Source organism: Nicotiana tabacum, chromosome 5, assembly GCF_000715075.1.
Source record: "Nicotiana tabacum cultivar K326 chromosome 5, ASM71507v2, whole genome shotgun sequence".
Classification (NCBI taxonomy): domain Eukaryota; kingdom Viridiplantae; phylum Streptophyta; class Magnoliopsida; order Solanales; family Solanaceae; genus Nicotiana; species Nicotiana tabacum.
The window spans coordinates 121,671,187-121,743,275 of NC_134084.1; the positions used below are offsets into that span (position 1 = coordinate 121,671,187).

At 39.8% G+C, this 72,089-nt stretch overlaps 5 protein-coding genes across 5 annotated transcripts; 1 reads left to right on the forward strand and 4 right to left on the reverse strand.

Moving 5' to 3' along the window:
- The first annotated feature begins 33,774 nt into the window (after positions 1 to 33,774).
- On the forward strand, positions 33,775 to 35,340 carry LOC107795903 (putative F-box protein At2g36090). The gene has a single exon (XM_016618610.2). The coding sequence runs from the start codon at positions 34,017 to 34,019 to the stop codon at positions 35,220 to 35,222; it is 1,206 nt and encodes a 401-aa protein (XP_016474096.1). The 5' UTR covers positions 33,775 to 34,016; the 3' UTR covers positions 35,223 to 35,340.
- A 391-nt stretch (positions 35,341 to 35,731) lies between these two features.
- On the reverse strand, positions 35,732 to 39,840 carry LOC107795904 (small RNA-binding protein 11, chloroplastic-like). Its single transcript, XM_016618611.2, has 4 exons — positions 39,636 to 39,840; positions 36,359 to 36,427; positions 36,170 to 36,276; positions 35,732 to 36,084 (listed from the first exon to the last, which is right to left on the reverse strand). Exons 1-4 carry the CDS (start codon positions 39,739 to 39,741, stop codon positions 35,977 to 35,979), a joined length of 390 nt encoding a protein of 129 aa, XP_016474097.1. The 5' UTR covers positions 39,742 to 39,840; the 3' UTR covers positions 35,732 to 35,976.
- Positions 39,841 to 42,909: 3,069 nt separating this feature from the next.
- LOC142180934 (uncharacterized) lies at positions 42,910 to 43,542 on the reverse strand. Its single transcript, XM_075253041.1, has one exon. It carries the CDS (start codon positions 43,540 to 43,542, stop codon positions 42,910 to 42,912), a length of 633 nt encoding a protein of 210 aa, XP_075109142.1.
- A 505-nt stretch (positions 43,543 to 44,047) lies between these two features.
- On the reverse strand, positions 44,048 to 45,548 carry LOC142180935 (uncharacterized). The gene is made up of 2 exons (XM_075253042.1): positions 44,937 to 45,548; positions 44,048 to 44,641 (listed from the first exon to the last, which is right to left on the reverse strand). Exons 1-2 carry the CDS (start codon positions 45,546 to 45,548, stop codon positions 44,048 to 44,050), a joined length of 1,206 nt encoding a protein of 401 aa, XP_075109143.1.
- A 3,334-nt stretch (positions 45,549 to 48,882) lies between these two features.
- LOC107766637 (casparian strip membrane protein 1) lies at positions 48,883 to 50,814 on the reverse strand. Its single transcript, NM_001425761.1, has 3 exons — positions 50,427 to 50,814; positions 50,189 to 50,312; positions 48,883 to 49,399 (listed from the first exon to the last, which is right to left on the reverse strand). Exons 1-3 carry the CDS (start codon positions 50,711 to 50,713, stop codon positions 49,181 to 49,183), a joined length of 630 nt encoding a protein of 209 aa, NP_001412690.1. The 5' UTR covers positions 50,714 to 50,814; the 3' UTR covers positions 48,883 to 49,180.
- Between the last annotated feature and the right edge of the window lie 21,275 nt (positions 50,815 to 72,089).

The following is a 72,089-nucleotide window of genomic DNA, read 5'->3' on the forward strand; positions in this document are numbered from 1 at the left end:
AAGGAACGCCAGCTCTATCCCTGTATAGTCAGACTCCTGCAAGATACGGGCTTTTATAGTATCATTGAGATCAGCCGGCTGCAGCTGGATTGGTCGTTACTCACGGCTTTGATAGAGCGGTGGCGACAAGAGATGCACACCTTCCATTTTCCCATTGGCGAGACCACTATCACGCTGCAGGATGTGGAGGTCCTTTATGGGCTGCCGGTTGATGGACTTGTTGTTGCTTTGCCACGAGGCACGAGAGATTATATGGGAGCTCAGTACCTAGAGACTTTGTAGCGGCTCACCGGTTTCCGGCCAGAGGATGAGGGTGTATTAGTTGGGGCTAGTCGCATTTCGTTGACGCCCATCCGGTAGTATTTGGAGGCCATCCATGATGACATTGATCATGATACACCGGAGCTTCATATTAGGTGGTACATGAGGTCGTTGATGCTACTTATGTTTGGAGGAGTATTGTTCCCGAACACTTCGGGAAACCTAGTCAGGTTGAGATTTCTTCATCATCTTGAGTTGCTAGATGATTTACCTCAGTACAGCTGGGGTGTTGCTGTTCTTGGTTACTTGTACCAGCAAATGTGTCGGGCATGCATGGGCACCTAGCGAGACATTTTAGGATTTATGTCGTTGCTGCACGTGAAAACATATACAAATACTCTTTTCATTATAACATACATCATAAAAATATACCTTAAATTTTACGTCCAAATTATATATTTTGTTTGGGCCTGGGAGCGGTTCCTGCAGTTTCAGCCTCCTCTACCACCCATAGCTCAGGATGCACCACCTCTACCATTTCTCCCTTTGGCTAGAGGTGGGTTGAGAGGAGGGGATACGGACGCAAGTACGATGCTCGACATAATATCCCCCTCTGCAGAGATTTGTTAGATTTGCTGGAGGATGCGCAGGTAATTATATAGTTAAGTTTACTTGGACTGGATTTATATGTGTTGTGTACACTCACTATTCATGTTTTTACATGATAGTTCATTTGGACGCCCTACAGCGACGCGCTAATATCTAGTTTGCCTGATTATTGCTCGACTGGGCGACTTATGGGGAGCTCTTCCGTCTTGTTGGTATGTCTCGATATTGTCGAGCATCATACCATCGAACGAGTCCTTCGCCAGTTTGGTCGACCGCAGCATGTATCCCCACCGCCTGCTTGGGTTAGGACTCATTACCAGCGGGATGATCGTTCGAATGTTGACCAGGCATATGAGGCATTGGTAGAGGCACTGATCGAGAGTTAGGACAAGCGGCATGACTTGATTCCACCACCCCTTCCAGCCCATCTTATGGATGATAAGCATGCGTATATCGGCTAGTACCGCAGCATTACTTGGCTTATCGTAGGAAATCCCGTTCATCGCGCAGGCAGTCGGTTTGTTCCATATGCCGGGAGGCATGAGGTGCTGGTATGTTATTTGATAACATTACCGTTTAATGAATACTTAGTTATAACGTTAACATTATTGTTTGCAGTTAATATTTTACATATTGTGCAAGTTATTAGACTACATATGTTCCACCAGTTGGGACTGCAGATGCGGCAGCATGTGATCGCAGCCAACTCTGCACCACTAATAAGTAGCGAGAGAGGGTCGCAATAGCTTTTACCCAATTTTGGGTCGGGATCGATATCCACAGTGAGCTAGAATTGGAATTGAGTGTCTATTTAGCCTAGGATTGCGTAGCGTTCCAAATTGCACTTCTCATAATTTTTGGGGTTTTTTTTTATATTTCTACTTTTAACAAACTACAAATTGTAAATTAAGCTAAGAGTTAAATGCTACGGGTTGTTCAAATATTCTAAAAGCACTAGGGTAGTGGCATCCACCTAGGTGGTCAATTGACGGGTACTTGAAACAAGGCTCTATTGACATGATTGGGGAGTATGATATAACTGTTGCACTACTCTTACCCACTCTACACCTCTCGGTGGTTCAAGTGATTTTACCCAATTGACTTTCTCAAGACCAATGGGTATGCAAATTTGCTCAAGCAACTTAGGGTTCAAGTCGGGTATTATTCTCTCGAGGTTTAACCCTTTTATTGAGGCTATCAATCTCTTGAGTACACCCCAATATCTTGTTGGATCAATTTCGAAGACTTGGGCTCTCTTTCTCAAGAAGAGCCCTAGTCAACTAAACACAAACTAGTGTTTGCAACCACTAATTCAGCAATTTAACCATAAAATTGACCCAAATATCAAACACTCATAGTCAATTTAGCCCTAAAATGCAAGACCCATCAATTACCCACACTAGGGTTGAGCCACAACCCTAGCTATGGGGTCTAGCAACTCATACTTGAAGAGAAAAACTGAGAAATAGATGAAGATAAACACATATTAATTAATTGCTACATTAAATACAAAGATTCAATGATGAAAACTAAGTAAAAATGCCCAAAATGGCTAAGAAGAGTCGTCTCACGAGTGCAGCTACTGTATTACAATATCTGATACCCTAAAAATGGAAAAATGATCTATTTATACTAAGCTGGAAAATATGGACAAAATGTCTCTGCGGGGTTAGTGCGGACCGCACAAAATGGTGTGCGGTCACACTAAGCTCTTGAACTTGAAAACTTGACTCTCTGAACTCAGGCTCCGCGGACCGCACAGAATGGACTGCGGCCACGGAGGCTTCTAGTGAGGTACGCACAGGCTTGAAAGCTCCAACTCACCCTCTCTAAACCTTGGCTATGAGGACCGCACAGAATGGTAGTGCAGCCGCATTGCCTTCAGTGCAGACCGCACAAAAGCTTCTGCATTCGCACTGCCTTAATGCCTGAAATACCAGCTTTCTGAATCTCCCTAGTGCTGATCGCATAAAACCTTCTGCAGCCACACTGCCTTAATGCCTGAAATACCAGCTCTCTGAATCTCCCTAGTGTGGACCACACAAAGTGTAGTATGGTCGCACTAGGCCTGTTTTTCCTGAGTTTGTCTTGTCTTTGGTACTTGTGCAAGTTTCACTCCTTTTGAGCTGATCTTTGACATCTTGTCACTTTGTTGATCAAACCTGCAATCAAGCACAACTTATGAGCCTTTTGGGACTATTTTGTATGAATTTATAATCAAAGCGTAAGCAAGAAGGAGTATAAAATGCGTCAAAAATCCCAATTTATCAACTCCCCCAAACTTAAGTTTTTGCTTGTCCTCAAGCAAACAAAATAAGACCCATCCCTTAAGGGAAATTCAAGAAATTTTCAGTTGTCCTAAAGTAACCTCAACTAGAATCAATTGGGACTAACAATTGCCCTCAACACACATGAGCCATTAACAACATTTAACCTTTGAAACATCATGGATTAAGTGAGACACAAGAGCATCAAGAGTTGAGTCAACACATCAAAGAACTCTTTCAATTACTTTGGTCATTGTAGAACCCAAACTCACACATCCTCAGCTCTCCCTAAACAAACCTCACCTTTAGAATATTGACACGCAAAATGAGGCTAATGGAAATTCACTCATCTCTCTCAAGAAAAAGTCACAAGTCCGGCTCTAGGTACCATATGCTTGCCCCTTATGTGAGTATCCACTAATGTAAGCTTCATTCAACTCAAGATCATATAGGGCTTTTGTGGAGACATTATGAAGGCTTTTGGTTCAGGGTAGGACATGTTTTGGTCTAAGTAGGTTCCATCTTCCCTTAAGCACTTCTTTTGATTCTTTGGGCACAATTCACTCAATTCTTTGAGTCATTTCACTTCTTTCTAAGGGGTTAGAGAGACACATTGTCACTCTTTCTTATGCATTTCAAACCTTTTTATCCTTTTTCAACTTTCCACACCTTTCATTCTTTGCTTTTTCTTGAATCCCTTATTTATTCTTTTTCACTTTGAACAATCTTCTCTTCTTCTTCTTTTTTGTCTTTTTGCTTTTCTTTCTTTTTCATTGCCTTTCCTTTTCTTCATTTTTGTGCCCTTATATCACTTTGTTGCAATCCTCATCTCTCCCCCCAAACTTATACTTTTGCCATGTGTTAAAGGAAAGATCGGGTGCCAAGAGAGGGTATCTTTTAAAACGGGTATAGGCTTGTATCATGGTTTTTGAAAGAAAGAGGTCTAAGGCTCAAAAGGGTTGACTAGGGATCATATCATTGATAGGGTATGGAATTGTTCAAACTATCATTTAGATCAAGGAGAGCCTATAATCATGTCTCAAGTCAAAATTCACTTATGATTTCGCCTCAACAAACATTCTGGGCAAGTTCTAGACCAATGGCTCAGGACTTGGACTTGCAATTGCAATTACTCACCACACAAGCTAAGGGATTGCTAAAGACATAGAGTCAACGGCCCACAACGACCTTAGATACGATTTAAGCACACAATGGTCCCGAAAAACCACTTGATGATTATAGGTCAACACAAGAGTCTCAAGGTCACGACTTTCACCATCCTAAACACAACAGTATGTTTTTTACTATGAGATCAAAGGCAAATGTGCTAGGCCCAAGTGAAGCTTTGCTTGAGGCGCCCTTAACTACTAACTATTAAAAACCAAAAAGAAAAATAGACTCAAACCCTTAAGAAGGTTGTCACCCCATCCATCAATGGGAAGAAACACCCGGTTCACACAACACTCCACCTTTGGAAAGAACCGTTTCATTAAGAAAACTGAAGGCTTATTGCAAACTTTGAAAACAAGAAGCTATGAATCACAATTAAGAAGCTAAGAACGAAAAATTTGCGAAAAAATAGAATGAATATATACAAGAGGGGATTTGTCAAATATACAATATATGGGGATGAATATGTACAACGTAGCATAACTTTATATACAAACCCAAAGTAAAATAAAAGTACGATAAATGTAACGAAATATCAAAATTATATACAGACCAAAGATAAAAAGATAAAGAAAGCATAAAAATGTATCAAATATATATACAATCATCCAAATGAATAGTAGGGCCTACCCCTGAAATGAAAGATGGCATTGTCCCCAATGCCAACTAGTCTAAATAAAGCATCAAAAAGGTAAGAGGAAAAAGGATATCGAAGACTCCCTATGGCTCGTCAGTCTGCATAGGCTCATGTGTGGTCCCTGGGTCCTCTGTATGCTCGGGGACCTCAGACTGGTCCCCTGTGGCCTGCTACACTGCTACTGGGACCTGATCCTGGACCTAGACAGGCTCTGTAGGTAGTGCACCCTATGGCTGACTGGAAGAGGTCTCCTGTGGGTCAGCCAGCTGGATGACTGCATCATCATCTCGAGGGATCATCCTCTTCCTCTTGGGAGGCCTCTGTGGCTGCTCCGGCTCTGGATGAGCTGCTGGTGTTGGGTCCTGGAGAAATAAATCTAAAGGCAGGTGATCCGCCTTCAGTCTGTCTACATCAGCTCTCAACACCTTCATGGACTCTTTGGAGGCCTGTGTCTTCCCCAGCTTCTTGTGCTCCCGAGCAAGCTCCTTGAGAGCCTTGATATGTGAATCAACTACCTTTGAGAGCACTGCTTGAGTGACGAGGATCTTCTTTTGGTTGTCAAGTATCTCCTTAAGCGCATCCTCTATCGACTGTGGAACCTGTGCTGGCTGAGGTGACGACTGAGCCTCTACCACAGTGGTGAGTGTGGAAAACTTGGTTGAGGCAGTCTGCATCCAGTTGTTTATGCTAAGAAGCGCTTGGATCAGTCGGTGAGCAGTAATATGATGGGCCCGGGAAGATGGAATCTCCGGGCCTGCTGAGGTGGATGGACTGGCAGGAGTGGCTATGGATGTGGAAGGACCGGGAGGGATGTTTGTAGAAATAGAGGAAGGCTCAACAGGAGCCACTACCACAACTGGCTCTTCAGACTGGCCAGTTGGAGCAGTAGTGATACATTTGAAGTTCTTGCTTTTGGGGTTGTCATCCCTCTATATGTTGTACCAGTAAAACAGGGCCCTCGCCTTGACCTTGATGTCATAGGGCCTTTTGTCCACATTCAGGTCCCGAAAGTACATTGTGAGGAAACTGGGGAAAGGATCGTTCTGGTCATGCTCCGCGCCCACAACAGTGATAATCAAGACATCATATTCCCCACATTTATGGGGTACCCCGCCATAATAGAAGCAACGAGCATAGCTCTATGGAGAGGAAGGTTGTTGTCATGAGTGGTAGGGTCTAACCGGCTGCAAACAAAGGTCTCTCATCCCCTTGCTTCAAAGTTCAAGCTCCTTCTCAATATCTTGACTCAGCAGGCAACTAGTCGGGGACGGACCTGGGATTGCCAGGTACTGTGCTAGCCATAGATGGACCTCCTCGCCCATTTCCATCTTCGCCATGTACAAAGTCTCATCCTCCTCATTGAAGCCCATGTATTCATTGATCAACTTCCCATCAAACAACACTTTTAAGTTCCGAACCTTGGTCATTTTGGAGCCCTTTTTGATGTGGGCTACATTGCAATAAAATTCCTTGACCAAGTGTTCCTTGGCATCCACACAGTCATCCATGAAGTGCTCCCAGCCCACTCTAGTCCTAAACTGTCTCGGCACGTCGGTGTTGTAGGATAGTAGGTCTCTATCTATGAAGCTCCTCTCCGGAATCAATTTTCTCACCGGCCACCACTCCCGAAACTTATGTTATGCTACCTCGCTTACAAATCTATCCTCTCAAGCTTCGGGTTTCCTAGTTCTAGCAACGCCTCCCACCTGAGTCACACCCCCTTCTTCTACTTCCTCATCTCCCAAAATATCCTCCCCACCTCCTCCTGCACCCTTCCGGGATAATGAAGTTGTGGGGGAGGTGGAGTATTCCCCACTACCGGCTACTGAGCCCTCAGACGACCCAGAAGAAACATGTGTTGGTGCTTGGGTAGTGGGTGATGGTGGAGGAGTGTCTCTCAGTCTATGCCGCTCCAGCCAGTCAGGGATGTATTCAGGTATAGAATCTGAAGAAATTTCCCAGGAGGGCTCGTACTCACTCCTCGACATGTCAATGGCCCTATCAGCTGCTTTTATGGCCTTTCTCATATTCTTGATGTTTTTCCTTGCTTGGGCAGTGAGTCGTACCATTTTCTGTTTTCCACCCCGGGAGGATACACCTCTACCGGGTTGTTTCGAGCCTTTTCCTCATTGTTTAACCATGATCTGCAAGCATAATCATATAAACTTGTTAGTATCATTGCAGAAATTAAAGAAGTAGTGAAAATTCAGTGATGCAGAACATGGGAACATAGTTGCAGAAGTCCTTAAAAGTCCCAGTGCGAACCGCATAAAATGGAGTGCGGTCGCATAGGAGCAAGTGCAGTTCGCACAAAATGGTAGTGCGGTCCGCATAGGGATGGTGTTCAGACTACCCATCCTCTGTATCTAACCAGTGCGGACCGCACAAAATGGTAGTGCGGCCGCACAGGGGCCAGTGCGGTCCGCACAAAATGTAGTGTGGCCGCACAGCCCAAGGTTCAGCTTTCCAAAAGTTCATCAGTGCGGTACGCACAAAATGGTACTGCGGACCGTACTAGGGCACCGCGAACCGTACAAAAATGACCTTGATCTGCACTGGGTGCCCAATTTTGGCCCTGAGTTAGGGTTCATGGGATTTTTGCTTTTAAGTCCAAATTTTCACCTAATGAGTGCCCCTAAGTCATTTCCCAGTCCATTAAACTAACAAAGTCCTCATGAATTCAAAATTTAACTACTCTAGTCTAGGCAATTGAAATAAGTATGGGAGGAAGAACAACAGAAGCTAATAAAACAAAACTTAAACGAAATTACAAAATTAAAAAGGAAAAGGAAGATTTTGTTACCAGATTATGAGATGAAGTGAAACTAATCAATGCCAAGCAAGTAATTACGATCAAATGCACGGGATGAACAGTATTAGTATGCTCCGAGAGTTTAAATTTTGAAAAGGGTAACAGGAGACACTCAAGGTCTATTTGTAGAAAAGCCCCTGGGGCCCAGTCTCACCTACCAATGCGGACCACACAAAATGGACCGTGGTCCGCACTGAACTGTTTTGTTCAAATTTGAGAAGGCAACACTCTGCGGTCCGCACAAAATGGACTGCGGCCGCAGAGGTCCACCGCGGACCGCACAAATGTAGTGCAGCCGCAGTGGAAAACTTTAGAGAGGCTACACTTTACCCTTCACCAGTGCGGTCCGCACAGAATGTAGTGCGGCCGCACTAGCAACTTATAGACCTGTGCATTTTTCCACCATGTCTTACACTGCATCAACACAACCTTGCAACATCTCACAACCAGTTAGCCCAAAAATCAATCATGTACTATAAAGAAAATCAAAGGAAACAAGAAAAAAACACATTGGTTGCCTCCCAAGAAGCACCTGATTTAATGTCGTGGCACGACGCAGGGTACCATCATATCATTTGAAATGAAGAAGTGCCACCACGTGGCTGTCATCAATTTTCTCAAGATAATGTTTGACCCGGTTCCCATTAACTCTAAAGACTTCACCATTTTTGTTCTTTAAATCAAGAGCACCAAACGGGGTCACGCATACCACTTCAAAAGGTCCACTCCATTTAGACTTGAGCTTTCCCGGAAACAAACGTAACCAGGAGTTGAACAAGAGAACCAAATCACCTACTTTGAACTCCTTTCCACGAGCATATTTATCATGAAGGTACTTCATCTTGTCTTTATACAAGGACGAACTGGAGTAGGCATGGAATCTGAATTCATCAAGTTCATTAAGTTGCTCCACACGAATATTGGCTGCAACATCCCACTCAAGATTAAGCTTCCTCAAAGCCCACATGGCCTTGTGTTCTAACTCAACCGGAAGATGGCAAGCTTTCCCAAACACCAACCTATACGGAGACATACCAATCGGGGTTTTGTAAGCTGTCTGATAAGCCCATAGAGCGTCATCCAACTTCTTCAACCAATCGGTCCTTTTAGCATTGACCGTCATTGACAATATACTTTTGATTTCCCTGTTGGAGACTTCCACTTGACCACTTGCTTGAGGATTATAGGCATAGAAACTTTATGATTGACATCGTACTTAGAAAGCAACGTGTCAAAAGCTCTATTGCAAAAGTGAGACCCACATCACTGATAATCGCACGAGGAGTGCCAAACCTTGTAAAAATGCTCTTCTTAAGAAATGCAACAACACTCCGGGCTTCATTGTTAGGTAGAGTCACGGCTTCAACCCATTTTGAAACATAGTCAACCGCCACAAAAATGTAAGTATTCCCACAAGAGTTAACAAATGGACCCATGAAATCGATGCCCCAAACATCAAAGATATCCACTTCAAGAATGGTATTGAGAGGCATCTTATCCCTTTTAGAAATTCCACCCGCTCTTTGGCATTCGTCACACCTCTTCACAAAATCACCCGCATCTTTGAACAAGGTTGGCCAATAGAATCCACAACTAAGAACTTTCGAGGCGGTCCTTACCCCAGCGTGATGGCCACCATAGGGTGAAGAATGGCAAGCCTCTAAGATACTCAATTGTTCTTCCTCCGGGACACATCTACTAATCAAACCATCCGTGCAAATCTTGAACAAGTATGGCTCATCCCAATAGAAATCCAAACTATCCCTCTTGAGCTTCTTCTTTTGGTTAGAAGAGAGCTCACACGGGATTACTCCGGTCACAAGGTAATTGGCAACATCAGCAAACCATGGCATATCATTCATTGACACCGCAAGGAGTTGTTCATCGGGAAATGAATTATTGATCTCAAGGCCATCACAAGGCCTCCCCTCCTCCTCCAAACCGGACAAGTGGTCCGCCACTTGGTTCTCACTACCTTTTCGGTCCACAATTTCTAAATCAAATTCTTGAAGTAATAACACTCCGTCAATCTTGCCTTGGAGTCTTTCTTTGTCATCAAGTACCTAAGGGCGGCATGATCAGTGTGCACTATGACCTTGGCCCCCATAAGATAAGGTCGGAACTTTTCCATTGCAAACACTATGGCCAACAACTCTTTTTCGGTAACCATGTAGTTCCTTTGAGCCTCATTCATGGTCTTGCTTGCGTAGTACACCGGATGAAACATCTTGTTAACCTTTTGACCCAAGACAGCCCCAACCACAATGTCGCTTGCGTCACACATGAGCTCAAAAGGCAAGCTCCAATTTGGTGCGGTAATGATTGGGGTAGTGGTCAACTTAAGCTTGAGAAGCTCAAATGCTTGCATACATCCCTCATCGACACAAAATTTGCATCCTTTTCTAATAGCTTGCACAAGAGGTTTACCACCTTTGAAAAATCTTTTATAAAACTCCGATAGAACCCCGCGTGCCCAAGAAAACTCCTCACCCCCTTGACGGAAATGGGGGGAGGAAGCCTTGAAATCACCTCTATCTTGGCTTTGTCAACTTCAATCCCACTCTTTGAAATCTTGTGGCCCAACACTATGCCTTCCTCCACCATGAAGTGGCATTTTTCCCAATTAAGTACGATATTTGTGTCTTCACATCGAGCCAAAACTCTATCCAAATTCTCCAAACACTATACAAATGAATCTCCAACCACACTGAAATCGTCCATGAAGACCTCCAAAATATCTTCCACCATGTTGGTGAAAATAGCCATCATGCATCGTTGGAATGTTGCTGGGGCATTACACAACCCGAATGGCATCCGAGAGAAAGCGAAGGTTCTATATGGACACGTAAAGGTGGTCTTCTCCTAGTCCTCTGGAGCGATTAAGATTTGATTATACCCCGAGTATCCATCCAAAAAGCAATAAAAAGCACGCCCCACAAGGCGATCAAGCATTTGGTCAAGGAATGGCAATGGGAAGTGATCCTTGCGGGTCACCTTGTTCAGCTTCCGGTAGTCCATGCATACTCTCCATCCGGTAACTGTCCGTGGGAATAAGTTCATTGTTGTCATTTGTCACCACAATCATACCACCCTTTTTTGGTACACATTGCACCAAAAAAGTCCACGAGCTATCAGAAATGGGGAACACAACCCCGTCATCCAACCACTTGATCACTTTTTTTCACCACCTCTTGCATTGCCTCGTTCAATCTTTTTTGATGCTCCAAGAAAGGTTTTGCATCATCCTCCAAGATAATTTTGTGCATACAGAATACGGGGCTTATTCCCCGAATGTCAGCCAAAGTCCATCCAATTGCCCTTTTAAGCACCGCCAAGGTGGCCTCAACCTGCATGTTAGTTAGGCAAGAAGAATGAATAACTGGTAAAGTAGAATTTGAGCCCAAGAACTCATACCTGAGGTGTGGAGGCAGTGGTTGCAACTCCAACACCGGTGGCTCCTCAATTGATGGTTTTGTTGGTGGAATTTTCCGGTTTTGAAGATCCAAAGACAATTTTCTATGCTCATAGGAATAAGAGCCCAACCCATGTAAGGAATTCACGCGCTCCACTCTACTTGCATCATCATTGACATCAAGATTTAATAGCACGACCTCAAGGGGATCCTTCATGTTGATCATAGCACTGGTGTCATCCACAATCATAGCTATGACAAGGTCTACAAATGAGCACACCTTGGTGCTATTGGGTTGCTTAATAGATTTGCAAACATGAAAGATGACCTTTTCATCTCCCACTCGGAAAGTGAACTCACCCGCTTCAACATCAACCAATGCCTTCCCCGATGCAAGGAAAGGCCTCCCTAGAATGATAGGGACCTCATAGTCCACTTCACAATCCAAAATCACAAAGTCGACCGGCAATATGAATTTGTCCACCTGGACAAGCACGTCATCAATAATTCCCAAAGGTCGCTTCATCGATCGATCCACCATTTGTAACCTCATGGAAGTCAGTCTAGGTTGCCCAATACCCAAAGTTTTGAAAACAGAGTAAGGCATCAAATTGATACTAGCTCCCAAATCACATAGAGCCTTGGCAAAATCTGCACTCCCAATGGTGCAAGGAATGGTCAAAGGACTGGGATCCTCAAGCTTCGGGGGCCATTGAATGCACTATAGCACTAACTTGGTGAGTCATCTTTATATTTTCACAATCCATAGAATGCTTCTTTGTAACCAAGTCTTTCATGAATTTTGCATAGCCCGACATTTGTTCAAGTGCCTCCACTAAAGGCACACTAATAGATAAGCTTTTCATTATATCAATGAACTTTTTAAACTGATTATCATTCTTTTGCTTCGCAAGCCTTTGAGGATAAGGTGGAGGTGGCCTTGGCAAAGGTGCCTTAGCTTTAGGCACAACCGGCTCCGGCATGTCAATTATGTGTTCCCTAGACGGGTTCACATCATTTTGAGTTTCCACCTCGACTTCTTGAATATCAATCCTCACTTCATTGTTCACATTTTCGTCAACCACATCTTCAACTACCAAAGGGACTTCGTCATCTTGCAACTCAACATCATCATCCACGACTTGCTTTTGCTTAGAGGCATTCACATCACCGCCTCTCCCACTTCTTGTTGTACCCGCTATAACATGATTGTTCCCACCCTTTGGGTTCACTACCGTATCACTTGGTAGAGCACCCTTCGGGCGAGTATTCAGAGATTTGGCCTAATTGCACCTCCAAGTTTCGGATAAAGGTATTGTGAGAAGCTAACTGTGCATCAGAATCCGCAGTCTTCTTCATCATCTGCTCGAACATCATTTCAATTCTACCCATATCATTACCCAAAGAACTAGGACCTTGAGATGGAAATGGTGGTGGATTGTTCGGTTGTTGGTACATTGGGGGCCTTTGAAAACCTTGCCCCCGGTTTCCTTGGTTTCCATTGTTCCATCCTCCTTGATTATTATTGCCACCCCAATTATAGTTATTACCATTCCAATTCCCTTGGTTGCCTGGATTGTTGTTCTGATTGCCCCAGTTGTTGTTTTGGTTGTTGTTCCCCCAATTACCACTATTTTGTTATTGATTGACCCAATTGCCTTGAGGTCGCCACTGTTGTTGGTTGGAAGAGTTGCCCCGTTGGCCTTGATAGTTGTTGATATATTGAACCTCTTCACTTTGGTCATCATAACCATCAATTTGAAACCCATCACATTCATCATCAAATTGCTCATAATTCCCATGGTTTTGTTGCCTTCTTTGCCTTCTCTTGTTGACAAGCATATTAACACCCTCCATGGCATTCACTTGGCAAGGATTTTGGACTTGTTGCAACTGTGCCTTAGCCAATTGATTCATAGTAGTTGTCAACTCCGCTATAGCTTGCCCATGGTCATGTAATTCCTTGTGCAAATGAATAATCGTAGGGTCACCTTGAGGCACATTGGCTCTACTTTGACATGCAGAAGAAGTGTCAGCCATCTCATCAAGTATATCATATGCCTCATCATACGACAGCTTCATAAAGTTTCCCCCAGCAAGTTGGTTCACTATGCATTGATTTGTTGTATTGATGCCTTGGTAGAAAGTTTGTTGGATCATAGCGCCGGTCATATCATTGTTGGGGCATTCCTTCACCATCATTTTATACCGCTCCCAAATCTCATGCAAAAGTTCCGTGGGCTCTTGCTTGAAAGCCAATATCTCATCTCGAAGTGCCGCCATATGCCTGGGTGAAACGAATTTAGCAATGAATTTATCCTCCAACTCATCCCAAGTTGTGATATAATGGTTGGGAAGTCTCTCGAGCCAATCTAATGCCTTCCCCGAAGTGAGAATAGGAAGAGTCTCAACCTAAGAGCATCCTCGGACATATTCGTCTGTTTGCTCCCCTAGCATGTATCCACGTACCCCTTGAGATATTTGTAGGCATTTTGATCTGCAGCGCCCGTGAAGTATCCACGCTGCTCAAGTAAGGTCAACATCATATTGGTTATCTGAAATTTGCCCGTCCGAATTCTGGGTGGGACAGTAGCACTTGCATAACCCTCGTTCGGAAGTACTTTGGGTGCCACTCTTGGAAGTGGCAGAGGAGGGTCTGGAATATTGTCATTTGGATTAGCATTGGCATTGCGGCCTCTACGTTGTCCTTGAGGTACAAGAGGCACCTCATCTTGTTCAACATCATCTACCTCCTCCCCCGCAATCACATTTCTAAGAGGGTCATTTACGTTGTTCAATGCCATTTTAGTACCTGAGTAGTGACACAAACAAGTAAGTAACAAAGAAGGAAAGAAGAACAATACACAAAACTAACTAAATAGATAGCCAAAACCGTTAGCGGCCCCGGCAACAGCGCCAAAAAGTTATCGCACCCAACTCTGCACCACTAATAAGTAGCGAGAGAGGGTCGCAATAGCTATTACCCGATTTTGGGTCGGGATCGATATCCACAGTGAGCTAAAATTGGAATTGAGTGTCTATTTAGCCTAGGATTGCGTAGCGTTCCAAATTGCACTTCTCATAATTTTTGGGGTTTTCTTTTATAATTCTACTTTTAACAAACTACAAATTGTAAATTAAGCTAAGAGTTAAATGCTACGGGTTGATCAAATATTCGAAAAGCACTAGGGTAGTGGCATCCACCTAGGTGGTCAATTGACAGATACTTGAAACTAAGGCTCTATTGACATGATTGGGGAGTATGATATAACCGTTGCACTACTTAACCCACTCTACACCTCTCGGTGGTTCAACTGATTTTGCCCAATTGACTTTCTCAAGACCAATGGGTATGCAAATTTGCTCAAGCAACTTAGGGTTCAAGTCGGGTATTACTCTCTCGAGGTTTAACCTTTTTATTGGGGTTATCAATCTCTTGAGTACGCCCCAATATCTTGTTGGATCAATTTCGGATACTTGGGCTCTCTTTCTCAAGAAGAGCCCCAGTCAACTAAACACAAACTAGTATTTGCAACCACTAATTCAGCAATTTAACCATAAAATTGACCCAAATATCAAACACCCACAGTCAATTTAGCCCTAAAATGTGAGACCCATCAATTACCCACACTAGGGTTGAGCCACAACCCTAGCTATGGGGTCTAGCTACTCATACTTGAAGAGAAAAACAGAGAAAAAGATGAAGATAAATACATATTAATTAATTGCTATGTTAAATACAAAGATTCAATGATGAAAACTAAGTAAAAATGCCAAAATGGCTAAGAAGAGTCGTCTCACAAGCGCATCTACTGTATTACAATATCCGATACCCTAAAAATGGAAAAAGGATCTATTTATACTAAGCTGGAAAATTTGGACAAAAATGCCCCTGCGGGGTTAGTGCGGACCGCACAAAATGGTGTGCGGCCGCACTAGGATCTTGAACTTGAAAACTTGACTCTCTGAACTTAGGCTCCGCGGACCGCACAGAATGGACTGCGGCCGCGGAGGATTCTAGGGCGGTCCGCACAAACTGGACCGCGGACCGCACAGGCTTGAAAGCTCCAACTCACCCTCTCTGAACCTTGGCTCTGCAGACCGCACAGAATGGTAGTGCAGCCGCATTGCCTTCAGTGCGGACCGCACAAAACCTTCTGCGACCGCACTGCCTTAATTCCTGAAATACCAGCTCTCTGAATCTCCCTAGTGCGGACCGCACAAATTGTAGTGCGCCCGCACTAGCTATTTTTTCTGAGTTTGTCTTGTCTTTGGTGCTTGTGCAAGTTTCACTCCTTTTGAGTTGATCTTTGACATCTTGTCACTTTGTTGATCAAACCTGTAATCAAGCACAACTTATGAGCCTTTTGGGACTATTTTGTATGAATTTATAATCAAAGCGTAAGCAAGAAGGAGTATAAAATGCGTCAAAATCCGTAGTTATCAGCATGCCGGCGAGGGAGCGGCCGCTTTGCAGGACTATGGCTGGCAGGTTACAGATTTGGCTGCCCGAACATTGTAGTGAGCCCGGGATAGTGAGCGCTTAGCACAAGCTGATTATATGGTGCTATAGTAGTACCATCGCGGGCCAGCAGTGCAGCCTGAACGTGGTTGACGTGGCAGGGGTGTGTCACGAGGCGGGGGTGTGCCATGAGATAGGGTTGTCCCATGAGGTAGGGGTTTCCCACGAGGTCGTGGTGGTCGGCAAGAAGGTGGGGGTTGGCGAGGAGGTGGTCTCCAGCAAGGGGGCGTTGAGGCACCTGTTGAGGATGTTGGAGTTGATCAGCTGGGTGACCATCCTGATCCTAGCGATATCCGGTCATTTAGCTTGAGGCTTACTCCAGGGGCTTCGCAGTGACCCCGTCAGCTCCATTGTTGATCGCAGTGATGGCCTTTACCTCACAGGACTGGGATGCGTATTTTTCTGACCTTCCAGAGGCATCGAAGGCTCCTGATGCTCGTCCAGTACGAGATGTGGATAGTGGGCGCCGACTTAATTATGGCTCACCACCGAGGGATGCTGAGGATCTTCCACAGGATTTGGTTAGTTTGTATTACTATTATTTAATTTTTGTGTTTATCTCATTGATTAGTCATAAATATCTTAAGCATATTTTTTTTGAAGCCATCATCCTCGCCCATCGCAGAGGCCACTAGGTGTGCGACACTCACATACTTGGAATGGATGAGTATATTCAGGATCCCGTTGCGACCGTGGTAAGACATTTTAATTGTTTTTATGAATCAACCCTTACACTACTATTATATATTTCATATACTAAAATATGTCATTATTCTGTAGGTTATTGCTGCACCGACGACCCCTTCTACCGAGCCTGCCAGCCTGACTGATGATCATCTTACAGATTGTCCTCCGATAAAGAGGCATCGTGATGAGGATGATCCTAATAGTGTTTCCGCGCAGGATAGGATGCGCCTGAGGCCAGCGACTGCTTTAAAGCATAAAGGATGTGGGACACATTATTTGTTTTTGATATTATGTACATATGACAATCAGTAAATAATGAAAACTACTTTTTTTGTTTACATTATATGTGCATTAAGTTCTTATTTCTCTAGTTCTTCGTCATTTTAATACTGCAATACAAACACAAATATAGCAACTTAACATAATTTAAATTCAGTACAACAAATGAAAATACAAGACACGAAAAACATATAGATAAAATACTACACTCAACACATACATGTCATTGGTTAGTCACTACCGTCTAGTATTCTCTACTCCAACCACTTAAATTTCTCTTCGAGCTTATTTTTTTCTTCTTCCGCCTCTTTTAGTTTCTCCTGCAATTCTACAATTTCTCGTTTCATTCAGACTCATGGCATCAGTATTCACAGTTCATATTCCAAATATACTGCAAAGATATTTTGTAGCATTCCTGCTCAATGGGTTCATCATACCATTCCTCAAAATCGCAATAATTTCCGTCATTGCCTCCAAACTTGTTTACACATATCCAGTATCTGCGCCCAACATGACCATCGAACCAACATGAGTTCATCATACAGTGTTTGCCACAATAGCACATTGGTTGGTCATTGCGTCTAGACATTTGTTAATGAAAAAAACCCTGCTTTTATGGAAAGTGTTGCTATTTGTTTTGGTTAAGTGCAGATAATAACTAAAATGTGCTAGTTATTTATAGGCAAGGCAACATACATAACGTGATATGTAACCGCGCTATGCTCCGTATGTTAATAATTCTTTACGGTACAATAATGCTTTTCCAGAAGACAACTTTTTCAAAACGACAACTTTATCAGGTTGACAAGACAATACATATAACGTAGTATGTAACCGCGCTTATGCTTCGCATGCTAATGATTCTTTATGGTACAATACAGTTTTTCCAGAAGATAGCTTTTGCAGAATGGCAGCTTTATCAGGTCGACAAGACAATATACATAACGTGGTATGTAACTGCGCTATGCTTCGTGTGCTAATGACTATTCCGGGTATAAGAAAGCTTCTTAAAATCAACCAAGTCATATGTATTTTAAAGACCTTTTGAATAAACATTACAACATCCATTAAAAAATACCACTAACATTTAACAAGTGGTTCAAAAAGAGGTAAAAGAGTGAAGGAAGTTCAACAGATCCCCATGGATCACGTCTTAACACTATCGATCCCTACCTTGAAAAATTTTTTGGTTGTTTAAATGGGTTTACGTTAGATTATTGCACGGAAGTATTAATGCTAAATATCAATAAGATTTAACAGCAATGGAAACATAATTTTATTTTATAATTTTCAAGATAAACAAGTACATACACTTATTACAACCACATTATAAATAAGATAAACAAAACACTACGTGTATCCTTGATAGTTGAACATATTAGATGAACTTCCACCAGGAGCTAGATTACCACTGCCACCCAAACCAGCTGAAGGATATTTACGACGGTCGTGTCCTGTTTGCGAGCATATGCCATATTTACGCGCATAAATGGTATCACTAACATCTATTTGGTTTCGTATACGCGTTCATTTTAGTACTTGTAGCTTACGCAAATAGTCCTTGATACATACAATTTTAAATGGTTCGGCGGCTAATAATGCTCAGCATCCACTAGCTGCAACTGTGTTTAAGTATGCAGCAATACTGTATTGCTTATCAATATAGTTGGTTGGACCTAAACCTGTATGTTGAAAGCACTTGATGGCGTGTGCCACGGCATATGGTAGATGGACAATTTCCCACAAGAACAAAACATGCTGGCTTCATTTACGGTTTGTATATTATTCCCCAGATTTTGATGGATAGCGGTGCGAACATCAAAAATACTTCGCTCGTTGCAATACTGTAAAAATTAATGCCAATGTGCTCACCTCCTGTATTTCTCAAATCTTTTTATTAGTATTGGAAAAAATTCAACACCCCTCTCCATCAATTCCGATGCACCTCTATGCCTTTCAACAAACCTTTCTGCCATCTGTTTGAATGACATCCGCACCATGGCAGTGACAGGCAATCCACGTGCAGACTTTACTAACCCGTTGAAAGACTCTGACACATTTGTAGTCAGGGTTCCCCATTTTCATGACCCAAATTCCATTATAGGTCGCGATGGCACCCAACACCGTTGCTAGGAAAGCCAACCCGAAGATACTAGTGAGTTCTCATTTATTTTACCAAAATGATCCTGGAATTTTCTTAACTTAAATTTAAAGCAAGTGATAATTAGCAATTCATAATAATAGATATACAACCCAAAAGAATAGTCTACCAATGTGTGTGCCAGGAACTAGTGTCACAAGTACTAGGGCAACCACTAGAATATACAAAATAATGTAACTATCTTACTGCTTGAAACAGAATAGACATTAATAACAAAAGAAGAGACTCTAGCATGTTGCTTAATGGCTCAGAAGGGGAAGCTCACCGTGGAATCTCGGTCGAGTATCAGGAATGTGCGCCGGACTAGTAGCTAGATGTACTTGTCTCAGATCCGGTACATTTAAGTACAGAAGGGTAGTACGAGTACATAAACAATATATACCCAGTAAGTATCCAGTCTAACCTCGAAGAAGTAGTGACAAGGGGACGACTTGACACTTACTAGGGTCAATAACAATATAATTTAAGTGTTATGCTAAGCATGGATGTTATGAATAAATAACAATTTATAACAGGAAGTGATAGGTTCTTTCCAAGATAATATCTCAGTAACAATTTATATTTCAAGGCATTTAAAACAGTTCAAATCACAGAAAGTACCAAGCAAGAAGCATGCGCAAATAATGTCGAGGTCGTACGGCTCGGATCCAATATAAAAATAAAGTGTGCACTGTCGGAGGGTCGAACGGCGTGAACCATAGATGTATCTATTACCCCGCTCGTGAATAATACATGCAATGTGTTCAAACACAGATAAGCATATCGAGCGGTCAATCAATAATTTATCGGGAAAGCAACTATCCAAAGAAATGTCAAGCTTCTCTTTAGCGGTCAAGAAATGATGTTTAGCTTGTTAGAAATTCATTTTCCAAGTTCGATATGTTTCACGCAATCTAAATTAACGAATAATTTACAAATATGGCAAGTAAAGCATGCTTTTGGGTCTTAGACTACCCGGACTTAAGCATAATAGTGGCTATGCACGGACTCTCGTCACCTCATGCATACGTAACCCCCGCAATTTGTGGCAAATATTCAATTATTTCTCCTATAAGGACAATTCCCTCTTATAAGGTTAGAAAAGAGACTTACCTTGCTTTACGGTCTACTTTCCGGTCTAAGCTTATGCCCAATTTCTCAATTTGGCGCCAAACACTCCAAAACTATCCAAATAGCATAAAAACTAATCAATATAGACTTAAAAGTTCATATCCCAACCATTAGAGTGATTCCCCAAATCCAAATTACAAGATGCCTAAAATTCAACCCCAGACCCATGTGCCCGGATTGCGAAAATTTTTGAAGAAAGTTGTTACCCATAACCTAAGGATCAAGAATATATGATTTTTACTCCATTCCATAACAAATTTCGTGGTTAAATCTTGTTTTTATCAAAACCCTAGGTTTTACTCTAATCCCATGATTTTCACTAATTTTTGTGTGTTAATCTACCCAAAAACCAAGTATTAAACTCACATTAAGTAGAAATAACTTACCTCACAATTGCTAGGTTGAATTCCCCTCTTTGGAAGCTCTCAAATCGCCCAACGATACAATAAACGACCCCAACTAAGCCTAAGTCCTGATTTTAAACTTTCTGCCTAGCTGCCCCCTTCATCGCGAACGCGACAGGGGCCTCGCGTTCGCGAAGGCTATTGGTTCAAGCCTTCTTAGGGGCCTTCATTGCGAACATGTCCATGGACTCACGAACGCGAAGGCTAGCTTGGCTAGACCAACGCGAACGCGAGAGTTACTCCGCAAATGCGAAGAACAAAGCTGGCCAAGCCCAACTACTCTATTCTACGCGAACGCGAAGATCACTGACCCAGACCTTTGCGAACACGGAATAGCTATGGCGAACGCGAAGAGCATTTCTCCCCCAGCCCAACCCCTTCTACGCGAACGCGATGGTTCCCTCGCATTCGCGAAGAAGGAAACCAGAATTGGGCAGATCTGGTATGATGTATTTAGCTCCGAGGGGTCCGAAACTCACCCAAGCCACTCGGGACCCCGTCCAAAGGCACTAATAGGTCTGTAATCATAATACAGAGTTGCTCGGATTCTCGAAATGTGAAAACAACAACGAAACCAAGAATCATACCCCAAAACTAAATTGAATCAAACTTTGAACTTCAAGTTTTTGAAATTCGCCGAATGCGTCGAATCATACTTAGACTACTTGGATTGGCACCAAATTTTGCGTGCAAGTCTTAAATGACATTACGGAACTATTTTCGGTCTCGGAATTCAATTTGAACCTCGATATCACCAAAACTCACTCAAAACCAAATTTAAAGAACTTCAAAGTTCTTCAAGTACTAGCTTTCACTATTAGGCGCTGAAACGCTGCCAGTTCATCCAAAACCCATTCCGGACATACGCCCAAGTCCGAAATCATCATACAAACCTATTGGAACTGTAAAATCCCGATTCCAAGGTCGTTTACTTAAAATATTGACCAAAGTCAAACTTGGTCTTTTAGGCCAACCTTAAGGAACCAAGTGTTCCAATTTTAGCCCAAACTCTTCCAAATCCCGAACCAATCGTCCCTACAAGTCATAAATTAATTAAAGCAAGTATGGGCAGTCTTATTTAGGGAACAGAGTTCTAGAAAGTAAAAGGACCGATCAGATCGTTACATTCTCCACCTCTTAAACAAACGTTCGTCCTCGAACGGGTTTAGATTCATACTTGAAGTGCTAGACAAGTGTGGATATCTGCTCTGCATGTCCTCCTCGGACTCCCAGGTCGCCTCCTCGACTGGTTGGCCCTTCTACTGGACCTTTACCACAGAAATACTCTTAGATCTCAACTGGTGATCATGTCTATCAACAATGGCAACCTGCTCCTCCTCATAGCCCAAGCTCTCATCTAATTGAATAGTACTGAAGTCTAACACATGAGACAAGTTGGCGTGATACCTCTGAAGCATAGACACGTGAAAAACTGGATGAACTCCTGATAAGTTGGGAGGTAAAGCGAACTCATAAGCAACCTACCCAACTCGCCTCAACACCTCAAATGGGCCTATAAACTTGGGGCTCAACTTGCCCTTCTTCCCGAATCTCATAATACCCTTCATCGGCGAGACTTTCAAGAGAACCTTCTCGCCGACCATGAATGATACATCACGTGCCTTATGATCCGCGTAACTCTTCTATCTAGACTGTGCTGTGCGAAGTCTTTACTGAATCAACTTTACCTTTTCCAAGGCATCTTTCACCAAGTCTGTTCCATATAACTTAGCCTCACCATGCTCAAACCACCCGATAGGAGAACGGCATCACCGACCATATAACGCCTCAAATGGAGCCATCTCAATGCTGGACTGATAGCTATTATTGTAAGCAAACTCGGCCAGAGGTAAGAACTGATCCCATTGTCCTCCAAAGTCAATCACACATGATCTAAGCATGTCCTCTAAAATCTGAATTGTCTGCTCTGACTGTCCGCTAGTCTGAGGATGGAATGTTGTGTTGAGCTCCACACGGGTCCCCAACTCACTCTGAACAGCTCTCCAGAAATGTGAAGTGAACTGAGGGCCTCTATCTGATATGATGGAAATAGGCACACCGTGCAACCGAACTATCTCCCGAATGTAGATCTGAACCAACCTCTCTGAAGTATAAGTAGCCACCATTGGAATGAAGTGTGCCAACTTGGTCAACCTGTCGACAATGACCCAAACTGCATCAAACTTCCATAATGTCCGCGACAACCCAACTAGGAAGTCTATAGTAATGCGCTCCCATTTCCACTCAGGTATAAACATCTGCTGAAGTAGGCCACCTGGCCTCTAGTGCTCATACTTAACCTGCTAGCAATTCAAGCACCTAGCCACGTACTCAACTATGTCTTTCTTCATCCGCCACCACCAATAATGCTGCCTCAGGTCACGATACATCTTCGTAGCACCTGGATGAATAAAATATCGCGAACTGTGTGCCTCCTCTAGAATCCTCTCCCTCAAGCCATCGACATTAGGGACACATAGGCGACTGTGGAGTCATAGACACCATCCTCCCTAATAGAAACCTCCTTTGCGCTACCCTGTAGCACCGTCTCTTTGAGAACTGCCAAATGCGGATCATCAAACTGTCGAGCCTTGATCTGCCCCAATAATGAAGACTGAGGAACAACACACACAAGGACTCGGTTGGGCTCTGAAATATCCAACCTCACAAGTCTGTTAGCCAAGGACTGAATGTCCAAAGCTAGTGGCCGCTCCTCTACTGAAATGAATGTCAAGCTACCCATACTCTTTGTTTTCCTGCTTAAGGCATCTGCAACCACATTAGCCTTGCTCGGGTGATAAAGAATGGTGATGTTATAATCCTTCAGTAACTCAAGCCATCTGTGCTGCCTCAAATTGAGATCCCTCTACTTGAACAAATGTTGTGAGCTGCGATGATCAGTATAAACCTCACATGACACCCCATATAGATAATGCCTCTATATCTTAAGAGCATGAACAATCGCGTCCAACTCTAGATCGTGCACAGGATAATTTTTCTCATGAATCTTTAGCTGAAGTGAAGCGTATGCAATAACTCACCCCTCCTACATCAATACACAACAATGCGTGAAGCGTCACAATACACAGTATACATCCCCAAACCGGAAGGCAACACTAGGACTGGTGTTGTAGTCAAAGCCGCCTTGAGCTTTTGAAAGCTCGCCTCACAATCATCGGACCAATGGAAAGGAGCACCCTTCTGGGTCAATCTAGTCAAAGGTGTTGCAATGGATGAAAAACCCTGCACGAATCGGCGATAATAACCTACCAACCCTAGGAAATTCCTGATCTCAGTCACTGAGGTAGGACGTGGCCCACTCTGAACCACCGCATTCTCCTTGGGATCCACCTTAATACCCTCGCCTGATACAACATGCCCCAAGAATGCTACTGACTCAAGCCAAAACTCACACTTGGAGAACTTAGCATATAGCTTATGCTCTCGCAATGTCTGAAGCACTACTCGTGCTCCCCCAGGCTAAGTGATTATATCAAGATGTCATCAATGAAGACAATAACAAAGGAATTAATATAAGGCCTGAACACCATGTTCATCAAGTCCATAAACGTTGATGGGGCATTAGTCAAGCCGAAGGACATCACCAGGAACTCATAATGTCCATATCCAGTATGAAAAGCAGTCTTCGGGACATCTGAGTCCCGAATCTTCAGTTGATGATACCCTGATCTCAAGTCAATCTTAGAAAACACGCTAGCACCCTGCAACTGGTTGAACAAATCATCAATGCGCGGCAACGGGTACTTGTTCTTGATGGTAACCTTGTTCAACTAGCGGTAATCAATGCACATCCACATGGTTCCATCCTTCTTCTTCACAAATAACACTGGTGCACCCCAAGATGATACACTGGGTCTCACAAAACCCTTTGCTAGCAACTCCTCAAGATGCTCCTTCAATTCCTTCAACTCTTTCGGAGCCATACAGTATTGTGGGATAGATATAGGATGGGTACCCGGAGCCAAATCAATGTCACGATTTGGCGGCATGCTTGGAAGGTCAGCAGGAAACACATCGGCGAACTCCCAGACTACTGGCACCGAATCAATCGTTAGAGACTCTGCTGTGGTGTCCCGAACATAGGCTTGATAAGCCAAACAACCCTTCTCGACCATATGTCGAGCCTTTAAAAAAAAGATAACCTGACTAGATGTACTAACTGAAGAACCCTTCCACTCTAATCTCGGCATCTCTGGCATCGCTAACGTAACAGTCTTGGCATGGCAATCTAGGACGACGTGATAGGGGGATAACCAATCCATGCCCAGGATGACCTCAAAGTTAGTCATATCAAGAAAAAAGAGGTCTGCTCTAGTCTCAAAACTACAGAACGTGACCACACAAGACCGATAAATCTTATCTACCACTACAGAATCGCCCACAGGTGTGGACACATGAATAGGAGTACCCAAGGACTCATGAGGAATATCTAGAAAATGAGAAAACAGAGATGATACATATGAATAGGTAGAGCCTGGATCAAATAGCACTGAAGCATCACTACCGCAGATGGAACTAATATCTATAATAACGGCATCTGAGGCCAATGCATCTGGTCTGGCCGGAAAAACATAGAATCTGGCTGGAGCATCGGCTGGCTGGCCTCCACCTGACTGAACCGCAGTTAGCTGACCTCTCCTTGTTTGTCCTCCACCTCTAGGATGGCCTCTACCAGTCTATCCCCCTACTCTGGGCAGCTGTACAGCCGGTGCTATAATCATGGGTTGCTGACTCTGCTGCAATGCCTTGTCCCGAAGTCTAGGGCAGGTCCTCTTCATGTGACCCGGATCTCCACACTCGTAACAACCTCTCGCCACCATAGACTTCTATCCTGAAGTCTGGCCCTGATACCTACTAGAGGAACTCTGAATAGCTGATGGGCGGTATGAACTCTCTGGTATAGCACTAAAGTGGGAGTTGGAAGGACCCTGGGGACCTAAATACCCACTAAAAGAACCCTGGATAGCTGGCGGGCGGTAAGAACTCTTTGGTATGGCGTTGAAATAGGAGCACACTAGAGCACTTCGAGGAGGTGGTGGTGCTGAATATGGGGGCCTGTTAGGTTGACCCCTCCCAAACTGACTTCTGCCCTAAGCCGAGGCACCTCTAAACAATCTAGAGAACCGAGCCCTCTTGTCCTGCTGCATCTGCTCTCTACCTCTTAGACAGTAGCCCTTAATCCTCCGTGCAATCTCTACTACCAACTGATAAGGAGTCCTTATCTCAATCTCTCGGGCCATGTTGGCCCTAATACCATAATACAACCCTGCAACAAACCTCCTCACCCTTTCTGCATCACTAGGAAGTATTATCAGTGTATAGCGGGACAACTCAGAAAACCTCACCTCATAGTCGGTCACTGACATCTGATCTTGCTCAAGCTGCTCAAACTAATACCGTAGCTCTTGCCTCTCAAAAGATGGAATATACATATCCAGGAAAAGCTATGTGAACTGACCCTAAGTAATGGGAAGAGAACCCGCTGGCCTGCCAAGAACGTAAGACTGCCACCATCTACGGGCCCTTCCCTCCAACTAGAAAGTAGTGAAGTACATGAGACTCCAATATCCTCATGTTGTGCAGTTTATCCCTGTACCTATCGATGAAATCTCGGTCATCCTTATGACGCTCACCCTCGAAGATAGAAGGGTGTAGCTTAGTCCATCTGTCTAATAACTTCTACGGATCGCCATCCGCAGTTGGTCGGGGCTCAGGTACTACTGCGGCAACTAGCAGAGCCCCATCCAGGGGTACTGCACCCGGAGTCTGATATACCGCAACTGCATGACCAGGAGCCTGAGTAGTAGGGGTCTAGGCTTCCTCTCTCGCCTGAGAAGTGGCTGGGTCTGCTGGAAATAAACCAGCCTGAGTCATGGAGTCCATGAACTGTAGCATACGGCCCATGACCTCCTGGAAGCCTGGCGCTGTCATGAAATCTGCTGGGGCGGGCGCTGCTGCGGGCACCTCGCCCTGCTCCCCAATAATGGGATCCCCTACTGGATCCGTCGGTGGTGCAACCGGAGCAGCACTAGGATGCCCTCATCCCTACCTCGGGCCGGTGCCCTCCCTCGGCCTCTACCTCGGCCTCTAGCAACGGGGGGGATCAGCTCCTCCTAGGTCTGGAATGTCTGATGTGCGCGTCCTCACCGTCTATGAGAGAATAGAAGAAGAAATTTAGTATACCATCAACTGCATGATAGAATATGAATAAAGAGTAGTTTCCTAACATCCCATAGCCTCCCGAAGATAAGTACAGACATCTCCATACCAATCCGCAAGACTCTATTAGATTTTCCCATGACTTGTGAGACCTACATGAACCTAGTGCTTTGATATCATGTTGTCACGACCCAAATTCCATTAGAGGTCGCGATGGCGCCTAACATTGTTGCTAGGCAAGCCAACCCAAAGATACTAGTGAGTTCTCATTTATTTTACCCAAATGATCCCGGCATTTTCTTAACTTAAATTTAAAGCAAGTGATAATTAGCAGTTTATAATAATAGATATACAACCCAAAAGAATAGTCTACCAATGTGTGTGGCAGGAACTAGTGTCACAAGTACTAGGGCAACTAGTAGAATATACAAAAGAATATAACTATCCTACTACCTGAAACAGAATAGACAGTAATAGAAAAAGAAGAGACTTCGTCATGCTGCTGAATGGCTCAGAAGGGGCAGCTCACCGTGGAATCTCGGTCGAGTATCAGGAACGTGCGCCGGATTGGTAGCTAGATGTACATGCCTTAGATCATGTACATTTAAGTACAGAAGCATAGTATGAGTACATAAACAATATGTACCCAATAAGTATCCAGCCTAACCTCGAAGAAGTAGTGACGAGGGGTCGACTTGACACTTACTATGGTCAATAATAATATAATTTAAGTGTTATGCTAAGCATGGATGTCATGAATAAATAACAATTTATAACAAGAAGTGATCGGTTTTTTCCTAAATAATATCTCAGTTAACAATTTATATTTCAAGGCATTTAAAACAGTTTAAATCACAGAAAGTACCAAGCAAGAAGCATGCGCAAATAATGTCGAGGTCGTACGGACCGATCCAACATAAAAATAAAGTGTGCACCGCCGGAGGGTCGAACGGCGCGCATAGATGCATCTATTACCCCGCTCGCGAATCATACATGTGGCGTGGTCAAACACAGATAAGCATATCGAGTAGTCAATCAATAATTTATCGGGAAATTAATTATCCAAAGAAATGTCAAGCTTCTCTTTAGCGCTCAAGAAATGATGTTTAGCTTGTTAGAAATTCATTTTCCAAGTTCAATATGTTTCACGCAATCTAAATTAACGAATATGTTACAAATATGGCAAGTAAAGCATACTTTTGGGTCCTAGACTACCCAGACTTAAGCATAATAGTGGCTATGCACAGACTGTCGTCACCTCGTGCGTACGTAGCCCCCGTAATTAGTGGCAAATATTCAATTATTTCTCCTATGGGGACAATTCCCTCTAACATGGTTAGAAAAGAGACTTACCTTGCTTCACGGTCTACTTTATGGTCTAAGCTTATGCCCAATTTCTAAATTTGGCACCAAACACTCCAAAACTATCCAAATAGCATAAAAACTAATCAATATAGGCTTAAAAGTTCATATCCCAACCATTAGAGGGATTCCCCAATCCAAATTACAAGATTCCTAAAATTCATCCTCGGGACCACGTGCCCGGATTCTGGAAATTTTTGAAGAAAGTTGTTTCTAATAACCTAATGATCAAGAATATATGATTTTTACTCCATTCCATAACAAATCTCGTGGTTAAATCTTGTTTTTATCAAAACCCTAGGTTTTACTCTAATCCCATGATTTTCACCAATTTTTGTGTGTTAATCTACCCAAAAACCAAGTATTAAACTCACATTAAGTAGAAATAAGTTACCTCACAATTGCTAGGTTGAATTCCCCTCTTTGGAAGCTCTCAAATCGCCTAAGGATATACCTAACTAAGCCTAAGTCCCGATTTTAAACTTTCTGCCCAGCTGCTCCTTTCATCGCGAACATGACAGGGGCCTCGCATGCACGAAGGCTATTGGTTCAGGCCTTCTAAGGGGCCTTCATCGCGAACGCATCCATGGACTCGCGAACGCAAAGGCTAGCTTGGCTAGACCTATGCGAACGCGAGAGTTACTCCGCGAATGCGAAGAATAAAGCTGGCCAGGCCCAGCTACTCTACTCTATGCGAACGCGAGTCACCTCACGCGAATGCGAAGGTCACTGACACAGACCTTCAAGAACGCAGAATAGATATCGCGAATGCGAAGAGTATTTCTCCCCCAGCCCAAACCCTTCTACGCGAACGCGATGGTTCTCTCGTGTTCGCAAAGAAGGAAACCAAAACTGAGCAAATCTAGTATAATGTATTTAGCTCCGAGGGGTCCGAAACTCACCTGAGCCACTCGGGACCCCGTCCAAAGGCACTAACAGGTCTGTAACCATAATACGGACTTCCTGGAATCTCGAAATGCGAAAAACAACAACTAAACCAAAAATTATACCCCAAAACTAAATTGAATCAAACTTTGAACTTCAAGTTTTTCAAATTCTCTAAATGCATCGAATCATACTTAGACTACTCGGATTGGTACCAAATTTTGTGTGCAAGTCTTAAATGATATTACGAAACTATTCTCGATCTCAAAATTCAATTTGGACCTTGATATCACCAAAATTAGCTCCAGACCAAATTTAAAGAACTTCAAAGTTCTTCAAGAACTAGATTTCACTATTAGGCACTGAAACTCTCCCAGGTCATCCAAAACCCGATCCGAAAATACGCCCAAGTCCGAAATCATCATACGAACCTATTGAAACCGTCAAATCCCAATTCCGAGGTCGTTTACTCAAAATATTGACCGAAGTCAAACTTTGCCTTTTAGGCCAACCTTAAGGAACCAAGTGTTCCAATTTCAACCCAAACTCTTCCAAATCTCGAACCAACCATCCCCGCAAGTTATAAATCAGTTAAAGCAAGTTCAAACAGTCTTATTTAGGGGAACGAGGTTCTAGAAAGCAAAACGACCGGTCGGGTCGTTACACTCATCGTATGCCACCATCCGCATGCAATATCCACTTGTGAAGCTCATGTCGCATCAACCAATGATAGGCTCTTTCATCTTCCTGTCGGATCGATTCCATGCGCCTCCTAAATTTACACTCCTGGTGATCAGTTGCAGCCATCCATCATGCAAGTCCTTGTTGGGATATTTCTTCTAGAAATTGGCCTTCAGGTGCCTCACCTAGTAACGGTGGTATGCATACGGTTCCTTCCATTCAGGCAAATGCTCTACAAAACATAATATAACCCTATGCCGATCAGATATTAGACAAATACTTGAACGTTGTTTGACAACGTGCTACTTCAAGTGGTTCAAAAATAACGTCCACGTCTCTTGGCTTTCATTGGCACAGATGGCAAAAACTAGGGGAAATATTTGTCCATTGGCATCAACTGCAACGGCAATCAACAACTTAATATCATACTTTCCATAGACATGAGAACATCTATAGACATTACCAGGAGGCAATGCACAAAACCATCAATTGCTGGTTTAAATGCCCAGAACACTTATATGAATATATATTTTGATATTCCTGCACTCCGCCCAAGCTTCCATTCAACAACAATCACGGGGTTAAAGTGTTGCAATACGGCCATGTATCTGGGTAGAGATGCAAATGACTTATCCCACTCATCATAAACAATTTCAAGTGCACGTTTGCGCCTGAGATATGTCTTTCTTTTGGTAATAGTACACCCATATTCCTGGTGGACGGATGTAATACACTCTTTGATCTTGTACCTTATGAACACTTCAATATGTGGAATCAAGACAAGAGAAGTCAAGTCAACATTCAAGTTGAAGTATCCCCACTGAATGTGTCCATTTCACAATTGTGTATGCTAATGTATTTGCCCATTTTCCACATATTTGTTTTCTTCTTTATCGCACACAGCATCCAGTTACAACCCGTAAACCATCTACGGAAAACAACCTTGTATACATTCGGAGATGTCTCCCATACAATTATCTCACGACACATTTTTACACTGTACATTTTCACCACCCTGCTTAGGCGCGCCTTATCAGGAAAATGCATGCCCTTTGACAGCACCGTTGGTCTAGATTCATCTCACGTTGTTGTCCGAATTTCATCAATATCCCTTGTGAGGCATGTACATCCAGCGTACTTGGCAAATGATCAAGGTAGGGAATATGCCTTGAACGTAACAACACGTAGGACTCGTACACTCTTGGTCTAACGGGAGGTGGAGCATGCTCTCTCGCCAAATCAGGTTCGGCATTCTCTTCCTCTTCATCATCACCCTCATCACGGAAGGGTGTGTCATCTTCAGACTCATCGTCATTGTTGTCATAATCACTATTATCTTCCTGACTCTGTGCATCTGCCAAATCTCTAGTAAATACGTCGTCTATGAGTAATTGAGTGAGGACAAGACCATCAAGTTGTTTGTTTTCAATGCACAACCAAAGAAATAATGAGTTATTGAAATTGGTCCAAACAATACATATAACTTTATATATTTACTTACAATTCTTAATGTGTTGATAACCCATGATGCATATTATCTTGTTGATGATGACTCCCGGATGGACCATCATAATCCAACACACCAAAACTAGGCATATTCCAACTGGTTGTTGGTTCATAACTTGTAAAATTCATATATGGTCGGTACCCCCGGTGGAATATATGAGTATTAATAAAAATATAATATACAAAAATATACATCGTAACACAAAGGATAATTGAATTTTACCACTCGGCTTGGGGATTATGTATACTAGGGAAGAAATTATTTTCTCGCTCCTCATTCGCTCGTAGATATAAGTTTAGATCCGGCCAAACTCTTTCAGTCGGAACCTGTTCAGCTAAAACTACTCCAGAATAACCACTCGATGATTGAGGGATTTCCCTACTTTGCGCAACCTCATTATTGCGAACGTCTTCAACTTTGACGTACATTTCCAACAATTTTATCACAATAAATTCTCTGTATTCATCCGGAGTCCCCAAAAAATCTCTTAGAGTTTCATCGTCTTCGATGTTAAACTCAGCATAACAAGCAACCTCTTGCGGAGTCACAGAATACGAATATCTTCCGATTATTTTAAGATTCACCGAACGTTTGCTCACACTCATTTTATTATATAACAAAGATATCAATCTATCGTACTCCATTGTAAGTGGCAACTTAACATGACACTGTGGAGATAAACTATAGCTTACTGAGTTATTCGCCACTACAACCTCACCTCCCTCCCCCCTCCAATATAATGAAACCCTAATTTTTCGCTCTTTAGACATTATGACAAAATGCAAAACAACTTAACAAAGAAAAATTCAGAACACTTGAAAAATTTTAAAACACTCGAAAATTTTTAGAACACTTGAAGATGTTTATGAATGGATTTTTACAAAATCCTTCACCTCTTTAAATAAGCAAAAACCAGCCCAGGGGTTCAATTAATAGAGGTATAGCATTTTTTTTTAAAAACGCTATACCCAGTTGAAATATTGTTATATCAGTTGAATTATTTGTGGGCCCACTTAATACGTATAGCGTTTTAGTAAAAAATGCTATATATAAAAAGACGTTGTACTTAACTAGCCAAACGGCCGTTAAAGTATAGCGTCTTTCTAAAAGACGCTATATATATTTTGATAACTATTTTTCTTTCCCACATATTTCGGTCATTTGAGTCAATTTGGTTTCGGACTCGGGTTTTGCCCCTCGGGGGAGGGGAATCAATTTCAAGCTTTCACATTCAATATGGTGATATTAATTGATCAGTCACCTACAAGTAGAAATATATCGTGACGTCAAGACCACAATTAGAAAAATAAAAATTCACAAACTATATGTAGGATACTTCTATTAACGGCTTGATATATAAACTAAAGACTTGGATTTTTTAATGATCGGTTATTTACATAACCTACTTTCCCAGCTTATGTTAACCAAGAGATCAACTTAAAACAAGCTGTGGCCTGTGATAGTAGGTTAACTAGTCAACGATCACCATACTACACATATTAATTTAAAGATCATTGAATTTATCGAGAAGTGAATAAACTTTTTTAAGATTATTACAAATCATACTATATTAAGGAATATATTGACTTTAAGAAAAAAAATTAATTAGAATTAGTGCTAATTGTTTAGCACGGGAACGTCATAACACTCATACTAGTTGTCAAGATCAACCTGGATTCACCATTCTCACCAAGTATTAGTATTCAAATACCCACTGATCTTAATCATAAGTGAGACGTCATCCTTTATTTAATTATTCATATATTTGCCAGCCGTGAAATACTGAAATATAACCGTAGAAATTAAGAAAGAGTACGAATCAATGTTCAAAGCCAATGGGTCAAAGTAAACTAAAGGAGCCAAGTTGAAATATGCGAACGCAGAATTGTCACGAACAAAGAAATACATGAACAAACAGGGTTCAACGCCCATTTGTTTAAAATATTACCAAAAACTCCCCAATAAACAATCAAAGAATTAAAAAAAATCATGAAATAGAGTTTACGTACCAATTAAGCTCATATGTTTTTTAAAACAGTTATCTACAGTGCGATGCACGTCGAACATGACTTTAAGATATCATACCAATAGTCATTAGAGTTCGATTTTGACCTCAATGTTGTGATTTTTCCTACATACTTTAGCTCTTATTATATGATAAATTTCCTTTTTCTATAAATTTGTATGAAAGAATGAGGGTAACACAAGTAAGGTATTAAAAATACGGGTTAGTCCAAAACCAGAAAAAGCATAACGAATTATGATGTGAACTTTTTGGTGATAAATATTAGCTTAGTTTTATAAGATTTATTTGTTCATTCAAATCATTGGTTAGAGGAAAAATAAATACTACAAGGCTAGCGTTAAATGACCGGCAATTAGGAATGCTCTTGTGGGGTCCACGTACTTTTATTAATTATTTTCATGAAATCGTAGACGTAATTCCCCTTACATCGGTTTCCACTGTAGGGCCGCCTTTGAAAGCTGCCTCTGAGTTGAGTTTTCCTTTAAATTTTACATTTTATAGCGTAAAGCCCGAAAGGCCAAGATAATTAGACCTTAAATGTAGGCAACTATATATATATATATATATATAATATCGGTTTATCTAAATTTTTCTATTTATAAAAAATAACTAAAGTTTTTTCAAATTATATACAAAATCTGATAAAAATCTACAACTTAAATATATTTTTTTTTGTAAAGAATACAATCAAAAACTACAATTTACTTATATTTATATACAACTTGTATCCAGTTATATCAGCAATACCAATTAATTGATAATATATTAGTGAAAATAATTAATTCATGTATGCTAGTATTACTGTTGGATTGTGATGACATAAAAAAATATTAAAGCAAAAAGACTCTAGAGTCAACGAGTCCACGCAGTGGCAGTGGCAGCGACTAACCAAATTATTGAAAAATCAAAGGGCTTTTTCGTTTTCGCTAAAATTTTCACTTTACGTTACCCTTTAACATACCTATAAATACTCACACTTCAAACTCCCAACAAGACAAAATTCACATTTCTCTGTGTCCTTTTTCTGAAGCCGAAACGAAGCAAATGACTTCCTCTCCCAATTATCCGCTCATCACCAGTATCACCATGGTCACGGCGGAGAAAGGCGGCGCCGCCGAATTTTCCGATTTGCATCCAGATATAATAGAAGATCATATCCTCCCTCGCCTTGACGGACCAACACTAGCCTCTACGAGCTGTTCCTCCACCACCCTCCACCACCTTTGCTCCGACAATCACTTGTGGTCACGTATATGCCACTCCACTTGGCCGTCCACCGCCACTCCACGTGTCAGTCACGTGATCTCCACTTTCCCTGACAGCGGTCACCGTACCTTCTTCGCTCAGTCCTTCTCCCTCCCTCTTTCCGATGATAAGCAAATTCACGATTTAGAGTCAGTGGATTTGAAGCGAGTGCTCCATGCTATAAATATAAACCCTTATCACCTTTTTTGTATATGTACATATGATCCGAGTCGAAAACAATGGATTCAGTTGAGCTCTTCCGTCTATGCCCGAGAGATGAATTCAGTTGCATCCTCTAATATTATAAACTGTTCGTCTCCGCCGCTTGAGTTAATCTCAGCCGTCGATATACACTACAAGGAGAAGGTAGTTTTCAGTAAAGTGCAAGAGACTGAAACCACGACGAGTTGGTTTCAGTGCTGGCCGTTTAGAATTGACATGATAGATCCAAAGGATGTGATTTTAACGACGATAAAACACCCGAATGATGATGACACGTGTACGGATTTGATTGAAGATATGACGCTGAGTTGGATTTTGATTAATCCAATCGGACGGCGAGCAATTAACCTCTCTTCTTTCAAGCCTGTTTCTGTGCAACGTCATTGGTTGACTGGGGAAGTGCAAGTGCGGTTTACTTCAATCCTGACCGATGATCAGAAGAGAGGTCACGTGCAGTGCGAGATAGTGGTCACGTGCGGTGGATCTGAAGTAGGAGAGATGGAGGTAAGGGAAGTGAGTTTGGAGGTGGAGGACATGGATGGAACTCACTTGAACGGGAGGGAGAGTTTGGTAATTTTACAAAGGGCATTGGAGGGTAAAAGGGGAAATGGAGCTAACAGGGCTGAAATAGGGAGGAAGAGGTATAAAGAATTCTTGGAAATGAGAAGGGAAAGAAAAGAAAGAAAGTTGAAGAGAGAAGGGGCGTTGGATATTTTGTGTGTGGCATTTGGTATATTCATTTTTGTGGCTTTTTGGTGTTTTCTATTTTGTTTGGGTAGATAACAGATGTAAAGAATAGAGAAAATAAAAATAAGTGAAAATGTAAAATGTAGTGGTTTCTTACTATTTTTTGGGAAATTTATTAGAAAGAAAAAAAAGCCAGAGGAGTATTATGACAATATATTGGATTTTGGTGATAAAATAACTAGAAGTGAATTTTATTGGGGGTAAGGTGGTCGAAGCACATCTATCCTTGTAATAGTATATATGACATTTGACGTAGATAATAGTACTCCCTCCGGTCTCAAATTATCTGTCGTGTTTCTCTTTTACACGCCCCTTAAGAAATATTAATTAGGAGGAGGGTTGGACTATTTTATCTTTATTTTTATCTTAAGATAATATAATCTGTATTCATTGAATATTTATTAAGGTATATGTAGTCTTCAAGAACAATTAATATTAAGGTTAGAATAGGAAAAAAATAATTAAGTTAGTCTTGAACTTCTAAAATTAAAAATAATTTGAGACAATTATTTTTAGAAATCATGACAGATAATTTGAGACAGAGGGAGTAGAAGATTCTCATATTGGGCCAATCTTGTAGTCAGTCATTACAATTTTGCACTCATCCTTGAAACACAACCAATTTTGACTGCAGATGGCTTATAATCCCTACAATATATTCGTATAATTTTTCGTTGGGAAAAAGAGAACACAAATTCTCTGCAGATTAATCATTTGCAAGAGCAACGCTTGCAACTCTGGCAGCACACAGAGTGGTTTGTTTCATAACACAATTTGGCTGCAGCAACATTTACTGTTCTATTGGTGGCTCAGGGGGGCCTCTGGCTATTGGCACACCCCCACCAAAATCGGCTTTAGGCTTTGCGTAGTCCACAAAAATAACCCGCCCATTAAGAGGCTGCAACATTCGTCATAGAAAGATGATGGATAAAGAACATCAAAAGTACGCATAAAAAACACATAGAAGGATAATATGGACATACCTTGCCGTTCATTTCTTGCAAGGCCTTCTTGGCTTCATCTTCAGATGCATAGGTGACAAATCCAAAACCCTTGGATTTGTCTGAGACTCTATCCATCACAATTTTAGCTGTCAAATAAAACAAGGTTAAACTAAAGATGCTAACTCACACTATATCTGAAAGAGAGTTCAACCTATGTTATTTGTGCACCTTCGATAACTTGACCATGTTGAGAAAATGCCTCTGACAGTCCGTTCTCTGAGGTGTAAAATGAGAGTCCTGTACATAGCAATATCTCATAAGCTTGTTATGTTGGATAATGATTCTATATTTTTCATTTCTCTTTGCATTGGCGGAGCAGTGACACCACATTGTTAAGCGAGCAAACCAATGGTTTTTCCTGTGTTCTCGAAAATAATTAAGCATAAAATCGTGAAACATGGAGAAAATACATGCTAAGCTTAAATACTGATAAAGGGCAAGCTTTGTGGAGTTTTCAAACGCTAAGGTGCTTCAGTTTAATATAATGATCCTTTTCTTTTTTCTTTTTCCTTTTTTTGATATAGTAGTTTATAATAAAGTTCCTGATAGCTTCAGATAATTGTTAGTAACATATTTTGACTATGTAGCAGATCTAATCAAGATTAACTTCGGATCAAAGCCTGATAGATTATCATTGTTTCAGTCTAATGAGTGAAGAATTGGAAAAGCTCCTAAGGGATATCAAGTTAATGAGAGATTATTTATATATTTTGCGCTAAAACAAGTAAACAAACTGCTAATATATACAGTAAGCTGCTCCATACAGATACAAAGCTTTTGAAGGTTCATAGATAGTGTTCTTTATTCACCATGTCTAAAATGTCTAGAAAGTACCACTAGAGATTCTGTTCGCTGAGCTATAGGTATAGCTGCATTGTGAGAGTTCATTCAGTTTGCCTAATAATAGATGGACTAAAACAGGCTTATAATAAGTCAAATTGTACGGGCAACCCGGTGCATTAAGCTCCCGCTATGCGCGGGGTCCAAGGAAGGGCGGACCACAAGGGTCTCTTGTACCAGGGGAAATTCTGGTACTAGGAATTCAACAAAAAAGATTGTTGAATTTTTATTGTACAGCATCTCAAATATTGCTATATTGTACTTGGGCGATATCAAAAAGAGATGGGTGCTTTGTCCTAATCGTTCCTTCAGGCCCTTTCACAACATCCTCCAACTATCAGTCCCATTTTCTAGCTAAAGATAACTCTCTTCACTCATTCCTAGACGGAAGGGAGCAAGTCTAGCTTCATATTTGTTACTTCACTTTTTGTTTACACTTTAGGCAATAATCCAGGAACAAAAGCTAGACTAGTCAATCGAGTAGGTGATTTAATATTAGCTCCTATTTCTGGTTCTTTTCTCCTCTTTTGAATGAACTCTCTTGTAACAATCAACATAGTTGATTGGGAAAGAGAATCTTAGTCCATAAAATAAATCCTCCTTCCTAAAACTTAAAAGGGATCATCTAATCTACCTCTTTGCGAGCATTTTGAAGTGGTTCAAAGATAGTACTATATTGACAACAATACCTGTACTTTTTTCAGTACTAAACTACACATTTTTCGTTGATCTTTAAGTTCCTTCAGGTGTTGACCTGTTTATTTCCTCACTAATGTCAAACCAATACCTTTAAAATAAGTAAATAACTGATAACCTTATGGGCACAAATAAGTCAATAAATCATCATTTGCATAAAACCTTCTTTTACATCACTATAATTATGTTTTCTTCAAGAACAGAACAGACCCATCAACCCAAATTGCAGCGCGAAATAATTCCCAGAGTCCTAAGAAGCAAAAAAATTAACAACTTTAATAAAAGAATTACCAATTCATTCCAATAATGAGCTTCTTTAGTGGGGCATGATAGGGAATCTGAGCTTGGAGTGTCCTTTGTGTGAAAGAGAAGATGAATCTGCTGAACACTTGTTTTTTCAATGTGCCTATTCAAATGAATTATGGACTAAAATACTCAATTGGCAAGGCATTCAAAGACCAGTAGGGGGTTGGTGTCAAGAGGTGAACTGGGCAATCAACTGGGCTAATGGGAATAAAGCTGTAGATGAACTATATAAAATGGCCTTGGCAGGTTGTACTAACTATATTTGGCAAGAAAGAAATCAAAGAATATTTCAAGGAAAGAAGAGGACTGTTAATACAATTTGTAGACTTGTGGTGCAGGACATTCATTGCCGGGGGATGAACAACAAGAAGCTAGCTGAACCTTTGAGAAATTTGAACTTCTACCCCTAGAAGAAATATGCACGGCTGAATATAATGTAATGATAGAGGTAGAGGGGTCATGAGAATAGAAGTAGGAAAGATGATGTATGGTTTTTTTGTAGGATTGGTTATTCTTGTACATACTTTTGTTCTCTGATAAATAAAATATAATTAGTTACCAAAAAAAAATAAGCTTCTTTAGTGTGCAGATTATTAAATCAATTGTACATACATGTAAAAAAGTGGGAGAAGAGGAAATAAGTAGCTCCAAGAAAGAGAAGACATACCTCCTCTTTTGACTGAACTATCTTGTCAGAATCAACATAGTTGTTTAGGAAGGAGAATCTTTCTCCATCAAAATAATCCTCCTTCCTAAAAGGGATCATCTGAAGGTGAGCCTTGGCGTAACTGATAAAGTTACCGCCATGTGACCGGGAGGTCACGAGTTCAAGCCGTGGAAACAGCCTCTTGATGGAAAAGAAGAAGAATCAAAATCAACATAGTTATTTAGGAAGGAGAATCTTTCTCCATCAAAATAATCCTCCTTCCTAAAAGGGATCATCTGAAGGGGAGCCTTGGCGTAACTGGTAAAGTTGCCGCCATGTGACCAAGAGGTCACAAGTTCAAGCCGTGGAAATAGTCTCTTGCGGAAATGCAGGGTAAGGCTGCATACAACAAACCCTTGTGGTCCGGTCCTTTCCCGGACCCCGCGCATAGCGGGAGCTTAGTACACCGGGTTGTTCTAAAAGTGATCATCTAATCGACCTCTTTTTGAAGAGGTTCAAAGATTGTGATTTCTTTTATAGTACTATATTAATAATAATACCAGTAATTTTTTCAGTACCAAACTATAAATTTTTCATTGAACTTAAGCTCCTTCAACACTAGTTTTGATCCCAGTTCATTTCCTCACTAATGTCAAACCAATACCTCTAAAATCAGTAAATAACACATACACATAATCCCCTGGGCACAAATAAGTTAATATATCATCATCTGCAGAAAACCCTTCTTTTACATCACTATAATTATGTTTTTCATGAACATAACACTAAACCCTTCATAACCCCAAATTACAGGCAAACTAGACCCAAATGATATCATATTTAATCAATTAGTTACAAATTCATTACAAGAATGATCTTTTAAATGTGCAGATTATTAAGTCATTTTTGTATACATGTACAAAAGGGAGGGGAAAAAAAGAAAGAGGGAAGAAGTACCTCCAACAAAGAGCTTAGAAGCTACGCCTCTGTGAGAAAGGAAGAGTGCAGAAGTTGATGGTATAGTACTTCTGTTTGTGGGCAATAATCTTCTAAATGCAGCCATGGCTGTGTTGTGTAAATAGTGGGGAGAGAGTAAGAGGAGGAGTCTCAAGCTCAAAAGTGAGGAACGAGTTAGACCCTTGAACCAGAATTTTACATGGCTGCTCCCTTTATAAAAACTATTTTGATACTAAATGATTTTAATCTTTGTTTACTTTAAAACTGGCACATTTTTAACTAAGGGATCCATTTTTCCTCTCTTCCATAATTTTCTTATTCTCTTCCATAAATAACACTTACCAAATATATCAAAGATTTTGAAAAAAAGAATATCTAAAAAACAATCCGCTCTTTAACGAGGTTGCACAATGGGAATTTTAGTATTTTTTCTTTAAGTTTTAAACTTTTTACTATACAATTTTATTTTTACTCTTAATATACCTTTAATATATTTCAAGTATATTATATTGTGATAATTTGTAATGTAAATATTCCATCAATTTTATTTGTGATAATTCCTTTAATAATAATTTGTTGTTGTTATTGTATATTGATGGAATATTTACATTACAAATTATCACAATATAATATACTTGAAATATATTAAAGGTATATTATGAGTAAAAATAAAATTGTACAGTAAAAACTTTAAAACTTAAAAGAAAAAAATACTAAAATTTCCATTGTGCAACCTCGTTAAAGAGGAGATTATTTTTTATCATAATATGTAAATAAACAAAATAAACCATACATATTCTTTATAAATGTGTATTATACTTTATATATATCACTATTATATAACTTATCACATATACCATTTAAATCGAAAATATATAAGCACCACCAATCAATGTTATACATGTTAAAATAATATGTTATTATCCAAATTTAAACTCTAACGAAGGAAATGAAAAGAAGAATTTTGCATAAGAAAATAAGAAAGAAAGGCATTAGAAAAGGGAAGACCAAAAAATGGAAGGATTGTACCAGTTATGGAAGATTAAAAATTTGAGCGAAAAAATAGGAACAGTTTCCTACGGGATTGATTATTGTCCAGCTGACTTTTAGGATCATTTATTTGACAGCTATTAGGATATGTAAATATTTAGGTGCGGTGGAAGAAAATAACTAATGTTGCTATAATTTTACAAATTTTCTTTAGATATTGCCTAGTTATGTTTTTTGCTGGCATACCAGTTATGGGCTTTGACTATATGATTTGAGAGTTTGGACTGAAGTTTTAGATTAGGCCCTAAAAATGAAAAAGAACATGTTTCCTCCATTCCACTATACATATGACATTATTATTGATTGGGATTTTTGCTTTCCTATACTACATATAAAACTTTATTAACCTCCTTAATCAACTTTTAACTTAATTATATGGTCATACATAATTTATCAATTATATACAAATAAGTTTTAAATGAGTATCCTTTTATATTAGGAATTGAATAAGGAATATCAGTTATTTCCCCATCCCTTTATACCTTCCCCCTCTCTCTCTCTCTCTCCGTTGCTCTCGCCATCTCTCTCTCTATCTCTCCTCTATTTTTTTCTCCAATTTTTCGTCCTTTGATGTTCTATGTTTTTTTTAATGTTTTCTTATTGTATAGAGTTAATGGAATTCATCAATGAATTTCAATCGTTTTACTATAGAGTTTTAACTTAACAATTTCTTTTTATGTTGCACAATTGATGTTCGAATTAAAATTGTCAGTCAATAAATTTTGAAGGTATTTGATTCTCCACCATTGTTAGCTATTAAAAAGCTTTGAAGCTTTGAATTCGAATTTGGGTTTTCAAAAACTATTACTTGTTTGGATTGGGTGTTGTTGCAAACAATTGAGAATATTCTTGAAGTTTATATCTCAATTTTGAGGGTGTTTGATAAAGATTAGGCTTGATTTTGGCCGAATTTCAGATTGAAAATCGAAGAAGTTGTATACTTACGAAATTATATTAAAGTTGTATTATAGTTGTATGTAAATTGTATTTAAGTTGTATTATATTATAGTTATATATTTTTTTATTTGAATGTTGTGTGAAAGTTAAAAAATAGTTGTATAATGTATAAGTCGTTGTAAGAAATTTATATTGAAGTTATAAATATTATTTTTTTACATAAAGTTGTTGATATGTATCAAAATTGTATTAAGAGAGGAAGTTTTGATTGGAATGTTGGAGAGGAAAAAGAACACACCACATATAAAATATATACAAATCAGATACAAAAGACATATTGTATAATATTTGTATGAAAATTGTATTTAAGTTGTATGATATTGTAGATCTATTTAGCTGGGTAAAAATAATATATGAAAGTTGTAGATAAGTTGTAAATATGTTGTATACTATATACTTAGTTGTATAAAATTTATTTTTCGTTTATATATTGTTATAGATATATTAAATTTGTACAAAAAAAAATTTTTGTAGATGTATCAAATTAGTATGAAATTTAATTCTTTCTCATCAAAAGAATTAGATTTACGATCACCTTGTTAATACTCCTATTTAATAGTACAAAAGTCTCAATACTTAAAAATAATCAGTTACTGTCACCCTAATTAATAGCGATAAAATGAATTAATTTGAGAGATTAAGCTTTCTTTCTCTTGGCCATCGTTGCCATATGCTGCAGGAATTAAAGTAATTGATTTGTTAGGCGAATAAAGTGAATTGACCAAGAATGAATCTGCTATTCAAAACCTAGAGATTTTCAATCGCTCTTGTTTAACCTTTTACGCTTATAACAAGAGGAGAGGAGAGAAAATAGGTAAAGGATATAACTAAATCCCTTAATTTTAGGCACTAATAATGGATAGTACATGGAGAGAGGTGGCAGAAAATAGTAAAAGAGAAGATGAGAGAAAAAAGAAAAAGGGTATAATTTAATCCCCTAATTTAAGGCACTAATAATGGATTGTATATAAATTGTAAGAATACCTTATTTAGGGCGGATAATTTCCAATACTGGGACAATTTTGATAATAAGGTTTCATATAGTGTATAAGAAAGAAAAAACCCCTTATTGATTTTGGGGAGTCAAAACCTTTTGTATCTTTTTTTTTGGTAATTAAGGAATTTTATTAATCACCAAATGAATCATTACAAAACCATATCTGACTTTAACTTCAGTCAGATGTATCTATACAGTATCTCTCCCGATACATCAATTAACCTACCATCTCGCCTTGTAACTATTAACTCAACTAACACTAACAACTTTTCAAAATTTTAACTGTTGCAGTAGTATCCTAGTTCCAGCATTAGCTCTAACATTGCATACACATGCTATAGTTCTTGCTATGTCATCTACATCTCTTCTGGTCTTCTCAAACACTCGATTGTTTCTTTCGCACCATATCAAGTGAATTATCTCAGCATATACTATCTTGAATGCAGCAGCTGCCTGAGATTTGCCCTTAGCATTTTTCATTGCCCATCTCCAATGCTGGTCCCATGATTTCCGACCATGTGGTTGTATCTGGAGCCACATTAGGACCTTGTTCCATACCTTTTGAGCAAAGACACATTCCACAAAATGGTGATTTCTGCTCTCATTATGTATTTGACACAAGCTACATACTGTGTCCACTGACATACCCCATTGCACGAGTCTATCACGTGTAAGTAATTTATTTTGGAGGAACATCCACATAGTAAACTTAGCTTTGGCTCTTGCTTCATTTCTGAACATAAATGCCTTCCATTTCACTCTAGGTAATTGCCCAAGTATCTGGTGGTAGAATTGTCTCATCATGCTGTAATTTCTTTGAGCCATTGTCTGCCTCAGGTCCACTATCTCCCTTGCCCCAATTAGCTTCCTGACGAGCCAAGAAGCTTGTTGAGGAATTGGCATGTTATATATCTGCTGGTTTTTAATATAGTAAGAGTAAATCCACCTAACCCATAACTTATCCACCTTATATGCAAAATCCCAATGATTTTTAGCAGCAGCAGCCTTATTCTATAGTTTCAGGTTAATGAGATTTAGCCTTCTTGCGCTCTTAGGTGTACACATTTTCTCTCATGCAACCAGTGATCTTCTTGTGATAACATTAAAACCAAACCATACATAACTCCTACAGTAAGCCTCTATTTGTTTTGATAACTCTGCTTGGGATTAAGAACAGTTGCGACCAGTAAGCTTGTATACCAAACAGAACTGATTGTACTAGTTGGATCCTTCCTGCATACGACAATTTTTTTGTTGTCCATGAGGAGATTCTTGCTACCATTTTCTCTATCAGAGGTTGCCATTGAGCTAGGAACATCTTCTTAGTTGATAAAGGCAGTCCTAAGTATTTAACTGGAAGTTCTCCTCTAAGGTAACCAAATCTTAGTTGCATTTCATCTTGCACTGCTTATGGAACACCTCCGTAGTATATAGAACTCTTAGTCTTATTAGCTTGTAGACCTGAGGCTCTATAAAATTGGTTTAGGCATTGCTGAAGCTGAGTAATAGAAGTTATATCACCTCTTACAAATAAGAGCAAATCATCAGCAAAACTGAGGTGTATAATACCTAGCCTTGAACATCTAGGGTGATATTTATCCTTCTCCTTTTCCAATCCTTTGAGACTTCTACTCAAATACTCCATTACAATTGTAAATAGGAAAGGTAAAATGGGATCACCTTGTCTTAGTCCTTTAGTTGTTGGAAAATGCATTGTAGGCTCTCCATTCACCACAATTGAGTATCCCACAGTCTTAACACAGGTTATGACCAAATCTTGAAATCTTTTAGGGAATCCTAGCTCAACCATGACCTTCTCCAGAAAGATCCACTCCATAGAATCATAAGCCTTTGTGAGGTTTATTTTGATCATACATCTAGGGAAAGTGTTCTTCCTTGTGTAAGCTTTAACAAGCTCACGAGTCAAGATGATGTTGTCTGCAATCTTTCTCCCAGGAATGAAACCAGTTTGTGCCTCACTTATGATGTTTGGTATAACTTTCTGTAGTATATTTACCAGCACCTTTGAGATGATCTTATATAATACTGAGCAGCAGGCAATAAGTCTGAAATCTCTTGTTGTTGTAGGATTGGTTACCTTAGGTACTAATATAATGGTTGTGCAGTTTATGGATTTATATAGCTTTCCAGTAGTGATATTCCTCAATTGCTCTCACTATATCACTTTTGATCATTGAGCATGCTCTTTTGAAGAAACAAGAGTTATATCCATCCATTCATGGGGATTTATCTTCATGTATTGCACACAGTGCTGCATATATCTCTTCCTCTGTTACCTCCACACATAAGCTCAATTGTTGTTCATGAGTGAACTTAGGTCCATTCTTTATAGTTTCTTTGTTGATAGCAGGCAAAGATGCATCAACAGTTCTCATCAAGCTCTTATAGAATTTAACTATCTCTTCCTTAACACTAGTAGGAGTAGCCAGTTTTACTCCATCATCAGTGTATATCTCTAGTATCTGCTTTCTTTGACTTTTATCTTTCATGACAACATAGAAGTACTTAGTGTTAGCATCTCCTAGCTTGATCCACTTCAATCTAGCCTTCTGTTTGAGGATACTTTCCTCAATAAGTGACCACTTCTCCAAGTTCTGTAGGATAGTCTTCTCTTGTAGCAACATGGAGTCTGAATATCGTAGCCTCATTTCCTCCTGAACTTGAATAAGGTCAGCCCTAGCATTATCAATTCTCTCAGCAATGCCTTTATACTCAGTAATATTAAGGCTTTTGAATAAAGGTTTCAGAGCTTTCAGTTTCTTCCATATGTTCTCCATTTGGTCATTAGCTTCCTTTCTTCTCCACAGAGTGCCAACAATTGTATCAAACTCTTCATGAGAAGGCCATACATTAAAAAACCTAAAAGGAGTTTTAATGTTAAGTTTCATAGTTTTGATATTGACAAGCATTGGTGAGTGGTCAGATATTAAAAGTATATCATATTCTATGTGCACATGTCCCCAGTTCATCATCCAGCTATCATTGCCAAAGATCCCATCAATTCTGCTCACAATCCTTTTTGTCCTTTGTTGATTATTGGACTAGGTATAGTAATCTCCTTTCCATGGTAGCTCATTCAATAGCAAATTTTTGTATGGAATCAGAGAAGTCAGTTATTTCATTCAATGTCACAAGATTGCCATACATCATGTCTTGTGTATATAGCATAGCATTAAAATCACCCTCTATCACCATGGTTGAGATATCAACCAGACTTGTCCATAGTTCCTTTCTTTGATCAAATGTATTAAAGACATATACCAATGTTAGATATAATTCAAATCCATCCAATCTGCCTTTAACTAGGCAGTGTATAATATGAGCCTCTACTCTTTCAACATCAACATTATATACATTTGGATCCCAAATGAGCCATATTATGCCATTCATAGCTTTCTGATAATTACACTGCAGAGCCCATCCTGGCAATATATTTTTATAAACTCTCTTCATATTTGGTCCTTTGACTCTTGTCTCAAGCAATCCAACTAGTTTAATATGTTTACTCTTCAGGTATGTTAATAGCTCTTTCTGCTTATATCTCTTGTTTACACCCCTAACATTCCACACCAACCAAGTCATTGAGATAGAGAGGAAGGTCTACTTTCTGCTGTAGGCAGGTTATTATTACTCTTTAATCCACCTGTTATCTCTGAAGTTTTGGTGTTCCTCTGCATGCTAGCTGCAAGAGCTGAAAATTCTCTGGGACAACTAAGCTCAGGGCTTTTATGCTCTTGCTCCTCCACTCTGATGTTTTCCTTAGCAGGTTCCTTAATTCTCATATGGTCCTCCCTGATAATCAATGTCATCAGCCTTTGATCAGTTTCCTGTTGATAGTGCTCATCACCTGTAGCTTTGGTAGTCACCATAACCTCAGCTGCCTTATCAATCTCGTCACCAGCTGCTTTTGTTCTCCTCTTCTATATAACCTTTGGAGGCCCACCATCTGCATGTGCTGGCTGAGCATTTTCTCCTGGTTTTCTCCTTCTCCTTGGCTGCATACAGGCCTGGTTCTCAACTTCTTTTTACTTGCAGCAGTGACCTATTTTTAGGCAACCCTCACATAATTCTGGTTTCCAATCATATTCAATCGACTGTTCAAATTGTCTTCCATTTGGTTCCCATACTAAAACACTAATAGGAAGAGGCCTTGTAATATTTATTTCAATGAGCATACGAGCATGGGAAATCCTTTTTTGTTTTGAGGTACACTCATCAACATACAGTGGTTTCCTTATTGCACTGACAATTCTACTAAGTGATTTACCTCCCCAACAACTCATGAGTAGGTTTGGCAATACCACCCACCGGGGTATTTCCTATAGGAACTCCTTTGTGAAATCAAAATTATCAGCCCATGGCTTCAATATCATTGGTTTGTTATTGATTGTATAAGGCACAGAACATAAAATTTCCTGCATATCACTTATAGATTGAAATTTGATAACATAATGCCTTTTCTCATGGTAAAACACCTCTGGTTCAGCCACTCGATTCCAACTCTGTTTCACAAATCTGTGTATATAATTGTACCCCGATGTCTCTCCAATTACATACACAATCAGTGCACTCTTCCATTTTTGGATTTCTCTATTAACATCATCCTTTTCCAGTTGAACTACAACTTTCCCCCTCAACAATTGCAGGAGGGATGTTATCTAATTTTAAACTGTTTTCAGAGCTACGATTACCTGCAAATAGGGATGCCCATGCAATTGGCTTTTCCTTGTTCTCAATTGTTGGTTACAGATCTGGGATGCCCTTACTCGTACTCGCCTGATCTGTTGTCTTCACTGGTGTAATCTCCTTTTGCACGCTTAGGGATGGGCTAGTGCTCAAATCCAAGCTCTTAGCGATGTGTTTCTCACTTGATTCCACTTGTTTCTGCTTGAAATTTGGCAATAAAACAGGAGTAGTCATCACCTTTGGTTTTTCCAGCTGCATGTGAGCTTCAACTGCTTTACCTATAGTAGCTAAAGGTTGCAACCTAGGTCATCTACGAGCTCGACCTCTTTCCCTGCCATAACCACGATGGGGTACGTTTAACTAACGTGCGCTGAGGGCATAGGAGCTAGAGAGAAAGCACACGTTCTTTTTCCAAACGGAAAGTCTACTACTACAAATATCAAAGATTCGAGTATTGAAGATTAGAAGTTCATCTTGTCATTCTCTTCACCCATTCTAAGAATAAAACCTTTTGTATCAGTCCAGCCCACTAGTGATATTGTCTGCTTTGGGATGGGATGGCTATTATATATGATATAAGAGTCACTTCGTGTGCAACCTTGAATGGTGGCGGGACAAACTTCAGCAAGGACGATGAGTCCCTACGGTGATGTATGTGACATCCTAGGCGAATCCCGCATCGACAAAACACGGGAGATATGTTGGGTGTATAAGTAGACATGTCTTAGACTCTAGCGATGCATTTTAAAACTGTATGGGCCTAGGCCCAACGCGGACAATATCACTAGTGGGCTGGGTTGTTACACTTTTTTCTTAAACTTTTTACATATATTAAATTATAAAAAAGCTGTAATTTGTATCTAGTACTTCTCATCTAGTTTCTAATTTATAGATTATATTTTAAAAAGTTTATATAAGATCAATTGTCGAGTAAAAATAAAAAAAATTAGAAAATTTGTCCCTTGTATCCTAGAAGAAAAAAGTTTTATCCACCGAGGGCTAAACAAATACTTTTATTACATAGTTATATTGCGAAAAAAAAAATTACTATCATAGCTTTATTGATTCTGACATATTACCGATTGACTTTCTGCGGCTATGGAGATTCATAGTTAGTGTATGCACTTAGTTGTAGTTGACCTTTAATTGATATGATTATACAAATATTTTTTACACTATTGATGGATAAATACGCACAAGATGCAAATATATATCGTAAGATGTACTTAACTGCTTGTCTTGATGCTAAGAATTGTTTACATAATTACATGTTTGCGTCGGATTGAATATGGGCGATAATTATTTTTTTTTAAAAAAACAGTATTTTTGAAAAATGATTCCTCATTTAAATTTATGTAAGTTTGGAGTTCTTTTCTTTTTTTCTAATACTGTCAGCAATTTTGTCAATGAAAAAGAAGATTCATTATCCTTTTTCGTTAGTCTCATTTCATTTCAATGCGAAGATTAGACAGACAACATAGAGATGAAACAGGAATTGAGTCACAATTATAGGGAGAAAAAGTACCATAAAGTTAAATATGGAAATTAAAGCATTTATAATACAGATATTCTCTTAGTGTACTATTGTGATTTACAAGACTTCCCCAGTTTCCCCCTGTCATAATGTGAATCTAAAGACAGCAACACAAAGTACAAACCTTAAATCAAATCAAAAGACATTAACAATAAGATCCAATTGCACTTTTTCTTTTTTGTGATCCAATTACACAAGCAAACGAAAGAGATACAAAGATGAACAATAACAAGATGAGTGAATGAAGGCGCTATAAACAGTAGTGAATACTTTTTTCATAGCGACATATTAAACCCCTCCTTAGTGGTGTCTTCGAAGAGCGGAAGCAGATAGAACGACCAAGAAGATCAAGATGACCACAGTGACAAAGGCAGCCACCACAGCTCCACTGACCCTTTGGCAAAAATCACCAAATTGTTGGCAGATTGCTAGCCAATTTGCATCTTGGTTTCCATTGTGAGCCAAGTACACTATGGCTGCTGAAGACCCTGCTGCTCCCGTTGTCAATGCAATAATAACCTTCAAAATTCTCAAAGCATAACAATTTAAAAAAAAAACTCACAAATTGCAAAATTTTAAATGTGTTTTAATTTTTAATCGAATTCCGTCTAGTAAGCCTCTAGATTTTATAAATGATGTTGAGAATCGTCATTGACCAATTATGTATTAGAGTACCTATCCCTTGAAGCAAGTAAATGGTGCAACGATGCGGATTTGACCTGCACCCTTTTTTCTTTTTCATTGATACGTCGCACAAAATATTTTCATTTTATATGTGCTAATAGCATATTTTTAAAAGATATGTGTATATATGATATGCTGGCTTGATAACTTGAAAATAATATTAACATATATGGAGTATATATTAATTTGGGATAGAAAGTAAAGTCTTTAACCCCCTTAATTTGGCTATTAAGGGGTCGTTTGGTTTGAAGAAAAGTTATGTTGGGACTGGTTATGCTAGGATTATAAGTTATTCTGATATTATATTTTATTGATTGTTTGGTATGTTATACTAATCCTTGGGATTGTCAATTTTGCTGTTTTATCCTTGGATTACTATTCCACCATCTGGCAAGTGTAAGTTATCCCGGTACTATTTTTAGTCATGCAATAACTTATCCTAGGATTAATAACCAAACAATGAATAAAGTGGTACTAAATTTTTTTCACAGGATTATTTTGCTTATCCATCATACGAAATGACTCCTTAACAGCGAATTATGACATTACTTGCACAAAATTCTGTGTACGTCACTTCTTGAGTTGTTATGTTACTGAGGATTTAAATTAGAGAAGTGTTCATACCGTGTCAAAGATAATGAGGAGCAGCCGAGGTACAACTGCATGGGGGCGTACAATGCACACTATAGAGAAGGGCACAGAGAGGACAAGGTAGGCAACAACTATTGCCATTGCTACCACAAAAAACCTGTTACACATAGCAAATCAATTCCATATATAGAGTACGTAAGTACATATATATCATGCATATAATATAAATAATTTTGAAAAGTGGCTAATATTGGAAGTTTAATTTGCTTACGTAAAAGTTGGAAGATCGTCGTAACTGGCTTCGAATTGAAAGAATTGTGTGAAGAAAGGAAGAGTTTCTTCAGTGGTTGCCATAGCAACAGCTGCACCTAATGCAGAAGCAAAAGCTGCAATTCTTAAAATAAGGTCAAAAATTGCAATGCCTCTCTTGGCACCTCCTCCCTTTGCATGTACAACAGCAGCAGCAACCACAGGAGCTTTTCCCAAAAGTGGAGCTTTTCCTTTCCTTTCTTTGTTGGTTTCCACTACATCAATCTTGGTTGACTCACTTTTCTCCATTTCCAAAGAGAAGAAAAAAATTAAAGGAGAGATTTGAGTTTTGAAAGTATTGACGCTTAATTTGTTTTTCTTGATGATTTGTCCTCTGATTGCTTGTTTGTGGTGAGAATAGCAAGATGGGATAGGACTTATATAGGGAAGTTTATAGGATGGACTTTTAAGAATATGTTATATTTATTTTACACAGGAAAAAAATATAGTGACCGTTATTATTATTCAGGTAATGGAGCAAGAAGAGTGGTTGCATGTAACATTGGGACCAATTTTACTTAAAATGATCATAGTTTTTATGAGAAGTATTATTATGTGGATAATGGAGCAAGAAGAGTGGTTGATTAATTGAATAGCTAGTATATATGATCAAAATGTTATTATTGAATCCTTGGTAGGGAGCGCTTCCCCCCGAATGGGGCCCTACGCGGCGCGAATCCGGATATAGTCGGGCTCCAATACGGGTACTGGATACCGGGTGGGAAACCAAAAAAAAAAAGTGATTATTAATGATCTCAACCAGTGGCGGAGCCCCTCATTGGCAAGGGGAGTCAATTGACACCCCTTCGTTGGGAAATTATACCGCGTAGATAGGTTAAATATTTTTATTTTTATGTATATATACTATGTGTTGATTTCCCTTAATTTTTTCAAATATTTACTTATTTAGGGAAAATTCTGTCTCCTTAACTTTTGTCTCAACTTTTGAATTAGAAAGCAAAAGGAGATGATGGAGCAGATAGATAGTTTCACAACAACAACAAAAACTTACTCGTAAGAATCACTTTTAGCATGGAAGAGTTGAGGTGCAAATATAATTTTGCATGAGTTTCAACTAATCAACGAACTTCTACCCTAATCCATTAAGCTGGTCAACTTTATTTTCTCCCACTTTCCCTATAACACCTAACCCAACTTCTACTGTTGATGTCATTTAGGAAATCAAACTAAAAAATATTCAGTAAGTGTCCCACAACATATTACCCCTCGGTTAGGATTAAGTTGTGCATACACACTATTCTCCCCACACCTCATTAATAAGATTTTACGGGGTCATTTTTGTTATTGTTGTTGCAAGTGTCCCAGGACATTATTTTTTTTTTTTATGAATTGGTGTCCGGTCATTTACTCACACTTTGACTATTCCGAGGATATAAATTGATAGTAACACTTGCTTTTTGTTATAAATATATTATGGATGTTCATTTAGTACTCCGTTGTAAATAAGCTTCCTGGAGAAGCTTATCCATATGGGACTCCACCGTAAATATGTTTATCTATTTAAGTACTTTATTGGAAATAAGCTTCCTGAAGAAGCTTATCACTTCGATACCCGGTTATGGATAAACATTACCTCCAGTAGAAGATTATCCATATCGGGTATAATAAGCTTATCCTTTCAGTACCCAGTTATGGATAAACATTACCCCCGATAGAAGATTATCCATACCGGGTATAATAAGCTTATCCTTTCAGTACCCAGTTATGGATAAATATTATCCCCGGTAGAAGATTATTCATACCGGGTATAATAAGTTTATCCTTTCAGTACCCAGTTATGGATAAACATTACCCCCGGTAGAAGATTATCCATATCGGGTATAATAAGTTTATCCTTTCAGTACTCCGTTATGGATAAACATTGCTCTCAGTAGAAGATTATCCATATCTGGTATAGTAGCAGCTTACATAGCAGCTTCCTTTCTTCTATAAATAGAAAAGATTTCAGTTCATTATGTACATCAGTTTGAATCGAATAATATATCAGTTTCTCTCTATACTTGTCTTTACTTTATAGTCTTTATTTTATAACACGTTATCCGCACGAAACTCTGCCATCTCGAGCAAATATTTTGAGAGTATCTGAGGTAAGAACTTTCTTTTCCTAAATAATGTCAAATCTTTCTAAACTTGAATTTGTAGCCCTGGATATATCGGGCAAAAGCTACATGTCTTGGGTGCTTGATGCTGAAATTCATCTTGATGCGATGGGTCTGGCAGACACCATCAAAGACAAAAATCAGGCATCAAACCAAGACCGTGCCAAAGCAATGATATTCCTACGCCATCACCTTGATGAGGGCCTGAAAATGGAATATCTTACTGTTAAAGATCCAGTCATACTGTGGAATAATTTGAAAGATAGATATGACCACCTGAAGATGGTCGTTCTTCCACAGACACGATATAATTAGACTTATCTAAGGCTACAAGATTTTAAATCTATGAGTGAGTATAATTCTGCTATGTTCAGAATTATTTCCCAATTGAAGTTATGTGGTGATAATATTACTGATCATGATATGTTGGAGAAAACTTTCACCACTTTTCATCCCTCGAATATGCTCCTGCAGCAGCAATATCGAGAGATGAGATTTAAAAAGTATTCTGAACTTATCTCACATCTTCTTATAGCCGAGCAACATAATGGGCTATTAATGAAAAATCATGAAAACCGACCTAATGGTTCTTGTCCATTCCCTGAAGTGAATGAGACGAACTTCCACCAGGCTAAACGTAGAAAAGGTCGTGGCCCCAGTCGTGGTCATGGTCGTGGTTGGGAAACAAACTCTAATCATGGTAATAATAATGCACCAAAGAACACTCCTCACCACCAGTAATGGAAAATGAAGGAACAAAAGCATGAAGCAGTGCAAGCACCAAATGCAGAAAATGCATGCTATAGATGTGGAGAAAAAGGGCACTGGTCACGTACCCGTCGTACGCCAAAGCACCTGGTTGAGCTTTATCAAGCCTCCCTAAAGAAGACAGAGAAAAATGCTAAAGCAAATTTTATTTCTGAAGATAATTTAGACTTCATGCATTTGGATGTAACTGATTACCTTGCACTCCCAGAAGGAGAAACAAGTCATGTAATCGGTGGTGAATCTGTAGAAATGTAAATATTTTAATTTTTGTTATTTGTAATAGATAGTATGGTTATGTAATTGTTGTACATAAAGAAATATTATGATTTGATAATGATGTTTACTATAATATATCTTGTTTATGTCATTTTGAAGAATATGGATAACATTATTAGATCAACCTAAACTCTAGCAGAGTTTGCAAGAAATATACAACCACAAGAAGTGGTTATATTTCGTATATCTCATTGTAATTATATTTTGTTAACTACCAGAAGTGGTATATGCATATGATCACCAAAAGTGATAATTTAGGCTTTCTATGGTTACAATTGAAGATAAGCTACATAAATATTCTCTATATTAAATGCACGCCTCGATTTGCTCCTGAAGTAGTAAATATTTTAAAAGAAGTTGAGGCATCACAATTTGATGTGATTAATGCGCATTCAGATAATTATGTTCGATTTCCTGAAGGATGAGAACTTTTGATAATATTAATCCATTCCCTGAAGTGAATGTGACAATACTAATAAGTCGAGTAAATATGAACGCGCTCTTGATGTGAATACATTACAATTCACCTCCAGAAGAGTTTATATAATTGAGAGAATATATACTCAATATTTCGTATTTTAAATTTGCTCCTGAAGAAGTAACACAATTGAAATTGCCTCCTAAAGTGGAAAAATATTATGAAGAGGAGTTTTCGTGTGCTTAAACAATTGTTTTACATTGTTTATTTGATTGTGATTTTCTCTCATGACACCAGCAGTGTCTGAGCAATATTTGATAGTACAAAATGTATCAACAACTCCTGAAGAGCTAAATGTTTGCCTAAAGAATACATGACACCAGTAGTGCCAGATAAATATTAGATTGTGGATAATAAATGAAGGCTCTCGAAGAGCTTATATACAAATATGTCATTCATATTATATGATTATGGTCAAAACATATGTTGTAGTAAACCTGAAGTTTACTAATACAAATGGCTATCATATTGAGACTACAAATGATTGGAAGATTGATAATCTTCATGTTTCCACAATCATAGGGGGTAAAATAATATGTATGTGAGAAGTTACCCGTCTTATTCTTTAATTTGTACTATATCATGTATCACAGTAAACCAGAAGTTTACTAAAGCAAAACGTTATGTCATAGTAAACCATAAGTTTACTAAGAGATAGCACATGACATGATAAACTTAAAGTTTTCATTTGCCATTTTTAAAATGAGCTATTTGAGAATTCAGATAAGCATATACTAAAGAACTAGAAGATTCTTCAGGAATTCTCATGTGTTGCTTGTTCTCATAATGAATTGATTATACCAGCTAAAGTTGGGACTAAGACCCCTGATTCTGAAATATATAAAAGGTGAATATGGGCCCGTTCACCTATCATGTGAACCACTTATAGGTGCATATATGAGATGGTTACATGTGTAATTATTGTCAACCTGCAGTTTGGCATTTGGAATTGCTTTTTTTTTATTAAGAGCACAATTTTCAGATTTTGAAATCAAGACAGTTCATCTTGATAATGCTGGTTTATATCCAAGCTGGTTTAGCATTGAATACCTCCTATTAATGGCTAAACCATTGCTTATGAGAACAAAGCTTCATGTATTGGTCTAAGATTTTCTAAATTGCATATAGCAGCACTTGTATGCATCAGATCAACAATATATGATAAGTCCTCCCTTCACAATTGGTTTAGGATCAGAAACCAAATATTTTTACTATCTTTTGTTGCGTGGTATATGATTAATTTCTCTACCATAATACACAAAGATATGTTTTCCAAAGATGATTGGGGATATATGTTAGTTTTTCTAACATTTGGGGGATGGAATAAACAGTTGAAAAATATGCTATATGAATCGAATTATCATGATCCTCACTTAGAAGATAATTCAAGTCGAATACCAGAAGCATTTGCTGATCCAAAATTAAATATCGTATTTCAGCTGCAAATGCTCCTATTAAAATTAAAGTCCCTAAAGGATAGAGTTTACTGTACGCATGAAGCATGGTAGACCAATTGTCACACCTCCTTTTTCCGCCCCCACGAGGGTACAAGGAGTTTTTTCCAATTAAAGGACAGTCGAAACGGGATTGGTTTAATTATTTCAGAGTCGCCACTTGGGAGATTTAGGGTGTCCCAAGTCACCAATTTTAATCCCGAATCGAGGAAAAGAATGACTCTATATTACAGTCTGCGTACCAGAAATCCGGATAAGGAATTCTGTTAACCCGGGAGAAGGTGTTAGGCATTCCCGAGTTCCGTGGTTCTAGCACGGTCGCTCAACTGTTATATTCGGCTTATTTATCTGATTTTTAATACAATTATGAACCATGTGCAAATTTTATCTTTTACCGCTCTATTATCATTATTTTTTAGGAATGTGAACATCGCTTAAAACATATCTTTGGACTGTGTCACATGAAATGCACCCACAATCCGAAACATATTTTATTTGATGTTTTAGGATTTAGATTTGGGTCGCATGAAATGCGCATCCGAGTTTAAGAAGGTAAAATTAATTAAATCGCGCCTAAAGAGTCTAGCGCGTCATTATCTTTGGGGACGGAAGTGAAATTCACTAAACAATCCATCCCAAATTCTAAGTAATTTTTTAAATAATTAAATAAATAAATGAGATTGGATAATCCTGTAAATTTGTATTATTTACATCTATTTATTTTTAGCGAAATCCTTCCTTATTTTAAGAAAATCCTTTAATGACTACCTTTTATTATTACTAAGTTTGTCTATAAATATAAAATCAATATCTACATTCTTGAAAATAACATATTAAATAGAAGAGAAAAACAAATATTAACAGAAAGTAATAAAAATTATAATCATAAATACAACATGGAATTATCGAAAAATAAAATAAAAAAATAAAATAAAAAAACTAATTATCCCATGTTTGATTAAAAATTTAAATTGTTAGTAAGACTTAAGCTTATTGAAACTAATTATTTATAAATACTGAAAATTGAAAGAAAAAAAAAACTTGATTACTAAACCATATTTCTAAAAAATTTAAACGATTTAACCTTAACTAACTTTGTTTTAATTCACATCATGTCCTAATACTTGTTCGCAAACTAATTCATGTTTTAACTGAAATTGACTACATGATTCCGATTAACTTATCGTTGACGAAAAACCTTATGAATAAGGAACTTAGTTAACTTTTGCCAAACTGATTCAATAACGCCATTTTTACGTTATTTCTTCTATTTTTTTCTATTAAACAGTTTTAATTAATAATCAGGCTTAAATATATTTCCTAAGAATCTGGTTAAGGCGTTATTTAATATGTCGCTATAATATGCCTAGTTATGCCAATGACAGTGATTTACAGAATAATAATACATGAATAACCTAAATACAATACAAAAAATTAAATTAAACTAAATTAAAAAATTTAACACTCCATTCTTCATTTCAGCTTACAAAATGCCAAAATTACAGTTGTGTACCTGATATTGTCAATATAAGAAGAAGAAAGTCAGCAACGTAATACGTAACACAACAACAACAACAATAACCAGCAATAACCAGTCAACGAAAATCCCAGCGACAGCTTTGAAAAATTCAAAATAAAATCCAGGAATGCCAAAAATAACGGACAAAAACCAAGGGAGATTTTCAGATTTTTGAAAGGCTAGTTAATCTTCAACCCTTAATTTCTACACCTGTATACCAGAATATTTATCAGGTGTGTACTACTTTCTCTTCTAATTTTCAACTTTTTTTTTATTCTTTCTTTGTATGTTTTTCTTTTCTTGAGAGTTTCAATATTTTTTTTTCGGAATAAATGTTCAACTCTTTTTTTTATCTCTTTTTTTTTCTCCCTCCTCTATCATTTTTCAGACCTCTCTATATATAATCCCCAACCTTTAATCAATTAAAATCAATCCCTTTCTCTACCAAACCCATTATCTTCTCACTCATCCCCATTACATTAAATAAATATATCACATCACCCCATTATATTTTGTCTCCCATACTTCAAATAAAATAATGCAAGATTCCCCTTTAAATTAAATCTTGTCCCCCCTTTATATTAAATAATCATATCACAACCCACCCCATTTCATTTTGTCTCCCATGCTTCAAATAAACAATTACAAAAATGTACAATTCCTAAACTACCCCTTCCGACCTTACTGAAATTACCAAACTACCCCTGAACGTATTACAAATTTACCAAACTACCCATCAGCTATAACACATCAATTAATCAAACTTAACCAAAATATAGACAATATGATCAATTTCTAACAATGTTCAAACAACAATATGAACACGGATGAACATCATAACAACAATATCACATGAACATGATTTTAACAACATTTCAACAACAAATCACATGAACACAAATTGAACAACCAAGAACAACCAAAATTTGATTGAACAATATTTTTGGCAACAACAAACCTATTTTTCGGATTTAAACAACAACAATCAAACAAGTATATTTAGATTCTTAAATTCAATAATATTGAACTTAAAATCAACTCTAACAACATTATAACAAACAATTCTTATATTAAACTTTAAACAAGATTATGAGACTAATTCAAGAAATAATCACAAATGGTAAACAAGAAATCAAACTATACACATTTCGGATTCAAAATCAAACAAACATAATATGAACATGAATGAAAAGATTCAACCACAATAACAAACTTTATTCAAATTTCGAATTGAACTTAAACAAAACAAATAAACATATTCAAATCACTAATCTTCAAATAATCAATTAATCTTTCTTAATTAAATCCAACAAAAAAAATATAACAAAGATACATGATCATGAATGAAATCTATATCAAACAAACAACGGATTCAAGCGATTTAAACTAAATCTAACAATATTAAACCTAAACTAACAATTCCTTTTTTGCAAAAATTAAATTAACATGAAATAAACTGAAAATCAATTAATTAAATTTTCATTTGACTCTGAAAATTAAACCAACCAAACATATGAACAAACTAAAAAAAAATTATTTCAATGATGAACAAACAAAACAAGAATTGAATCATTTATCGATTTTGGATCCGAAAAATACCAAACAAAAATATGGACGATAAATGAGATCCAAAAAACCACTAACCGGAAATGAAACGACGAACAACGACCAACCAACGACGAACTCGGACAGTGATCGACGACATCGACCAAAACTACTCCATGTACGCGAACTCGACTGGACTGAAGCAGTAGCATCCGCTACTGCTGGACATCAGAGCTTGAATGGACGCAGCAGCAGCTCGGACGCGAGGAGGAGCAGCGGCGACGGTGTGGAGGAGCAGCGGCGAACGTGTGGAGAAGCAGCGGCGACGGTGTGGAGGACGACGAAGCAGTGGCTATGGCTGTTTGAGCTGAAGAAGACGACGTGAGGCAGCAGCTATTGCGGACGCTGAAGCAGAAGCAGCGGGTAATCCATGGTCGAGCTTGAGCTCGTCAATGGAGAAACAACGCTGGGACGATGGACTGTTGTGTCATTTGCTTATGTATGTGTGTGTGAGTGTGACGACGTGAGGGGGTGTTCGTGGTGGAGGGTGGTCGACGTTGGTGAGGGCAGCCATGGTTGTGCTTTGGAGTTTTGAGGAAGAAGAAGGAGAAATGGGGGGGGGGGCGGATGCTTAGGCATTTTTAGGGTTTTTCTTTCTTTTTTTTTTGTTTTATTTTGTTTGTAAAATAATAGGGGTGTTGGGTTATGGACTGGGTCGACCCAGTTCGAAATGGACTGGGTCGTAGGGAAGGTTGGGCCATTTTTTGGGCCTGTGGCTTGAAATTGAAGAAGATGCCCAATTCCGACTTTCTTTATATTTTTGCTTTCTTTTCTTCTTTTATTTCTCTAAAACTAAATTATAAAAATACTTAAACTATTATTAAGAACTAAATTAAGTTATAAAAGCGCAAATTAACGCACAATTAAGTATTAATTACGCATAAAATTGTATATTTGGACATTAAATGCTAAAAATGCAAACGATGCTTATTTTTGTAATTTTTTTATTTTTTGTAAAACAAATTTAATTATTATCAATTATAGAATTAAATCCTACATGCAAAATGCGACATATTTTTGTATTTTTTTATTAATTTAGCAAATAAACACGCACAGACAACTACAAATAATTATTTAAAATATCACAAAATTGCACACCAAAGAAAAATCATTTTATTTTTTTGAATTTTTGGGAGTAATTCTCATATAGGTCAAAAATCACGTGCTTACAGCTGCCCCTCTTTGCCCGGAGACACGAAGGGTTTTCGTGCAAAGATAAAGCGAGCGATTTTTTGCCCATCCGAGTACTCTGTTGAAGCATTTTTTGAAAAAAAATTTGACCGAACCTTTGCTTCAAAGGTTTCCTACATATCCTGGGCTAAACAGGAATTAGGTCAATGTAGTTCGGGAAGTCTTGGTAGCTGGGACTACCATGGGACTGCAATGTTACTGCTGTTGCATGCTACTTTTACTGTTTGCTGACCTCCTTATTACACCATGCTTAAAAAATAAGAAGCTAGACTAAGCTAGAAATTACAGAATCTTATCTGTTTTCCCCCTTGCTCCGGTTGCCTTGCTTTTTGTCGGTTTGTGTTTCCTCTGGTGCCTTTTTACCAAGACTTCTGGCCCTTGATTTTTTTTTTAATACCAGTTTTCGTCATTTTGTTCGGTCCGCTGGGGACATGGCTTTCTTCATTAAGCTTTTTGGCGGTTCCTCTGGGGATACGATTATCTTCATCAGATTCATCAAGACGCGTCTTTTCTTTCTTTTGACTCATGCGCTTGAATTTGCGCTGGGACTTCTTGTTGCCACCCTCTGCCTTCCGGTGTTGGGATTTTTATTGTTTCCTGCTGGGGATTCTTGTTGTAACCTTCTGCCTTCCGGTAGGGTTACTGACTTCAAAATCTGCAGTATAAGACTGAAAAGTATTCCTCTCGTTATACAGGTGGGCGCCTGGACATGAAATGAAAATGTATACCCGCATTATACTGGTGGGCGACCTGGAAATGAAAAACTGAAATGTATGCCCGCATTATACTGGTGGGCGACCTAGAACAGAAATGAAAAGACAGAAATGTATTCCCGCATTATACTGGTGGGCGACCTAGAACATGAAATGAAAACATAAATGCATACCCGCATTATACTGGTGGGCGACCTAGAACATGAAATGAAAAGAGAAATTCATACCCGCATTATACTGGTAGGCGACCTAGAACTTAAAAGTATTCCCGCATTATACTGGTGGGCGACCTAAAATATGGAATGAACAGACAAAATGTATTCCCTCATTATACTGGTGGGCGACCTAGAACATGAAATGAAAACATAAATGCATACCCGCATTATACTGGTGGGCGACCTAGAACTGAAATGTATTCCCGCATTATACTGGTGGGCGACCTAGAACTGAAATGTATTCCCGCATTTTACTGGTGGGCGACCTAGAACTTAAATGTATTCCCGCATTATACTGGTGGGCGACCTAGAACTTAAAAGTATTCCCACATTTTACTGGTGGGCGACCTAGAACTGAAATGTATTCCCGCATTTTACTGGTGGGCGACCTAGAACTTAAAAGTATTCCCGCATTTTACTGGTGGGCGACCTAGAACTGAAAAGTATTCCCGCATTTTACTGGTGGGCGACCTAGAACTGAAAAGTATTCCCGCATTTTACTGGTGGGCGACCTAATTGGTAAAGAATAATTTGAATTTGTTTCCTCGATTCTCCGAGAAAATTTCCACTTGTGGCAGAAAATTTTCTGCCCCAATTCTGGCGATCTTTCTTATGGCGTATCTTTAGGCCATCATCAACACTTTATTTTCCTGTTCAAAATCAAAGAAAATTTAGTTAGTTTTTTTCTTTTTTTTTTTGAAATATGGTGAGTGGTCATGTCACTCCTGATGGGGATGATTGTTCCCTTTCCCTTATTCCTGTTCAGCGTTCTCAAAACTTGTTGGGGATGATGTTATCTGCTGGGGATAACATTCTGCTGGGGATGGTTTTTCCATTTATCCCTTCACCATTTTGTATCTCAAAAATTTCTGGAGGTTATTTTGCCGAAGATGGATTTTCCTTTCTTCCCTTCCCATTTTGTGTTGTCCGACCACCTCGGAGCTTGGTCGATATTCGGTCGGAGTCCTCTGGGGATCGTCTTGGAACTTGGCCCACAATTTCCTCAACATGTTTTTTTTTTTCGGCTCTTCCCCGTACTTTCCTTGCTATTTTAGAACAGTATTATTCGGCCTGGCAATCAACGTCTTTTGTCTTATTGCCTTGTCTCTGGATTGCCCTTTTCACATTTTATGTTGTACCATTTTGACAACTGGTAGTAAGCTCTGAAAGACCTTCCTTAAAACATACATTTCTAGAAAAATTCTTTTAAAAAAAATGAAAAGATAGAAAAATGAGAAAATCTTTCTGAACAAATGATGGAAAAAAAATGAACTTATCTGGGTGATACAACCGATTCCAATGATCATGTTGTGCATTCCGGATTAATCAACCCAGTCTATTTGTGTCGATCAAACTTTCTGATGTCTTCACTTGCTGGGGATAAATAGGTGCCCAATTCTTCGCAAAATACGGATTTTTTCCGTCAATCTATCTTGTCGCCTTATAGTGCCCTTCGCGGGGTTTTCACTAACAAGGCTCTCTCATTTCTCACAACTCCCGTCGCCTTATGGTGCCTGTGAAGGTTTTCACCGATAAGACTCTCTCATTTTGTATTTCTCAGCTTACGTCGCCTTATGGCGCCTGTGAAGGTTTTCGCCGATAAGACTCTCTCATCTTATTTTCTCAGCTTGGGATTGGAGTGTTGCCGATAAGATTTTTCTCTGCCGGGAATTCTTTTGGCTATTAATTCTTTCAATTCATGATCCTCATTCAGTCAGGGACCGACGTTTTATTCTTGGTTTTCATTTGCCTATCTTAACACCTCTCGGATACTGATCGGGAGGTCTTTTTTTTTTTGGATATCAATATAGGTTTTAGAAGAAAAGGATATAAAATTCAAAATAACTTTGATGGGTAAAGTATTACAACTCTTGGAATCAAACTCTTTTTTTTTTCAAAATTTAGAAACATAATTTCTGCCCCAGTTTTCTTACTTGGGGATTTTTCTTTTGATTTTTTTTTTTGTTACCTTATGACCGAGCCGTGAGGCGCCTACGTATCCTCTTTGAGGAATCAGGTCGAACGTAGTTCACTGACTCCTTTGTTTTCTTGCGACCTTCAAAAAGTTTTTTTTTCATACATTTTTTCATTAATGATTCCAAGAGAGGGGTATAAAAAGATAAGTATGGCTCAAAGGGGTAAAGCAAAGGTTAAAAGTGTTTGGATAGAAGAAAGAATTGCCTTCGTCATTTCATTATCCGATAAGCACTAAGTACAAACAAACAAATAAACAACAAAAGAAATTACACATAATATCTTTTGACTGCATCAGAATTGATAGACATGTCGACGCATCTTCCTTCAACATCTGTCAGACGCAAAGCGCCGTTGGATAATACTCTGGTCACAATATACGGCCCTTGCCAATTCGGGGCGAACTTGCCTTTTGCCTCAATCTGATGTGGGAGGATCCGTTTCAATACTTGTTGCCCTACTTCAAATTTCCTGGGGCGCACCTTCTTATTGTATGCTCTTGCCATTCTCTTCTGATATAACTGGCCATGACATACTGCTGCCAATCTTTTTTCATCCATTAAACTCAGCTGCTCTAGTCGGGCTTTGACCCATTCATCATCGTCAATCCCGGCCTCAACAATAATTCGGAGGGAAGGAATTTCAACTTCTGCTGGTATTACTGCTTCGGTTCCGTATACCAACAAATAAGGAGTCGCACCTATTGAAGTACGAACAGTAGTGCGGTATCCTAACAACGCAAATGGTAGCTTTTCATGCCATTGTCTGGATCCTTCAATCATTTTCCTCAATATCTTCTTTATATTTTTGTTGGCTGCCTCAACTGCTCCATTCGCCTTGGGCCGATACGGGGTGGAATTACGGTGTGTAATCTTAAACTGCTCACATACTTCTCTCATCAAGTTGCTGTTAAGATTAGCACCATTGTCCGTGATTATTATTTTTGGGATCCCAAATCTACAAATGATATGGGAATGGACGAAATCCACCACTGCCTTCTTGGTTACAGACTTGAAAGTTTTGGCTTCAACCCACTTAGTGAAATAATCGATGGCTACCAGAATGAACCTGTGACCGTTCGAAGCTGCCGGCTCGATAGGCCCAATGACATCCATGCCCCATGCCACAAATGGCCATGGTGTGGACATTGTGTGCAATTCCGTTGGTGGAGAATGAATCAGATCTCCGTGTATCTGACACTGATGGCATTTTCGTACGAAACTGATACAATCATGCTCCATAGTGAGCCAATAATATCCCGCTCGCAGAATCTTCTTTGCCAATACATATCCGCTCATATGGGGCCCACAGACTCCAGCATGTACCTCTGTCATCACTATCGTGGCTTGACCTGCATCAATACATCTCAGCAATCCCAGATCTGGAGTTCTTTTGTACAACATTCCTCCACTAAGGAAAAATCCATTTGCCAGTCGTCGAATGGCTCTCTTTTAATCTCCTGTTGCCTGCTCCGGGTATATTCCCATCCTGAGGTATTCCTTGATATCATAAAACCATGGCTCGCCATCCATTTCTTCTTCTATTATGTTGCAGTAGGCATGCTGATTACGAACCTGAATATACAATGGGTCAACATGGATTTTGTCTGGATGGTGCAACATCGATGCTAAAGTGGCCAAAGCATCGGCAACCTCATTGTGAACTCTCGGGATGTGTCTGAACTCCACTGATCGAAATCGCTTGCTCAGATTGTGCAAACATTGTCGATATGGTATAAGCTTCAAATCCCGTGTTTCCCATTCACCCTGGATCTGATGTACTAGGAGGTCCGAGTCTCCCAAGACCAAGACGTCCTGAACATCCATGTCTGCAGCCAATCGTAGGCCCAAAATACATGCCTCATATTCAGCCATGTTGTTGGTACAATAGAAACGTAGCTGAGCTGTAACAGGATAGTGATGTCCTGTTTCTGAAATAAGTACTGCTCCTACTCCAACTCCTTTTGCATTAGCAGCCCCGTCAAAGAAAAGCTTCCACCCTGGTTCCTCATTCAGTTCTAACTCCTCTATATGTATCACTTCTTCATCAGGAAAATACGTCCTCAAAGGCTCGTATTCTTCATCAATAGGATTCTCAGCCAAGTGATCGGCCAATGCTTGGGCTTTCATGGACGTCCTCGTCACATAGACAATGTCGAACTCTGTGAGTAATATCTGCCATTTTGCCAATCTTCCTGTGGGCATAGGCTTCTGGAAAATATACTTTAATGGATCCAGACGTGAAATAAGGTATGTAGTATGTGACGACAGATAATGCTTAAACTTCTGTGCTACCCAAGTTAGAGCACAACATGTCTTCTCAAGTTGAGTGTACTTATTCTCATAGACTGTAAACTTCTTGCTGAGATAATAGATGGCTTGCTCTTTTCTTCCTGTGATGTCGTGTTGACCCAACACGCAACCAAACGAATGATCCAGGACCGTTAGATAAAGGATTAATGGCCTCCCCGACTCAGGTGGAACCAATACAGGTGGATTGGATAAATAACCTTTGATCTGGTCAAATGCCTCCTGACATTCTGCCGTCCATTCTATCGCGGCATCTTTCCTCAGCAATCGAAAGATGGGTTCACAAGTTGTTGTGAGCTGAGCGATGAATCTGCTGATATAGTTCAATCTTCCCAACAGACTCATTACTTCTGTTTTGTTCCTTGGTGGCGGCAATTCCTGGATGGATTTGATCTTTGACGGATCCAACTCAATGCCTCGCCGACTGACGATAAATCCTAACAGCTTTCCAGATGGAACACCAAATGCACATTTGGCTGGGTTGAGCTTAATGTCGTACCTTCGAAGTCTTTGGAAAAACTTCCTAAGGTCTGCTACGTGGTCTTCCTGACGCTTGGATTTGATGACCACATCATCTACGTACACTTCGATCTCTTTGTGTATCATATCATGGAACACAGTAGTCATTGCTCTCATGTACGTTGCCCCAGCGTTCTTCAAACCGAATGGCATTACCCGATAACAATAAGTCCCCCATGGCGTAATGAAAGCTATTTTCTCTGCATCTTCTTCATCCATCAAAATCTGATGATACCCAGCGTAGCAATCCACAAAGGAGCCGATTTCTCGCCCGGCGCAATTGTCGATCAAGATATGGATATTGGGCAATGGAAAGTTATCCTTTGGGCTTGCCCTGTTCAGATTACGGTAGTCGACGCATACCCTGATCTTCCCATCTTTCTTTGGTACTGGCACTACATTAGCCAACCAATCAGGATATCGAGAGACCCGAATAACCTTTACTTGCAGCTGCTTGGTTACTTCTTCTTTAATCTTCACACTCATATCTGTCTTGAACTTCCTCAGTTTTTGCTTGACGGGAAGGCATGCCGGGTCAATGGGCAATTTGTGAACCACTAGCTTGGTGCTTAAACCCGGCATGTCGTCATACGACCATGCAAAAACATCTTTAAACTCAATGAGTGCTTTGATTAATTCTTCCCTGATGCTAGGCTCAATGTGGATGCTGATTTTGGTTTCTCGGACATTATCTGCATCCCCTAGATTTACAGCCTCGGTGTCATTCAGATTAGGCTTGGGTTTCTCTTCAAATTGGCATAGTTCTCGGTTTATTTCTTCGAAGGCTTTATCCTCATCATATTCAGACTCATCGTCATAATCGATCTCTTGTATCATTAAATCAGAGTCAGATTGATTTATTAGACTAGGTCGAAGATCCGTCGTGCATGCCATGTCATTAGAACCAGTAAAAAGAGAACTGTTTAGAAAGAGAAAAGAATAAAACAAAATTAAAATGAGACAAGAAAAGAATTTTATTAAAATGCGGGATAACAGGGTTCACACTTTTACAAGATAAAAATAAGATTTGGATTACACCCTGAATAATCCGAAAAATAAGAAAGCAAAAATCAAAGCCTACTACCAGGACTCTCCCCGAGTAGGAAGAGGAGTAACCGTCCAATTGTTGGTTTTGGCCTCAGGCCCCATAAACTGTATGTTTGTTCCGCTGGAACCCTCTCCAACTTCTACCATATTGACATCAGTGAACAATCTTTCGAAGCTCTGATTCAGATCCCCGTCAATCCCAATCAATGGCCCGAGAACTTTCGGGACTGGTGACCCCTTGGCGCTTGCTCTAACAAAAGATCTTGAGAGACGTGGCACAGGTTTGGGAAGAAACCAAACTTTCTTCTTCATTTTCCGCGCTCGTTTTACATCTGCCGCAGTCGGTTTGAACCCCAACCCAAAGGTCTCCAAATTCTTGGGCAAGGAAACAGGTTGAACAATTCCCTGAAGTTCAGCTCCCAAGCCTTTTCCTGGCATAAACCCATTACCCAGCATTTCTGAGACCATCATAACCGTTGCGGAAGCTATCCTAGGTTGCTGAATGATTTCACCCTCGGGGATCTTGTTTGCCGACACTGCATCAAACATCTGGTAGACCCAGGGACCTTTGTCATCATTGGTCTCTATGAAGGGTACAATGGCGCATCCTACGGTGCACGCAGTGTCCTCGCCGTGCAACACGACCTCTTGTCTATCCCACTCGAACTTGACCATCTGATGCAAGGTGGATGGCACTGCTTTGGCTGCATGGATCCACGGTCGTCCCAACAGAAGGTTATAAGATACCGTAGCATCTAATACCTGGAATTCCATGGTAAACTGGACTGGACCGATGGTCAACTCAAGTACAATATCCCCCACGGTGGCTGTTCCATTTCCGTCAAATCCTCGGACGCAAATGCTATTTTTGTGGATTCTTCCGTGGTCGATCTTCAATTGGTTCAGGGTGGATAATGGACAAATATTGGCATTTGAGCCGTTATCCACCAATGCCCGAGTAACTGCCGAATCTTCACATTTGACAGTTAGGTAGAGAGCTTTATTATGCTCTGTGCCCTCCACTGGCAGATCATCATCTGAAAATGTTACCCTGTTCACCTCGAAAATTTTGTTGGCAATCGTTTCCAGGTGATTTACAGAAATCTCATTGGGCACATGAGCTTCATTCAGTATCTTCATCAGGGCCCGACGATGTTCATCCTAATGGATTAATAATGATAGCAGTGAGATCTGGGCCGGTGTTTTCTTCAACTGTTCGACCAAGGAGTAATCCTGCACTTTCATCTTCTTTAAGAAATCCTCAGCTTCTTCTTCTGACACAGGTTTCTTTGTTGCAGCTGGATTGGGTCTTCTCAACTCCGCCGGAGCAAAACACCGCCCTGATCGAGTCAGTCCCTGCGCCTCACAACTATTCTCCTCCACTTGTTGTCCCTTGTACATCACCACTGCCTTCTCATACTTCCAAGGCATAGCCTTGCTATCAATCACTGGTGTTTGGACTACTGGTTTTATGATGACCGGTTCCCTGCAGACCCCCTTCACAACAACCACGGGTGTAGATGATGCTCCCGTTATTACCAACTTGGCTTGTTCTGGTTTCCTTGTAGCGGCAGATGGATTCTTCCCCAATATCACCACTGGCTTGACATCTTCCCCCTTCAACTGTACCCCTGCTTCCTCATTGATCGATTTTTCTTTCGGAGTGGCACGGATCATCATCACTGTCTGTGAGGGTTTCTTCGGCTCCCCTCCTTCGTGCACAAGATCGATCATGTGGGCTTCAGGGTGCTTTGGCAACGGGTTCTGGTTAATGTTGGGTGCCTCCGGTGCCTGTACCTCGATCTTGTTGGTATCAATAAGATCTTGTATTGCATGTTTCAACCTCCAACATTTCTCGGTATCATGTCCGGGAGCTCCCGAACAATATTCACATCTTACCGAGTGATCCATATTTTGGGGTAAGGGATTTGGTAATCTAGGCTCAACAGGATTTAATAAACCCAACTGCCTCAATTTGTGGAACAAGGCAATATAAGTTTCCCCCAACTCAGTAAAAGTTCTTTGCCTCTGCAATCTTTCATTTCTAGCGGCCGGATTTCCCCTGAAACCCATCCCTGGAGGGTTCCTGTAGGCTCTTGGTGGTGGATAGGTGTTTTGTGGTGGTGGGTATGTGTTATGTGGAGGTGGGTATGTATTGTGGGGAACCGGCGCGCGCCATTGTGGGCGAACCGGAGGTTGGGTGTATGTCTGGGCTTGATGGACGGTGAAATGTTGTTCTTGTGGTTGGTAGTAGGGTTGTGGAGGGTAATTTGGAATGTGTGGGTAGTTTAGACGATGGGGTCTGGGTTGGTAATGAGGGGAAGGACCTCTAGATCTGGACCAATTGTCGGCCTCTAATGTCGTGACCTCCTCTCTCCTTTTCTTCCCTAGCGCACCTCCCGTGCCGCTCTGAATGGCCTGAGTTGTTGCCTTAATTGCCGAATAACTCAGGATCTTATTGGACTTAAGTCCCTCTTCTATCATACCTCCCATTTTCACAACTTCATTAAATGATTTGCCAACTGACGTCACCAAGTGACCAAAGTAAGTTGGCTCGAGAGTTTGTAAGAAGTAATCCACCATTTCTCCTTCTCTCATTGGGGGATCAACTCTGGCTGCCTGTTCTCTCCATCGGAACCCAAATTCCCGAAAGCTCTCTCCGGGTTTCTTCTCGAGCTTTAGCAATGTGAGACGGTCTGGGACTATCTCAAGGTTGTATTGGAAATGTCCTGCGAAAGCCTGTGCCAAGTCATCCCAGGTGTACCACCTGCTCGGATCTTGTCTTGTATACCACTCTAATGCCGACCCGCTCAAACTCTGGCCAAAGTAAGCTATTAATAGCTCATCTTTGCCCCCTGCTCCCCTCATTTTGCTACAAAAACCCCGTAGATGTGCCATAGGATCACCATGCCCTTCGTATAAATCGAACTTGGGCATCTTGAACCCTGTTGGTAATTGAACGTCAGGGAAAGGGCATAGATCCTTGTAAGCCATGCTGACCTGGTTACCTAACCCGTGTATGTTCCTGAAGGATTGCTCCAGGCTTTTAAATTTCCGCATCACCTCGTCCTGCTCTGGGCTCTTAGCCGGCTTTTCAATCTCCGCCGGGACCTCAAAGTGGGGATTATAGGTATGTGGCTCGGGTGCTTTGAATGTGAGTTCAGGGGGTAATATTGTGTATCGTGAGCCTGAAACAGTGGCTCACTAGATGATCTGTGCAATGGGGCTGGGGGAGGTGCCACAAAGACGGGAACATTTGGTGGAGGAGGGTTTTGAGTGGGTGGTGGAGCTTGGGAATCATAAGCCTCTCTTCCCTGATAATAGTGATGGCTTGGGAAACTTGTTGAAGGACCGGGAGAGGGGTATTCCGGCGTGTGTGTTGGTTGGAGGGTAGGAGTAACGGGTAGTTCTTGCCCCTTCTGGGCTCTAGCTAAGGCTATCTGCATTTCATTCATTTCTAGCCTCATTTTTTCCATTTTCTCCAGGGCTTCCTTCAGCATCTGATTGGCCGTTTTTTCTGACTCAACGCTGTTGTCTGACCCAGTCATGCTTTCTGGTATAGGACCTTTTGATCTTGTTTGATAATGGTACGGTGCCAGTACGCTCTAACAACTAACTGATATTGATTGGAAAAACAACAAACTTGTCAGTGTTAGAGTCTTAACAGATATTGTAATTGCACGTTAGGGGGATGCAATGCTCCTAGGCAGTTAATCATTTCTAACATGCTTTTGCTCTGACCGCATGCATCATCCCGACTTATTTTTGCTCTGACAAATATATTTTTTTTTCTTTTTTTTTAATTACGGTCGAATCCTATAGAGATTGCCTACGTATCGTGACCCCGCACGAATCAGACCAAGCGTAGTTCGTGCCATAAGACCAAATTTTTTTATTTTTTTTTATTACTCAAAATAATGCTATTACAAGCCATCACAAAAAAACAAAAATACAGACTTTATATATATATATATATATATATATATATATATATATATATATATATTTTATTTATTATATTTTTTTTTTTGAGAATGTTTGAAGAAAAAAAAACATATGGGTAGACAACAGACTCGAAAAACAAACAAGTGCAAGATTGAACTAGGGATACATTAAAGCTTTGAATTTTGGTGCCCGCGAGGCATCATTCGGCCTTTCCGCGGGCTTGGGGGTCAGGCTTCTTTGCAAGCTTTTTAGTTCCTCCATGATCTGATGGACATAACCCATGACTGAGGCAAAAAGGATATCACGAGGCATCTCTTCACATGTTAGGCACTTCATGGTGATATAGCGCCCTATATCATTGATCCTACCCCTGATTCTATCCCTCTCTATGCACAGCTGTTCTATTCGTTGATTCTTTAGTCCCAATATTCGAGTATTGTCAATGAGCTGCTCTTGGAACCTCTCAATTTGTTCTTCCATCCGGGCTATCGACTCATAGCAGCGTTCTCTATCTGTTCTAGCATCCTGGGCTTGTTTGAGGACCCGATTATTGAGAATGGAGTTTATCTCTCTCAATGTCGCAACACTCATTTCGTAGTCCCTTTTTACTTGCCATAGGTGCTCTCTCCGTGATGTTGTAACTGTGGCCCACCTGACCCGCATTCTTGTTATACAAGCCTGGGATCTCTCCAAGTCTTCTCGGCTTTGGCTGACTTGATTTCTCAATTCCGCTATCAACCTTTCATCAGAGCGACATTTCTGTCGGTCGCTATCACTCTTACCGACTTGGCGAATTCGGGCTTTCAGTGCCTGGTTTTCTTTGGCTAATTTGTTCTTCTCACCCTACTCTGAGGCTACTTGAACGTTGTTTTCAAACATAAGCCTTTCAATTTGTCGCTTCAACTTCCCGATTTCAACCCGGTAGCCTTCCTCTCTCACTAACCAGCCCCACTGTTCCTGCGAATCATCCGTAAATTGTTGGACGTGAGCTCTTTTGGCAGGCCTTTGACGAATCTGGAACCTTTTCCCGAACCAAACATCGTATTTTGGGTCTACCTCACCCTTAGCCAGCTCTCGAACCATAGTCTTGGGTTTAAGGAATCTACATTCATGCCACAACTTTCTAATTTTTCCTTCGGGGAACACGACTCCTGGACTCAACTCAATGGCGTGCTTGCTTAGATCCTCATCAGTGGGAATTACCTGAAATCTTCCTAGTTGGCGCAGTACCCGATGAGGAGCATATGGATGGATGCTACGAAGTCCCATCAAAAGAACATGACATTCCTCGGCCGCCATGTATATTACCTCAGTATCATTCAACCACCCAAATGCCCATTCAACTTGGTCGGTTGTTGTTGACCTCAATCGTGCAAGCCATGCTTCGACGCCTTCGGGAAATATGACGCCTGTCATTCGTTTCTCAAAGCCGCTAATGCAGTTTCTCTCAGTCAACCCGTGGTTCATGTATCCCACTCGGTGATGGAGGTGT

Excerpts from the sequence above, each read along its gene's own strand:
- LOC107795903 (XM_016618610.2), top strand. The coding sequence starts at position 34,017 with ATGACTTCCTCTCCCAATTATCCGCTCATCACCAGTATCACCATGGTC.
- LOC107795904 (XM_016618611.2), bottom strand. The coding sequence starts at position 39,741 with ATGGCTGCATTTAGAAGATTATTGCCCACAAACAGAAGTACTATACCA. Across the intron at positions 36,277-36,358 it reads ACATGGTCAAGTTATCGAAG|CTAAAATTGTGATGGATAGA; the intron begins GTGCACAAATAA and ends TTTATTTGACAG. Across the intron at positions 36,085-36,169 it reads TGCAAGAAATGAACGGCAAG|CCTCTTAATGGGCGGGTTAT; the intron begins GTATGTCCATAT and ends CGAATGTTGCAG.
- LOC142180934 (XM_075253041.1), bottom strand. The coding sequence starts at position 43,542 with ATGCCAATTCCTCAACAAGCTTCTTGGCTCGTCAGGAAGCTAATTGGG.
- LOC142180935 (XM_075253042.1), bottom strand. The coding sequence starts at position 45,548 with ATGAAACTTAACATTAAAACTCCTTTTAGGTTTTTTAATGTATGGCCT. Across the intron at positions 44,642-44,936 it reads AATTGAGCTTATGTGTGGAG|AAAGTTATACCAAACATCAT; the intron begins GTAACAGAGGAA and ends AATATACTACAG.
- LOC107766637 (NM_001425761.1), bottom strand. The coding sequence starts at position 50,713 with ATGGAGAAAAGTGAGTCAACCAAGATTGATGTAGTGGAAACCAACAAA. Across the intron at positions 50,313-50,426 it reads GACGATCTTCCAACTTTTAC|GTTTTTTGTGGTAGCAATGG; the intron begins GTAAGCAAATTA and ends TATGTGTAACAG. Across the intron at positions 49,400-50,188 it reads TCCTCATTATCTTTGACACG|GTTATTATTGCATTGACAAC; the intron begins GTATGAACACTT and ends AGAATTTTGAAG.